The 72,089-nt window shown below is 34.4% G+C and overlaps 1 protein-coding gene, 1 long non-coding RNA gene and 1 pseudogene across 11 annotated transcripts; 1 reads left to right on the top strand and 2 right to left on the bottom strand.

The window, feature by feature from the left end:
* The first annotated feature begins 23,413 nt into the window (after positions 1-23,413).
* LOC107614743 (uncharacterized) lies at positions 23,414-47,829 on the top strand (annotated as a pseudogene).
* Positions 47,830-54,877: 7,048 nt separating this feature from the next.
* LOC107647993 (RNI-like superfamily protein) lies at positions 54,878-61,882 on the bottom strand. 6 transcript variants are annotated; one of them, XM_021104317.2, is made up of 18 exons: positions 61,495-61,848; positions 61,236-61,374; positions 60,299-60,367; positions 60,092-60,208; positions 59,912-59,985; positions 59,257-59,359; positions 58,870-58,912; positions 58,439-58,501; positions 57,914-57,947; positions 57,718-57,829; positions 57,151-57,271; positions 56,971-57,074; positions 56,599-56,712; positions 56,350-56,520; positions 56,093-56,236; positions 55,863-56,008; positions 55,402-55,500; positions 54,878-55,312 (listed from the first exon to the last, which is right to left on the bottom strand). In XM_021104317.2, the coding sequence occupies exons 1-18, from the start codon at positions 61,556-61,558 to the stop codon at positions 55,161-55,163; spliced, it is 1,869 nt and encodes a 622-aa protein (XP_020959976.1). In that variant the 5' UTR covers positions 61,559-61,848; the 3' UTR covers positions 54,878-55,160. The 6 variants fall into 6 exon arrangements, with proteins under 6 accessions (XP_020959976.1, XP_088345886.1, XP_020959974.1 ...); XM_088489760.1 differs by lacking the exon at positions 55,402-55,500 and having other exon boundaries at positions 54,878-55,039; positions 55,124-55,312; XM_021104315.2 differs by having other exon boundaries at positions 57,718-57,947.
* A 4,978-nt stretch (positions 61,883-66,860) lies between these two features.
* Positions 66,861-69,229, bottom strand: LOC110263251 (uncharacterized). Of its 5 annotated transcripts, none has more exons than XR_002348571.2 (6): positions 68,677-69,229; positions 68,374-68,427; positions 68,070-68,277; positions 67,369-67,503; positions 67,196-67,270; positions 66,861-67,092 (listed from the first exon to the last, which is right to left on the bottom strand). It is a non-coding gene; the product is annotated as an uncharacterized LOC110263251 (long non-coding RNA). The 5 variants fall into 5 exon arrangements; XR_002348574.2 differs by having other exon boundaries at positions 68,212-68,277; XR_002348572.2 differs by having other exon boundaries at positions 67,369-68,277; positions 68,677-68,768; positions 68,815-69,229.
* Positions 69,230-72,089: the final 2,860 nt, after the last annotated feature.

The raw sequence follows: 72,089 nt of genomic DNA, 5'->3' as shown, positions 1-72,089 counted from the left end.
ACTCACAAAAAAAAAACACTACTCTATTAATACAAAATGTGCACTTTTTAAGATTGGCATATAATGCTCTTTTCGAAGCACTTCCAAAACAGATGAAACATGTAACAAGTGACCATACAAACAAGTACTATAAATGAAAATATCATCAAAATAAACAATACATTTACCTAAAAAATCTCGCAAAATATGGTTCATTAGACGCATAAAAGTACTAGGTGCATTAGTTAACTCAAAAGGCATTACTAACTACTCATATAACCAATATTTTATTTTAAATGCAGTCTTCCATTCATCCCATGGTTTTATTCTAACTTGATGATATCCACTTTTTAAATTAATTTTAATGAATATGCATGTAACTGTAATTCATCCAGCATGTCATCTAACCTAGGGATAGGATAACGATACTTTACCGTAATCTTATTGATTGCAAGATAATCCACACACATCCATCAAGTACTATCTTTCTTTGGAATCAAGAAAACTGGTATAGCACATGGGTTCATACTCTCCCTAATGTGAGCTTGCTAGTAATTCCTCCAGTTGCCTTTGAAGCTCCTTTGTGTCTTCAGGGTGACTCTTATAGGCTGGTCTATTAGGAATGCTAGCTTCAAAAATAAAATTTATTTGGTGCTCAATCCCTTGTAATAGAGGCAAACCACTTGGCATGTTAGTAGAAAAGATATCTGCAAATTCTGGCAACAAAAAGACATAGCTATTTCACAAATTTAGGTTAAGTTCAGTGTTAGATAACAAGGTTCTTCAGAACCAAACCATAATCATATCTCTTTTGCTTCCTAAAGCACTCTTTAAATCTCTATTTTTTACAAAAAAAACACAATTTTCTCTCAACTCTCTCATTTTTTTATATTTGCACTATTCTTATGACAAATGCTTTTTTTTTTCTTCACTCACTTTTGGGCCTTTTTCTATATTCTTTTCTCACATTGCCTCTTTTCTCAGATTTTTCTTTGACCTCACATTCCATTTTTTTCTTGGTATCCTATTGAAGCTTCAACTGATCAAGGTAAACCTCCTTAGGTGATAATGGAGAGGGAGTGACCTTACGACTATTAAAATCAAAAGAGAACTGATTCGTGTAACCATCATGGAATGCTCGATGGTTGAACTGTCAAGGTCTCCCCAATAATAAATGACAAGCTTGTGGCACCACATTACATAATGCCTCATCAACATACTTTCCAATAGAGAATGCAGTTGTCACCTACTTGCCAACCTTGATCTCATCATTGTCATTCAACCACTGCAATGTATATGTTTTAGGATGTTGAACACATGTCAAACACAATTTCTCCACCATAAATGTATTAGATACATTAGTCCAACTCCCTCCATCAATAATCAGACAACATACATTTTCACCCACCAAGCATCTAGTGTAAAAAAGATTTTGGCATTGCTCTAGACCATCTTCTTTCACCTACAAATTCAAAGCACATTTAACAACAAGAGATTCACTATGTACTGCATACTTAACATCACTATCAGAATAATCTTTCAAAGGTGGCATACTATCATGATCAGAGATTCAGAGGTATCACTTCAATTAGAATCAGATATGATGAGCAAAAATCGAATTTGCTCACAGATACCGATAAGTGCACTAGATCGTTCAAGTAATACCACGGTAAGTGGATATTGTTCTCACAAGGATTAAAGGATTGAGCATGCAAATATTAAGTTAAACAACTAATTAGATCAATAAAATCTGGAATTAATGAATGTTAAAACTTGCTGAAAACTTGAAAGGCTTGAGTGTAGGATTGTTTAGGACAGTGAACGTGTAGTTGATTGAAAGAGAATATATAATAGAGAAGTCAAGGGTCTCGGAGATGTTTAAGTCTTTAGAAAAACTAAACTTTGTTTTCCTATTCTAAAGCAAGCAAAGATCTTTTCGCAACGAATCTTAATTAACCGATTTCCAACATCTTGGCTCTTCGATTTTCCTTCAATTAACCAACCGCCAATGTCTTGGTCAATCGATTAATCAAAGAGGTTAAGTGCAAAAAAACTGATTCAGTTCCTCATAAGATTCAAAAGTAGTCCTTAGGTTGGATTATATGTCATGTATCCAAACTAGTCCTGTTCGATTAAATCTTATGAGAAAACACAGTTTTCAAAAATTGTCCTAATCTGAATTATATGTCACGTATTCAAAACTAGGGTGATTGAAAATCATGTATTGTGTCGCACACTTTAAAAATCAGTATGTCTAATCGATTCAAAAAGTCATGTGAAAGAGTTTTCAAGCATAATTTGGATATTAGTTATATCAAAATAATAAAGAAATTTAAAACGGGATTAGTATGCCTATCGACACTACTAATCCTTTAGGGATGAAGAACGAAACACTCAATCATAAAACAGATTAATACAATCCTTTAAAATAAAAGAAAACTTAGATTAATAATTCATAAAAATATAAACAGAGCTCCTAATCTTTTGATACAGAGATTAGTGCCTCATGGTGAACTAAAAAACAAAACAAAACAAAAGAAGAAGAAAAGAGACACATAAGGGATTTGAAGATTGTAAAGGATAATAAAGATAAAGATTGTAAATCTTTATAAAAAACATAGTTGGATGGTTGATAGCTTAGTTTGTTACTCTAATTTTGGCTTATTTAGTTTGGTTAATTAGTGGTTTGTTATTAGCTCTCTCTCTCTTGTGCTAGTATATATATTAGTGGTTGGCCTTTTAGGCGTGGTAATAGCATTATATTCATTTCATACATATTTAGATATTCATAAAAGTCTAAGAATTCCTCTTCTGCTTTGTTCTGCTTTTCTTTTCTTTTTTCCATTCTGATTTCTTGCTAAACTAGTTAGTATTCCAAAGCTTCTTTATGGTATTAGAGCTTAGGTCTTTTGAAGATCCATGGCTTCTCCGTCAGATAATTCTGCTATCTCTACTAATAAAGATCCAAGTACTGCAAATACAAATTCTTCTCAGATTTCACTTCAATTTTTCAACCAAAGGCCCTTTAATCCGATTCAAGATAAGTTGGGAGAAAATAACCACAAGACATGGGAGCAACAAGCTTTGGTATCCATTCAAGGACAAGTATTGGAAAATCACCTTTATCAAGAAAAGATCCCTGCACCTTTTGAAAATTCAGAAAATCAATTTGCTAGTATTGAATCTTCTCAATACAAAAATTGGATTCAAGATTATCAAAATCTAATTTCATGGTTGCTGGCCTCTATGAATTTTGCTAGCAAACCTAAAATGGTTGGATATGCTTATAACTACCAGATTTGGAATAGGATTGAGGCATATTTTGCTGAGTCTACAAAACTTCGAATGAAACAATTAAAGACATAGCTCAAGCTTATCAAGAAATACGACCTCACTGCTTCAGAATATATTTCAAAGATCAAAGTCATTGCAGATTCATTAGCAGCCTTGGAAAAGCCTCTCAAACCAGAAAACAGGTTAAAGTTCTTCTTGAAGGTCTAAATGAAGATTATCAAATGCTTATGAGTACCATCAATTCAAAACCAGATATATTTACCCTATGTAAAGTTGAAACTATGTTGTTAACTCATAATGAAATGTTGGACAAGTATAGAAAACCAGAGAATCTAGTGATGGAAGCTAATTTCACACAAATCTCCTTTCTATCCATTCCAAACTTCAATCATAGAACTGGAGGAAGAAGAGGGAGAGAAGGTGGAAGGTTTACAAGAGGAGGAAGATCTTTCTATAATTCTCCTAGACCTCAGTGCGAAGTTTGTAGGAATTTTAGCCACATTGCTTGGCACTGCTTCCATCGATTTAATCGAGAAATTCCACCCCGACCCCTTCCCAGTCTCAATATTTCAGGCCTAATAATTTTGGATACAACATTGCATTATCGGCTTTCTCTTCACAAAATAATACCTCAACTTCTACTCCTCCACCACCACCAACTTCATCTTTTCATAATCCACAAGCTTTTTTAACTGCACTATCTACCATTTCTGATCCAGCATGGTATCTAGATACAGGAGCCTCACATCATGTGGCTCTACATCAATCAAACATGCTATCTTGCTTCGAGTACTTTGGTCCTGAGCAGGTTTAAGTTGGCAATGGTTCAGGTATCTCTATCTCTCATATTGGTATTTTTTTTGTATTCTTTGGATTCTAAACACTAGTTTTCATTACAATAGTTACTTCACACACCTCACATTACTAAGAACCTAATTAGTATATTTAAGTTTGCTCAAGATAATTTTGTTTACTTTGAATTTCAATCAACTTATTGTGTTGTTCGTTGTCAGTTTACCCAAAAAGTTCTACTACAAGATTTTAAAAGAGGAGGCCTTTATCAGTTTGTGAATATGGCTGTGCCTCAAACTACATCAGTTTCTAATCCTCCTCGTGTCTTTACTATTTCTTATTCTATTTTTGATTTATGGCACAAACTTTTAGGACATTCAGCCACTAAAACAGTTCAATTAGTTCTCAATCAATGTAATATAGCTCACAATACTCTCAATTCTGATTTAGTTTCTAAGACTTGTAATAATTGTGCTGAAGCAAAAATGCATAAACTTTCTTTTTCAGATTCCACTACATCTTATACTTTTCCTTTACAATTACTTTATAGTGATGTATAGGGTCCTGCCCCATTGTGTCTCATCTTGATTATCAATACTATGGTACTTTTATAGATGCTTTTAGTAGGTACACTTGTACTTTTTTGCTTGTTAACAAATCACAAGTTTTATATACCTTTAAACAATACAAAAAACTAATGAAAAATCTTACTAATTGCAAAATTAAGGAGTTTCAATCTAACAATGGCGGTGAATATAAATCTCTTACTTTTGCTAATTTTATAGTACAAGAAGGCATCTTACATAGATTTTCATGTCCTTATGTTCCTGAATCGAATGGCTGTGCAGAAAGGAAGCATAGGCACCTCATTGAAATGAGTTTATCTATGTTATCTACTGCCTTTATGCCCTTAACTTATTGGGATGAAGTTGTTATTACATCCACTTATTTAATTAATCATTTACCTACTGCTATTTTGGCTAACAAATCACCACATAAAGTCTTATTCAATCACAAACCAGATTATAATTTTCTAAAAATTTTTGGCTATTTTTGCTAACCATTATTGAGACATTACAGTAATAACAAACTTGAATCTAGATCTAAGAAATGCTTATTTTTAGGTTATGCTACAAATTACCAGGGTTATAAATGTCTTAACTCCATTGGTAGAATTTATATATCTCAACATGTATACTTTAAAGAGTCTGAATTTTCCTATCTTGAATTATTTCATCAATCTTCTTCTGCAAATTCTTCACAGGTTCTCTCAATACTGATCATGTAATAAGTTCTAATTTTCCTACTTTGGTGTCACATAATAAGCATTGCACTACTCTTAATACTCCATTCATTATTGCAGATACTTTTATGCCAACTAACACTAGCACTACCACTAACATTAATGATTGTCCTCTTTGTACTACTAGAAAAAAGATGAAATAGTTACTACTAATAATAAGTGAAATCATCATGACATTCACACTCACCAAGATACTCAAACTAATGGTGAAAATCAATGTCCAAATCCCCTCTTTTGGTACTGATTCTTTAATACCCATATCAGATACCCACAGAGAGCTTCCTTCTATTGAGAGACAAGATAATTCTCTTTTTGAGTCACAAAAATCTAAACTTTCTCTAAATGTACATTCTATGACAACTAGGCCTAAAATTGGTTTTTCTAGACCAAAATTTTTTACTACCACTGTTCATACTATCACCAATAGTCCAGATTATATCCCTAAACATCAACTATTGCTCTTGGTATTTTACATTGGCATAGAGCTATGATTGAAGAGTATGATGATATTCTAAGAACTAAAATCTGGGATTTAGTCCCTATACCTCATAATACCAAAATTATTGGGTATAAATGGGTTTACACAAACAAGAAGCTACCTGATGGATCAATTCAAAAATACAAAGCTAGGTTAGTTGTACAGGGATTTCATCAACAAGAGGGCTTTGATTTTGAGAAAGTTTTTAGTCCCATTATACGGCCAACTACCATAAATTAGTTTTAAGTATATCATTATCTAGAAATTGGATCATTAGGCAATTTAATTTTAATAATGCTTTCTTAAATGGATATTTACAACACACTATTCACATGTCTTAACTAATTGGATTGAACAAAACAGTGATACTCATGTTTGTAAATTGAACAAGTCTCTTTATGGCTTAAAGTAAGCCCCAAGAAAATGGTTTTTAAAACTTAATAAGACTTTGAATTTGTTTGGCTTTAAAAGTGCTAATTGTGACACATCTCTCTTTATTAGAAGGACTTCAGATTCATTAATCTACATCTTATGTTATGTTGATGATATAATTATAACTGAAAATAACTCTAATCAAATAACCTCTATGATTCAACAACTTGATCAAATATTTTCATTAAAGGATTTGGGAACATTAAGTTATTTCTTGGGCATTGAAGTTCAAAACACCAAAGATGGTCTCTTGCATCTGTCATAAACTAAATACATAACAGATTTATTGTCTAAAGTTAGAATGGGAGAGGCATCTCCAATGCCAACACCAATGATTTCTTCTTTGCAGCTCTTGTCTTCAGGTGTTGAAGCTTTTGAAGATCCTAAGCTGTTCAGGACAATGGTGGGTTCTTTACAATATCGAACCATCACCCGTCCAGATATCTCTTTTGCAGTCAACAAATAAGTCAGTTTATGCATGCACCCCTTCTTCCTCATTGGAAAACAGCAAAGAGGGTATTAAGATACTTGCAAGGGACAAAAGAGTTTTGATTGACATTTCACAGATGCAATGATACAAGACTATATGCTTTCTCAAATTTGGATTGGGCTATTAATATTGAGGATCAAAGGTCAATATCTAGATTTTTTGTGTATTTTGACACTAATTTAGTGTCTTGGTCTTGTAGGAAGCAATCTACTATTAGTAAGAGCTCAACTGAGGCAGAATTCAGAAGTTTGGCATCCTGTGAAGCTGAGTTAGTCTGATTTAAAAACTTTCATCAAGAGTTATATGTTTCCTTTCCAACTCCTCCCACTATTTATTGTTATAACCTTAGCATAGTTTTGCTTATGCACAACCCAATCTTGCATAATAAGACCAAGCATTTTCAGCTTGAAGTCCAGCTAATTCGAGACAAATTGAAGGACAACTCCCTGCATATTGTGCATATCACAGGGATTGAATAAATTGCAGACATCCTTACTAAGCCATTATCAGTTGCTGCCTTTGAGAGATTACGGGTTAAACTACGAGTAGCTCTTCGACCGTACTCCAGTTTAAGGGGGGTGTGAAGGATAACAAAGATAAAGATTGTAAATCTTTATTAGAAACAGAGTTGGAAGGTTGATAGCTTAGTTTGTTACTCTTGTATTTTGGCTTAGTTATTTTGGTTAATTAGTGGTTTGTTATTAGCTCTCTCTCTCTCTCTCTCTCTCTCTTTGTGCTAGTATATATATCAGTGGTTAGCCCTTTAGGCATGGTAATAGAATTGTATTCATTTCATACATTTCTAGATATTCATAAAAGTCTAAAAGTTCCTCTTTTGCTTCGTTATGCTTTTATTTTCTTTTCTCCATTCTGATTTCTTGCTAAACTAGTTAGTGTTCCAAAGCTTCTTTACTAATGTCCAACAATCTATATTGCTGGCCAGAAAGTGCTGAAAGGCATCCCCTTGGAGTAGTTGCGGAACTTGGTCTTGAGGATGTAGTGGACATTGTTGAGGTTAGAGGTGATGCTGTTATCGAGGACGTTGAGGTGGATGCTTCTCGTAGGTGAAGTGTGGAGGAGGTGTGTGTACCAGTCACAGAGATTTGGGAAGTGTGTGGTCCATGACATGTTGAGGTAAGTGTGACACACGTGACAATTACACCATGGCTTGATCTTGGAGCTAAAGAGGAAGAAGGAGAAGATAGAGGAGAAGACTCTGAATGTGAAGAAGGAGAGTATGGATATTAGGGTTATGCAAGATACGATAAAAATTGGGAAAGAATGGCATCGTTTTCAAACAGAGGGGTAGGGACTATTTTGTCCCCCGTTAGAGTTGAAGGAGTTAATTGTTAGGGATCAATCGAGTAATTAATTTTAGTTGGGGACTAAAGTGTCTAATCCAAAAAATTTTGAGAATCAAAATTGGTAAATACTCTTTTTTTTTTTATTTGGAGAGCACAAATTTGAGGATTAGATTTGTGACCAATTTTTTTAAACATGTAAATCTGAATGTTAGATTTGTTTTTTCATTTAAAATTTTTTTAACATACAAATCTAACTCTCGGATTTGTATTTTAGTATTAATTTTTTTTAAAATAAGTTTGTGCACTATGAAATTTGACCTTCAGTGTAAGTCCAAGAACTTTTGAAAAGTCTTATTATGAACTAATTTCAAATCATCTATTTGTTTACAGTTTTAATTTCATAAATTATTTTATTAAAGATAATTAGAGGCAATTTTGATTAGTTGAATTTGAAATAAATTAAGGTTTTTACCCAAACTCTATAATTATTGAGTATTTTCTATTTACAACTTACAGTTTTAAAAATTCGAAAATAATGAGGTTTGGCTATTTAAATTAGAATTTTATCTAAGTTTATAATAATTGAATTTATTTTCTATATTTAAATTATAAAGCTAGTAATTATGAAATAATAAGAATTTTTATATAATTTAATTCAAATAATTTTTATTTTTATGATTTAATACTTTAAGCTTTAGGAATAAAAAAATTAATCTTATTATCTTATAATTTTAATTAGAGTATCTGATTGAGAATCAATTAGCATTTTGATAAAACAAATAATATTTTTAAAGTAATTTTAAGGATTAAATTAGATTTCAAATTAATACTCTCTATACCCAAATTTTATTAAAATTACCCTACTCTAATTAAACCCAAAATTTCCAAATTGAAACCCTAACCCGAACACAACACAACACTCTCACACACACACTCCCCAACCCAAACCCTAGCCCCATACCCACGGTCAGCAAAAACAAAGAAAGAAAGAAAACGAAAGAAGGAAAGAAAGAAGAAAGGAAAAGGCGAAGGGGGCCGCGGAAAATGATAAGAAGATAGGGGAAGCTGTCTGCGCCACCACCCAGCTCGCCGTCGCCCCTAGTCCCCCTTGGAGCTGCCATCGAAGCAGAACCGTGAGGAGTGAGGAAGACCACATCAATTCACCGCAAAGCCAGCGCCGTCATCATCCTCATTGCGGACCTCCACTGTCGCGTGCTGCCGCGGTCACCACCTAGCTCGCCTTCGTCGCCATTGTCGCCAGGAAAGAGTGGGACACGCAGGGTTCAAGTGGGGAGAGCCGGAGGAGGAGAAGCACGGCGATGTTTTGTCGTTCCCATCACGGCTGAAGCTCGCCGCCACTGCGGCTGCCCGTTCCGCCGTCTAGGTCGCGTGGAGGGAGGATGAGCTGTTGGGTGTCGCTGCGCCTTGCTTGTGCCACCTCTGCTATCAAAAACTACCGCTGAATCCTCTGTCTTGGTAAGGGTTTTCATTTCGAAAAGCCCTTTTAGTTGCTGTTCTATTATCTTTTGCTGAGGTGATGCGGCGTTGTCTGTTATAGGGTTGAGTATCGATGGTTGCATGTCGTGCTCAGAGTTTGCAGCTACTTCGTTTTGTTATTTTAGTAAGTAATTATGTTTTGAAAACCCTCGCGTTAGTATTCTGTTGTGTTTGGTTAAAGAATCTGATGTTTAGTAACGTAGGGTCGAGTTCTGGTGGTTAAATATCGCTTTTACATTGTTGTGATTGCTGCGAAAGCGGTTAGGGGGCTGAGGTTGCGTTGCCGTTGTTGCGGGCCGAGAGAAAATGGAGTTTTGTCGCATAGTTGAATCACAAACGAGGTACGGATGTTTTTCTAAGAACTTATGTTTATATTTTGGAATTGTTATAAATGGATACCGATGTGAGGAATACACTTTTTAGTGATTGTATAAGTCTTATGTATTGTCTGGCTGTTTTGGATGAATATGATTGCTTGTTGGATTTGGATCATTGCTTGGTTTTGTTAAACAGGTGGTTGCTGAATTGTTTCTTTAAAGTTTTGGAAATTGGTTTGATTTGTTGAGAATGATTTGATTTTGAATCGGTTTCCTTGAGATATGAAAATGATATGAATTTTTGGAATCAGCTTGGTTTTGATCTGATTTGGTCTTGAACTCGTTGAAAAGGATTGTAGAATGGTTTGGTTGGGACCCAGAAAGGGTGACAAAGTCCAAGTTTTAAGGGAGGTAATTTCTATAAAGTCCAAGACTTGTTTGAAACGTTATTTAGAAAATAATGAATTGTGCTTTGAATTGAATTATTGATAAAAGAATTATGTTTGAACTTATTTTATTAAGAAAATTATTATATTTTGAGTGTAATTTATTTAAGAAAAGAATTATGTCTTAAAGTCAATTTAAAGATAAAAATACTTATGTTTTGGAATTTGATTTAAATAAGCACATTTGGAGGAGTTTTAGTAGATTTAAAAGAAGTTGAATTTCGATTCACAAATTTCACTTTACGACATTTAAAGAAAGTTTAAGGTATTCTTTAAATTCTGATTTAGCAAAATTAAAACAATTTCCGAGCCTTTGGAAACGCTTTAGATTTAAGAATGAATTTGAAATTAGATTTCAGTTTAAATAACTTGGTTTTGGTTTAAATTCTATTTTTATTTATTCAAATCAAGAAGCTAAAGTTTTAGAGATTTTCAATAAATTTAAAGAAATGAGATAGGTTATTCTCCCCTAAAGTCTTGAAACTCTGCTGAGAAATTTTATCACCAAATCCTAATTTAGAATGAATGATTTTGAGTCTTTCAGAAGAGATTTTGAATTTGTCATGGTTTTGAAGTTGTTTGGAAGTTTGGAAAGATATTCCGAAAAGTGGATCTGCTTTAAAAAAAAATTGACTTGAGAAAAGTGGTTCTTGGCAAGATGTGAACTGAATATGTTTGTTATTTGAAAGTAAATACGCCAAGAATGATTATTGAAATAAGATTTTGAGCTTGATTGATTGTGGATATTACTAAGATTGTTGGTATGTCGCCATGCGCCTCGGGCAAGGGCTGTGGCAGTCTCCCGTTTGTCGAGATAGCGGTGCCGGTGTAGGGGCAGAGGTAGTCTCCTGCCTACGTTGAGATGTGAGAGTCGAAGCTGGGCTCCCCATTCACACTTCTATCTGGTTGTAAGGTGGTAGGGCACTAACCCACGGAATCATATGGCATCCAGAGGAAGGTAGTAGGGCACTCTCCCTCGGAACATTACCCTCTGATAGAGAAGGCGGTAGGGCACTCATCCCTCGGAATTATTCCTCCTGAGTATGTGCAACAGTGAGACTAATCTGGGAGTTGCCAACCGGATTTTGTGTCGGGATCGGCACTATAACCGACAAGGGATATCACAGCCAATAGGACAGACATTCATCATAGGCATCTATGTGACATTATTTGGGTGTGCATATTGTAATTGGTTTGCCTATATAAATAATTATATTTAACTACTAATTGCTATACTTGATGTAACTACTTTGATTGTGTTTGAACCTCTCTACTTATGTTTGTGACAAATTGGTTGGATTGTGGTGAATTGGATGTTGATTGAATTGTTTAGGTCTAAGGCCGTGATTAATTATATGATGGGCCGGAGTTTGTGATTGGTTTGTGTTTGTGAATTAGTAAAGTATGAAAAATCAAACTGGTTCAGCATAGACTTAATGAACCTATGCTTGGAACAAGTTGGTCATGCATGCTGTCTAGAAAAACTTGTAATATTTTGTACAAAAAGAAAATGTTTTGGATTTTGAGGAATTGACAAATTCCTCTTTTAAAAAGGATTTTGGATTTTCAATTGTAAACCTTTGGTTTTTGAAAAGATACATAGACGAGCAACGATCACTGTACCTTGAATACAGTTTTATTTTACGTATCTTATTATAGCAATTCTCTAACACTATAGTGAGAACCAGCGAGGACGATGTTTTCACTCCCCTACAGGTTTTTTCTTTTTAGGATATAGACGAAGAAGTCATGAAGAGTTTATTTTGTTTTATGTTTACACGATATTTTGTATTGTTTTAGATATTAATTTTTCCTTCGCCTCTATTCTCGTAATTTTGTAAGAGGGATAGAAACTATGATGTGCAATACTTTTGTAAGTTATATATATATATATATATATATATATATATATATATATATTGTAAGTATTGTATATGGTTTGTAAGTATGTATTTATGTTTTCAACAAAAAAGTATTTTGAAAGGTTATACGATTTTAAGTTTTAAACAGGCTCCTATTTAAGTATTAAATATGTTTATAGTCGCCATAATACCTAAACTATCAGAGTGGCGCAGCCGGAAGTGTGACATTCTGATAGCAAGAATGTTACATTTTATGGTATTAGAGCAGTCTTTCCTGTAGAGCCTGAGGAATGGACTTACTATGCTTCAATTGCATACTCTGAGCGTCTGACATGTTGTACGACTTGTCCTGATGACGAGAGTTAGAGCTTCATGCACATGACGGTCTGTTGATTAATGCCATTAGTCTTGCATTGCATACTTCCTGGTATTAAGTTTGGCCGGCTTAACACTAGTGGATTATGTATATGGAAGCACTGATGGGTTATTATAGACGATATACGAGTTATAAGTAACGCGAATCATGGGTTTCGAGAATGTTAGGAGTTAATTCTCGTGTTTACTCGGCTAGGTGTCTTGAGCTCTGCGAATGCCATATGAGTTGTTCTTTCTTGGTGTGCTTTGAAGTTCTTGTTTGCGATTTCTTTCTTGGAAAGTAATTTGATTATCTTCGAATCCTGTTCTTCTGTTCATATGCATTCTTGTTTGGTCTTAACTGCATATGTCTATTTACAATTACTTGAAGTATCTACCTTTAATTGTCTAAACTTTTTCTCCTTGACTCCTATACTCTTTGATGTAACTTTGAAATTGTTTGATACATCAAAAAGGTCTTTGAAAATCTTTAAGAAATCCTTATCGACTGAGTTGTCCTTCCTTGTAAGTTTTGTAATTCATTGGATCAGCCAAAAACTTGTTCGTTATTTCATGCTTTGTGAATCCTGCTTTATTTCCTTTGAATTGAGTTCCTTTCTTGAAGGCAAGTTGATTTCCTTTTTAGCGCATTCTGAATGTTCTTATTAGGGTGTGATTTTAAGAATACACTCAGAGTTTTGTTTACCTTTTGAAAGAAGTTTTGGATTCTTTTTAAAAAAGTTCTAAGTCAATTCTTCTCTTGCTTGATTGTATTCATACTCACTCTTTAAGTTTTGATAAAGTTGTTTTGAAAATTGCATGCACTCCTTTATATATGAATCTCTGAAAACTTTATTTAACTAAAAATCTGTCAGTTTGCAGTGCATCACTTATTTTTCTTTATTGACCCATAAGAAAATTTTACCTCAAGTTTTCTTTTTAAATAAAGTTTGATCTTTGTTGCAACTTCTATGCCCGTTTTGTTTGAATATGAATTTCGATAAATCACCTTTAGCATCATGAGTTTTGAAGAATAGAGGGTTTGCGAATTTTAGTAAAAATCTCATTTTTAACCAACTTTAACGAGCCATAACTTGGCTTCCGGACCCCTAAAATTTATAAAACTTGTCTTGAACAAAAACCGGATCCGTGAAGTTTATAACATTCGAAAAACGGATGAAAAATATTTTGAAACGAAAAATTTATGTGCGTTTGAAGTTCGGTATGAAAATCTAAAATTTTGCAGTTTTTGAAAACTTCCAAGTTTTCCAAGGTATGCGTATGCATGACCTTGTTTTGCTGAAAACTTGTTTAATGATATTTTTATTGTTCCGCTAGTTTTCTAATCTTTTCTAATTACTATTTAAGGTTCATAACTAGTGGTTAAGCTTTGATTACCGAGGCTGGATATGATTTTTCACTTTTCAAAATTCACCTATTATATTTTAAACTTAGAAATTGTTTGATGTAATGCAACTTGATTTCCTTCTGACTACATAACAGTTTTATGCATGCTTTTGGTTAGTTGTGTACCTAAATATCTTTCCAAATATTTGGAGAAATAATTTTTTCTCTTACCTTTTTCAAACTTTACATAGTTTACCTCAACCTGAGTTTGTATTAAAGTAATGCCACATTTATACTTTTGTCATTCTTTTACAACATGCTTGTTGCATACCTTTTCTTTTGGAATGTAAAATAATTTTCTTAAGTTCCTCATTCTTTATGGGTAATGTATTTGAAATTGTTTTTAATCATACTTGAGTTTTGTGAGTTTGTCTTTGGCTTTAGATATTCTCCTTTTATAAACCTCATACTTCTTTGACTCAGCTTGATTTTGTTTCAAACTGGCACTTTGTTTTTCCTTTTATTGTTCCTGTCGGATTTCTCTGATTCGGGAGTTATTCTTGAGGTTGCCAAACTTATTTTCTTTCTGGCACTCATTACTTGTACATCCTTGTTTACTTGTAGTATCAACAGTTCTTTCAAAACTCTTGCGGATACTATCCTTGTTACTTGTCCTTCTTTTCCAAAGTCTTATATCTTTTTGAATAAATTTGAGAATTATTTTAATGTCATGTTTGATCTTTAGGCATAGCAAGTGTTGCGTTAGTTTCTTTAGGATGCTGTTCGTGGACGTGGAAGGTGAAGTTTATAGATGCGCAGTATCACAAGAAGTTGTGGAGTTTTAGTTTTTACACAAAAGAGTTTTGTGCATGTTAGACTTGTGACCAGTTATAGCGAAGTGACTGATGAGATTGAGAATCGTGACGATACGTTATGATGGAGTTGGAAATTTGTAGTTCTGAAGTTGGTACGAGGTCTGTGTATGAACGTTATCCCGTTTGTTTATACCAACCTGTTTTTCAACATTTTGCCACCTTAACTACCACTTTGTTTGGCTTACACCTATCTTAAAAATTACGCCTTCTTGTGTTTCTTCAAGATTTAATAAAGTATTGGCACATGTAAACCCTTTGTTTCGAGTCTATCTTGTAACTTCTACTTATTACCACCCTTTTCCTGTATGTCTAAGTCTTATGGTTTATCCGGTGTTTGAAAAATTATATATATGCCAAGACCTTTGCTTTTCTAAAGTATTTAAAAGTAAAGTACTAAAACTATGCATTATCTTATGTATTACTTTAATTTTAGAGGACGAAAATTTTTATAAGGTGGGTAGAATGTAAGACTCAAAACTTTTGAAAAGTCTTATTATGAACTAATTTCAAATTATGTATTTATTTATAGTTTTAATTTCAGAAATTATTTTATTAAACATAATTAGAGGCTATTTTGATTAGATGAATTTGAAATAAATTAAGCTTTTTATCCAAACTCTATAATTATTGTATATTTTCCTATTTACAACTTACAGTTTTTAAATTAAAAAATAATGAGGTTTGGATATTTAAATTATAAAGTTAGTAGTTATGAAATAATAAGAATGTTTATATAATTTAATTCAAATAATTGATATTTTTATGATTTAATACTTTAAGTTTTAGGAATAAAGAAAATTAATCTTATTATCTTATAATTTTATTTGGAGTATCTAATTGAGAATGAATTAGTATTTTGATAAAAACAAATAATATTTTTAAAATAATTTTAAAGATTAAATTAGATTTTAAATTAATACTCTTTATACCCTAATTTTATTAAAATTATCCTACTCTAATTAAACCCAAAATTTTCAAATTGATACCCTAACCCTAACACAACATAACACTCTCTCACACACACTTCCCAACCCAAACCCTGGCTCCATACCTACGGTCAGCAGAAAGAAAGAAATAAAAGGAAAGAAGGAAAGAAAGAAAAAAGGGAAAGGGGAAGGGGGCCGTGGAGAAGGAGAGGAAGAGAGGGGGAGCTGTCTGCGCCACCACCCAGCTTGCCGTCATCGCTGGTCCACCTTAGAACCGCCGTCAAAGCAGAACCGCGAGGAGTGAGGAAGACTGCGTTACTTCACTGCGAAGTTGGCGCTGCCGTGGTTCTCATCGCGGACCTCTACCGTCGTGTGCTGCCGCCGTCACCACTAAGCTTGCTTTTGTCACCATTGTCGCCATAAAAGAGAAGGACGCGTAGGGTTCAAGAGGGGAGAGCTAGAGGAGGGGAAGAACGGCACTGTTTCGCCATTCCACGTCGCGGCTGAAGCTTGCCGCTACTACGGCTGCCCGTGCCACCGTCTAGGCCGCGTGGAGGGAGGAGGAGCTGCTGGGTGTTGCTGCGCCTTGCCTCTGTCGTCTCTACCGCCGAAAACTGCCGCTAAATTCTCTGTCTTGGTAAGCATTTTTATTCCGAAAAGCCCTTTTAGTCGCTGTTCTATTATCTTATGCTGAGGTGTCACGGTGTTGTCTATCATAGGGTTGAGTATCGGTGCTTACATGTCATGCTCGAAGTGTAGCTGCTTCGTTTTGTTATTTCAGTAAGTAATTATGTTTCGAAAACCCTCGCGTTAATATTTTGTTGTGTTTGGTTAAAAAATCTGATGTTTGGTAATGTAGGGTCGAGTTCTGGTGGTTACATGTCGCTTTTACGTTGCTGTGGTTGCAGCGAAAGTGGTTAGGGGGCTGAGGTTGCGACTGCCGTCGTTGCCGAGAGAAAATGGAGTTTTTTCGCGTAGTTGAATCACGAATGAGGTAGGGATATTTTTCTAAGAACTTATGTTTATATTTTGGAATTGTTATAAATGGATATTGATGTGAAGAATACACTTTTTAGTGATTGTAAAAGTCTTATATATTGTCTGGCTATTTTGGATTAATATGCTTGCTTGTTGGATTTGGATCATTGCTTGGTTTTGTTAAACGGACAGTTTCTGAATTGTTTCTTTAAAGTTTTGGAAATTGGTTTGATTCGTTGAGAATGATTTGATTTTGAATCGGTTTCCTTGAGATATGAAAATGATATGAATTTTTGGAATCAGCTTGATTTTGAACTGATTGGTCTTAAACCCGTTGGAAAGGGTTACGGAATAGTTTGGTTGGGACACAAAAAGGGTAGAAAAGTCCAGGTTTTAGGCAACGTACTGTCGAAATTTCTATAAAATCCGAGACTTATTTGAAACGTTATTTAGAAAATAATGAATTATATTTTGAATAGAATTATTGATAAAATAATTATGTTTGAACTTATTTTATTAAGAAATTTATTATATTTTGAGTGGGATTTATTTAAGAAAAGAATTATGTTTTAAAGTCGATTTAAAGATAAAAATACTTATGTTTTGGAATTTGATTTAAATAAGCACATTTGGAGGAGTTTTAGTAGATTTAAAAGAACTTGAATTTCGATTGACAAATTTCACTTTATGACGTTTTAGGAAAAGTTTAAGGTATTCTTTAAATTCTGATTTAGCAAAACTAAAATAATTTCTGAACCTTTGGAAATGCTTCAGATTTAAGAATGAAATTGAAATTGGTTTTCGGTTTAAATAACTTGGTTTTGGTTTAAATTTATTTTTTATTTATTTAAATTAAGAAGCTAAGGTTTTAGAGATTTTCAATGAATTTAACAAAATGAGATAGGTTATTCTCCCCTAAAAACTTGAGACTCTACTGAAAAATTTTATCACCAAATCCTGATTTAGAATGAATAATTTTGAGTCTTTCAGAAGAGATTTTGAATTTGGCATGGTTTTGAAGTTATTTCCAAGTTTGAAAAGATGTTGTGGAAAGTGGCTCTGTTTTAAAAAGTAAATTGACTTGAGAAAAGTGGTTCTTGGCAAGATGTGAACTAAATACGTTTTTTTATTTGAAAGTAAATAGGCCAAGAATGATTGTTGAAATAAGATTTTGAGCCTGATTGATTGTGGATATTATTGAGATTGTTGGTATGTCACCATGCGCCTCGGGCAAGGGCTGTGGCAGTCTCCCGCTTGTCGAGATAGTGGTGCCAGCGTAGGGGCCGAGGTAATCTCCCGCCTACGTTGAGATGTGAGGGTCAAAGCTGGGATCCCCATTCACATTTCTCTCTGGTTACAAGGTGGTAGGGCACTAACCCACGGAATCATATGGCATCCAGAGGAAGGTGGTAGCGCACTCTACCTTATAACGTTACCCTCTGATGGAGAAGGGGGTAAGGCATTCATCTCTCGAAATTATTCCTCCTGAGTATGCGCAACAGAGAGACTAATCCAGGAGTTGTCGACCAGATTTTATGTTGGGATTGGCACTACAACGGACAAGTGATATCACAGTCAATAGGACAGACATTCATCATATGTATCTATGTGACATTTTTTGGGTGAGCATATTGTAATTGGTTTGCCTATGTGAATATATATGTTTAACTGCTAATTGCTATACTTGATGTAACTGCTTTGATTGTGTTTGGACCTTTCTAATTGTGTTTGTGACTTAAATTGGTTGGATTATGGTGAATTGGATGTTGATTCAGTTGTTTTGACCTGAGGCCGTGATTGATTATGTAATGGGCCAGAGTTTGTGATTGGTTTGTGTTTGTGATTTAGTAAAGTATGAAAAACCAAATTGATTCAGCATAGACTTAATAAACCTATGCTTGGAACAGGTTGGTCATTCATGCTGTCTAGGAAAGCTTTTAATATTTTGTACAAAAGGAAAAGGTTTTGGATTTTGAAGAATTGACAGATTTCTCTTTTAAATAGGATTTTGGATTTCTTAATGTAAACCTTTGGCTTTTGGAAAGATACATAAGACGAGCACCGATCACTGTACCATGAAGACAGTTTTATTTACGTATCTTATTATAGCAATTCTCTAATACTATAGTGAGAACCAGCGAGGACGATGTTCTCACTCCTCTACAGGTTTTCTCTTTTCAGGATATGGATGAAGAAGTTATGAAGAGTTTATTTCGTTTTATGTTTACACGATATTTTGTATTGTTTTAGATATTAATTTTTTCCTCACCTCTATTCTTGTAATTTTGTAAGAGGGATAGGAATTATGATGTGCACTAATTTTGTAAGTTAATATTATGTATATATATATTCTTTGTAAGTATTGTATATGGTTTATAAGTATGTATTTATGTTTTCAACTAAAAAGTCTTTTGAAAATTTATACGGTTTTAAGTTTTAAACAGACTCCTATTTTAGTATTAAATATGTTTATAGTCGTCGTAAGACCTAAACTATCAGAGTAGCGCAGCCAGAAGCGTGACATTTTGATAGCAAGGGTGTTACACTCAGAGTTCTCTACAAATTTCATTATTCTTTAAATCTGAGAGTTCGATTTGTTATTTAAAATTAATAAAAAAAATTAACATCCATATCAAAGATAAACACAAATCAGACCCTCCGATTTATGCACTATGAAATTTAACCCTAAGATTTCTCGACAAATTTTATTATTCTTTAAATCTGAGGGTCCGATTTGTTATTTAAATTTGGAAAAAAATAAAATTCATATCAAAGAAAAACATACCAATTAACCATTATAGTGAATTACACACAATCTGTAGACCTTGAAAATTAATGTCTAATTAACTAATAATTAATTATTAGTCAAAGAAATTAGGAAATTAAATTTTATAATCGGAAGAGGTAAAATATTTAAAATACGAATTTTAACACTAATTTTAAAAAATTTAGCCAAAAATTGAGCTAATAGGCCAAACCGGTTGAACTGGACCGTTTTAGGCCCAAGACCCAACATATAAATGAAGCACTCTGCCACTACCCCTCCCATTCAACCAAATTCACACTAGGAATAAAAAGGGTGAGGAGAACCCTAACCTCCATTTTAACTCAATCTTCAAATCCTTGTAACTTTCAATCTGTAGCTCCGATTGACGAGCCGTCTACGGTCACGCATTCATCTCGAAATTCTATTTAAATTTTTTGGAACAAAGTGGTAAGAAACTTGAATTTCTCACCCAGTTTTCACCCCCTTCAATTTTGTGATTTTGGGTATTGAATGTTGAGGGGTTATGGTGTTTTGATGATTTAGGTGCGATCTAGTGTGGGATTATCATTGGATTTTGTTCCAAACATCCGTGGATAAGGTAAGAAATCGTTAACCCTTGTGAATTAGTGAATTAGTGAGCCCTTGTGTTGATTATAGTGATATTGCATGAAATTATATTGAATTGTGTGAATTGGAGTCAAATTGTTGGATGTTGGATGCTTGAATTTAAACCTTGGAAGCTGAAAATTCATTTGGTAAGGATTTGGAGATTTGGAAACTTGAGAAGAGGAGAGTTTTGAGGTGTTCCGAGCTTGGAGAGAAATCGGTGTATGATTTTGGTTTCTCGTAGTTAATGTATAATGTTGCGTGAAAACTTAGACTAATTGTCTGTAGGATAAGTTGAATTATGTGAATTGTTAATGTTTAATGATTAATGGTGACATATGTTGAGTTTGGTGGAAAATTATGCATGGAATTATTGAATAAGTAAAGGGTTTGGATGTTGATATGTTTATGGAATGATTGATAGATATGTAAAAGTGGTTAGAGGTCATTGATATTGAAAATTGTGGTGGTTTGATTGAGTATGAATTGAAAACTTTGGTAAAACTAGAAGTTTTATGTTTTGGGTAAAAATTGAATTCTTGACTAACTTCGGCAGGCCATAACTTGGCTTTCGGAACCCCCAAATTTTGTGAAACTTATTTTGAATGAAAATTGGGTCCGTGAAGTTTATAACATTCGACCAACGGACGAAAAATAATTTTTAACGAAAAGGTTATGCACATTTGAAGTTTGGGTTTAAAAAAGATTTTTGCAGAAAATCATAAATTCTGGTATGTATGCCCACGTACACTATTGTGCGAATGCATAGCCAGAGCATTTGGTGAGACTCGTGCATACGCACGAGGGGTGTGTGCACGCATACCCTGGAAGTTTTACAAGTTGTGCGTAGACACACTGTGATCGTACGCACAGGCTGGGAAATTTTTCTAGTGCGTGCATACGCATAGCAATAATGCGTACGCACGAGCCCTATTTTTCCACATAAAACTCTATTTTTTTTACTGTTTGACCTTCCTGGAAAGCTTGTAAACTTCTGTAATCCATATCTAAGGTCAGATCGCTAGCTTTGAGGCTTTGGAAAGAAAGCAAACCTATTAAGGGAGCTAGGTTGACATTGAGGGAGATTTGTGAAGTGAATAATTGAACTATGAGATATGGCATTGTGATTGTATGAGATATGAATAAAGGTGATGATGATATATAGCGATCATGATTATAATGAGGTTGGAATGAGAAATGAGTATATTGAGTTGTGATTTTGCTTCTGATCTTGAATATGCTTGATCTTGAGTATGTTAAAGATGAGTTTGATGAGGATATTGGGTGCGTATAATCTATTCCGCTTATGTTGCATTATATTCTCTCTGTTTGTAAAGTGTGTCGGGCACTATAGCCCAAGAGTATGCGCGGGCATTATATCCTAAGAGTGTGGCGGACACAATATCCAAAGAGTGTGGGAGCAATTTACCCTGGAAAATGTGTCGGGCACTATATAACATGATTGTGACAGGCACTTTATCCCAAGAGTGTGGCGGGCACTATATCCCAAGAGTGTGGTGGACACTATATCCCAAGAGTATGATGAGTACTATATCCCAAGAATGTGGATGCATGTCAGAAAGATAATATTCGGGTTAGCTACCGGGTGTGTCGGATTCTGGAAAAGTAATCGACACGTGAGCTCATGGCCAGTAGGACAGGGATGCATCATGTGCATTTGTATGTTTTGTTTGAGTTTTCATTTATTTTGGCTTGCCTAATTGCTTATCTGTGATTAATTGCTATCTGATCTATTTACTGTAACTGCTATCTATACCTGTGCTTTCCTTATCTATTTTGCCTGTGTTTGTTTTCTGAGAGATCCCTCATACCGCGGAGGTGACGCTGAGGGTTGTTCCACTTGGAGATTGGAAGGTTTGCAGGAAACAAAAAGTGAAAAGATGGATTAGGACTAAAATCCCTTAGATATATTACCGAAATTTCTAGTTTAGTATAATCTTTAAGTTTGATATGGGATTGTCGGAGTTCTAGAAATGCCTCGGGCTTTCTCGGGACCTTATATATTATCTATGTAGGCACCTTTACCATACTGAGATCCCTCAGTTTTCATTCCATACATATATTGTTGTTTTCAAATGCAGGACGTGAGACACCATGTTGAGCTTGCTGGAGACTCTTGGGACGCGAAGATCTACCTTTGGGATATTTTGTGTTTTAGAGTTTTGTATATGTATATAAATAGTATTCTCCACCTTGTATATATTTGTATTTTGTCCATCCTAGAGGTTGACTTGGGGAAACAGGGTTTATATTCAGTATTTTAGTCAACATTTTTGGAGTATATATATATACTCTGGCCGGTCTTTGCTTCGCAGGTCGAGTCTGGAGCTTGTTATTTGTATCTTTTAGAATTCTGGTTTTATATATTATCCTTTCCGTTCGATCTTATGTATTCTACTATGTTTATCCGAACGAGTGTGATGCGATCTTCTATTTCGGTTTTGTTTAGCTTTTCTTCAAGGTTCCTAACTATATTTCCTTCTGTATATATATATATATATATATATATATATATATATATATATATATATATATATATATATATATATATATATATATATATATATATATATATATTTTTATTTTAAAGTTCGTAATATAATGCCACCTCTAATTTATAACTTAAGCATAAAGCTCTATGTGGTAGGGTGTTACACAATCTTCTTCTATTTCCAAAAAAATTAGTCTCAAAACATGATAACCTGAACCTATTTAACTCTGCAAAGAATTTATTTTATAAATCTCTGCAAGAAATTAATGACAAATGCTAATATGTTTTGAAAAAAAGAGTGTAGTGTTTTTAAAAGTTAATTTCTTATTAAAAGTAAAAATAAAAAATAAAAACTAAATATTTTAAATTTTTAATCTTAATAAAATATTTGAATTATTAATATAAATATAATAAACAAAAGATTAAAAATTATTTAATTAATACAAATCACTACAACACAGGCAGAGGATTGCGGTGGCCATTTAGCGTCGGTTTACATAACCACCGCCAAACGAAAAGATTGCGCCAGCTTGGCAGTTTTTTTGGCGCAACAATTTAGTGGGTGTCCATTAATCTTCTTTCTCTACCTATTCGAACCTCTCTCAAACACCCTAATTCATGTTGTCGTCTCTCTCTCACAAATCCTTCTTTCTCACATCACAACACAACACCACACGCTTTCGGATTCGAATTCAAATTGAAATTGCAGCTAAAAGATCCTATCTTTAGGGTTCCCCATTCCCCCAATTTCATTTTCAAGTAATCACTCAAATTCCATTCCATAAACCCCTGAATGCCAATGCCGTGATCGGACCTACCTTCTGTCGATGACGATGCCAGCACCGCGGAACATCATGGCGGTCAATACTGGTAGGTTGCTCCTCAGGGACCTCAAAAACAATGCCGAGGACGACTCCCCCGCCACCAAGAAGCCAAAATCGGAGAAGTTCCCTCTCAACAGATGCCAATTCGCCGCCGTCATTGCCATATTCTTCCTTTTTGCCACCGGCCTTCTATATCTACCTCACCATGCCCGCCTTCGAGTTTGGCTGCATCAAGCTCCGTTGCACCCTTTCCAATCTTTGTCACCTCAAGTAAATTAATATTCCCCTTTTCTTTATTACGTTATTATCTTCATGGATTTATTTGAATCAAATTAGCATTAGATAAACTTTATTAGACTTATCTCGACCTATATTAGTTGGAACATTATATTAGACAGGTGAAAAAAGAGCCTCTTTTTTGGGTAAAAAAAGAATTCTACGTGCTTGCATATCTCTCTTTCTTCAGTAAAATTTCATGGCTATTGGAAGCCTACAACTTAGAAAACAAAATCAGCTCAAATATTATTTGAGCGAAAATTGAGTATGTCTTTTGTAAACCCCGATAAATAAGTAGATAATTAGTTAATAAATTAGTTTTTAATAAGGAAGATTAGAAATGCGAATATAATATTAAATTAGGATAGAACTCATTGAAATGAGAACTTTGACACCAATTTCGAAGAAAACAGACCAAGATTGGACCGAACGGACCGAACCGATTGAACCGAGCCCAAACCGGGATGTCGGTCCAACCGGACCAACATATTAAATGAGCCCAAAAGCCCTTCTCTTCCTTATTTCCTCTGTGTACAGCGTGAAAGCCTTCCAGGGAAGGAGAGAAGAGAAACCTCCCAGAACGTTTACGGTAACTTCAATTTGCCGTACTTCTTCCCCAATTTTTGAAAAATTAGTGGAGATATTGAATTTCTTTGTTCTTTGATGTTTTAGGATCCAATTAGCTTGAGAAAAACGTTCACTCTTGCTTATGTGAAGCTTGGGTAAGGTGAGGATACGATAATTCTATTTTAATTTCATCGAATTTGAGCTTTGAGTATTAAATTGGATATATATGTGTTATGAATGTGTATTAGGTTGATAATAAATAATTGGAGCTTGAAATTGTAAATATTGAAACTTGGAGGAAGCTGAGCCTAGAGTTTATTGAGTTTTGAGGGGGCAGCCTTGGTTTTAATTAAATTGCTTTGGTCGCTACGTGGAAATCGGCCAAGGTATAGTTTAGGTTTCTTGCATTTAATATATAATGTTATGTGAAAACTTAGGCTAGATGACCATAGGATAAGTTGGAATGCAGGTGTATATTAAATGTTTAGTAAATTGTGGATGAACATGCTTGGTGGGTGCTTGTTGGATAATTCGTGATTTGATTGTGTGATGAAGTTTGTTATTTATATTGATGTTGGAAAAGAATATGGTTGTGTTGTTGATTGTGAGTTTACAAGAATATTGATTGAAAGTATGATGGAATTGTTGAGAAATGAAATTGTCTAATATTATTGATTGGTGGTTAGTAGAATGGTGTAGAGTTTTGTTAAGAATTGTTGCTGGCAATTGTACTGGTATTAGCAGGTTTGATATTGGAAGGAATGGAAAATTTGAATGAGTATGAGGTTTTAAAAGTTTGCAAAAAAATTGGTTCTCGGGCTGAACTTCGGCGGGCTATAACTTGGCTTTCGGAACCCCAAACTGATTCCAACCTATTTTAAATTAAAATTGAATTCGTGAAGTTTATGCTGTTCAAAGAACGGAAGAAGAACGATTTAAAACAATTGAGTTATGCCCATTAGAAGTTTTATTGTGAAATTTGTGAATTTCTGCAGCTAGGCACTCCAGGGGCATACAGCTTTCTGGTTAATCCCGTTCTTTGAAGAGCGTATGTCCACGCATACGCGTGGCCCATGCGTATGTGTGGCATGGGATTTTGGTGACGCGTACGCGATTGATGCGATGCGCATGCATAAAGGGTAGTAAGCATGTCCATGCGTACGCATGACAAGGGACGCGTGCACGGGTTGCACCTTCACACCCCCACGCGTACGCGTGGCCCCGATTCCAGCAAACATGATTTTCAACATTTTAAACTGTATTTCAAACTTCTAAACCTCTATTTTCATTCTTTTAGTCATTAGTAATGGTATTAAACTTGATATTCGGATGAAGTTAGGAAATGGGGTTAACTTGGAGTTGAAGTAAAGATGAAAAGTGATAAAATGAGTATGAAATGCTACAGGTGATCATGTATGATACTTGGCTTGAATGATTAAATGATCTGAGATACGAGATTCCCTGGATAAAGTATCGTGGCTTGCCACCACGTGTACTACGTTGAAAACTCGATACTCTGTTGACCTTATGACGTAAGGGTGACCGGACACTATAAATTTCCGAGAATGTTAACCCCTATTGAGCAATATTGATTATTTGAGAAAAAGCTATGCATAGACTCTTGGGGATGCACGTCGAGGGACAGTCTAAGGTTTTTGGACTTGTCGGGTTGGCTGGATAACCGACAGATGAGCCTCATCAGCCATAGGACAGGCATGCATCATCTGCATATTACTTGAATTACTTGCTTGTGCATTAACTGGGTGTGCCTAAGTGTATTTGCCATGCTAAATGTATAATTGTTACCTGCTGTATTTGTAACCTTTTTGTGCTTGTCTTTATCTGTTTATCTGTCTGTGAACTGCTGACGGAGATGGAGGTATGGAGGAATGGCAGTATGGGACTTAGATTTAAGGTTAACTTAAGTTAGACTTAGATACTCCTAGAAAACCACCTGTTATGGCTTCTGTTTAATACTTTAAGCTCTATAATCTGAGTGTCGGCGTTCTAGGATTGCCTCTGGGATTCCCAGGGCCTTATATCTTATGTGTGTGACACATTTACCATACTAAGAACCTCCGATTCTCATTCCATAATATGTTGTTGTTTTTTAGATGCAGGTCGAGAGGCATCTCATTAGGCGTCTGGACCCCTAAGGCGAAGTGGTTATTGGTTATATATATATACTTAGTTTCCTCTCCGCATAACTTATTCTTTTGATCTTCTTAGAGGTTTATGAAAAGACAGGATTTTGTTTATGTATGTTTGGGATTTTGGATACGTATGTATATATGTGTAAATATTCTCCGGCCAGCCTTGGCTTCGCGGGCTGAGTTAGGAGCTTGTTATTTTGTATCTTTGGCGCTCTACTCCTACTTTTATTATCTTATGTTCGATAGTTATGGTTTTCCTAACATGCAAGTTAACTCGTTTCTTGAGCGTTGCGCTTTTATTTTCGCGATTTTTATTTCCTCTATCCTTCAAGGCTCCTAGTATATTATAATCTTTCTGCTATTATATGTATACATTTTATTTTAGAGGTCGTAATACCACACCACCTCAGTTTCACGACTTAAGCGTAAAGCTCAGTGTGGTAGGGTGTTACATCTTTAGAATTATGTTATTAGTTAAAGGTCTTATAAAGGGCCGCCGATTTACAACATGGAGGAGAGGTATGCAACTTGCCTCTGTGTGTTAGTTTTAGGATCTTATTGCATAGCATATTTGAATCCTGTTTCCTTTTAGATATCCATTTTTTTATTAATCTCTGTTTGATTTGTTCTATTGATCAAAAGAAGTAAGTAACTATATGATTTATCTTAAGCTTTGAAGTTGTAGCATCTTTACTATACTGTTCTCATTTATTATTGTTGTTTCTGTTGTTGGTGGAATTTTCTTGTGTATGCTTCAGCCAAATAATACATGATCTTCTCCTTAATATTGTTTATTTAGTGGTATTTAATACGGTGGTTCAAAACTTTGTAAAGAGAATATGTTATAGTAAAGAAAAATGACCTAAACTATTGTAATTATTCAGTTTTTTGTAAGCCCATGTATGAAATTGCAACGGTTCAAAACTATCGCATTAAAAAAAACCTACATAGATTTGCGGCGATTTTAAAATCGCCGCAAATTTTTTTACAATCCACTGACCAAATAGCGGCGGTTTGCAATCGCCGCAAAATCAGTTATTTTGATTTTTTGCGATTGTACCCGTGGTTTATTAGAACCGCCGCAAATCAAATTTCCTCCTCCTAAATCACAACATTTATGAAATTGTTGATATACTGTTTTGCGGCAGTTAAAAATTAACACAAATTTCTACAAAAACCACTACTATTCAACGTCTCTTGTAGTAAATTATAATACTACTTATTTAATAGAAATCTTTAAAAGATGAGTCCGAATTAATAGGTTTTAAGAGACTATTAATGTAATGCATAGCATTAGTTGAAATTGACGTGCTATAATATTTTGGGTCTATAATCATAATATTATGACTATAAATCTTTTATGATCATAGTTTTTTATCGTGACAAAAAAATTTATAATCAATTTTTAGCAATGACTATAGACTTGTTTTTTTTTTTTTTGGTAGAGACGTAAAATCTTATTGTCTTAGTTTTGAATTCATTACGATTTATGAAACAAAATGAATGAACATACTAACTTGGTGCGAGTTATTAGAACCCATTCAATGAAACATGGAAACTTCAATAACGTTAAATGCTTTATTACAATTTCTTTTGTCAACCTAAAAGTAAAACAATACTGTCAGTGGTAGCCATATATCATAAATATGAACTTCATGTTTGTATTAAATATCGGTTTACTCCTTTTCATTTAAATTATCTACTTTTATTATATATGAAAAAAATAGAAGAAATTTGATTTGCAACTTTTCTTGTTTGAAACACTCTTCTTATATATATTAAAAAAAATTATTAAGAGAATAAAGTATTTACCACCTTAATTATTTTCATTTTTATTATCATCGTATAAATTTTAAGTTTAAAAAATTTAGTTTAATATACATGTTAATATTTATTAATCACTAATATTATGTAATAAGATGGATACGAAAAATATTCTTTTAGGAAGTATCTAATACTAATTTTCTCATATTGTTTGAATAGGATAGCTTTAAGTTTTTTTTTTTTTGGTTGACTACATAGTTTTAAAGTAGTTTAGTTTAATAAAATTTAAACTCACAAAGCTGAGATTAATTTACTCACAAAGTACTCAGCACTATCATTTATAACTATGGAAATGTAACACTAATTGACGAGCTTATAATAATATTTTTAAATGAACAATGATATTTCACCTATTAAAATTAATCATATCCAATATTTTTGCGATAGTTATTTAATCATATTCATTTTATCAGATGTTAGATCTAAATCTCTGAAAGAAAAATAGGAAAAAAAAAGAACAACAACTAAAAAAATAAAAAAATAGAGAAAGAAAAAGACGGATGAAAGAAAAAAAAAATCACAGTAAAAAAGTATAGACAATAAAAAAATGACCATAATAGAGATGTAATTGACAAAGAATAAGAATGAGACTGTAAAAAGAAAAGATGTTGAATGCTTAAAAAAGAAAAAAAAAAGAGAAGGTTAAAACTTAAAAGGGAGAGAGCAGAGGAAAGAAGGGCCACGGTAGCCCAGATTGAAGTGGTGGCGAAAAAGTTCGTGGTTATTTTTCTTCATGGGAGAGAGATGTTGAATAAATGACTATTTGTATTCATGAAAGATGAAAATGCTTAATATGTATTCACGCTAAATCGAAATTAAACTTGTACCCACGCAAGATGTAATACCCGGTCTAACCGAAATTAATTAAATAATAAGTTAAATAGGAGCGACTATGGTTGGAAGATTTGGCAATTGAAATTTGATGATTTAAATATGATATTTGGATTCAGTGAATTTTTCCGAGTCGGAAAATATAGTTTTCTGCGCAAAAGCGCGCAGTGAAATTTTGACCGGCAGTACCGGCTGAGATCTGTCTGGTACTACAGCTGAGGAAATTGATTATGAATAAATAAGATTAAGAAATGAGGAATTATAATTAGGGAAGGTAGAAATATTTGAAGTGCGATTTAGAGCGCTAATCTTAAAGGTTTTGGTCCAAAATTGGGCCAACGGACAAAAATAAGTGAACCGGGCCTAAGTGGGCCCAAGACCCAACATATATAAACATTAGTTATGAGTATTTCAGCTCATTTTGCCCTAAAGAAGGGGTGTTGGGCGCTGATTTGAGAAGAGAGAAGAGAAGAGAGAAAACCTAACTCTCTTTGATCTTCAAACCACCATAACTTGAGCTACGGAGCTCCGATTGACGAGCCGTTTGCGGCCACGCGTCACTCTTCTCATCCTCTAAAATTCTATCTAAGTTTTGTGGTGAGTATTCCATTAATCTCTGCCCAGTTTTCGAAATTTCCCACTGTTACACGTTTTTGGATAATTAGTGTTGAAATCTTGTGATTTTGGGTGTTTAGGGATACTCCAACATGGATTCTAAGTGGGTTCTATCCCTACTTCATATGGGCTGAGGTAAGAAGTGCTCAAACCCTTGTGATTTGTCATTTTTATGAGCCCTAGGTTGATGTATGTATGTGATATTGGTTATGTTAGTGTATTTGGTGATGTTGGTGCACAATTGGGAGATTGGTATTGCTTGAGGAGCTTTGGTGAGGCTTGGAGCTAAGGTTGGTGAAGACTTCCATAGAAGAGGCTCAATTGGTTTGGCTACAAGAGGTACGGTTTAAGTTTCATTTAAGTACCGTGTGTTGTGATGAGAATTCCTAGGCTAGATGCCCCTAGGATTAAGTTTGGATTGTGTAAATGGTTGGTGCTAATATGCATAGTTGGTATGTAATGTGAATTAATGATTTGGGTTGAGAATTGTGTGGCCTTGTATACTTGGTGTATTGAGAATTTGATGTACTGGGTAATGAGTATTGATTTGTGGTTTATGCATTTAAATTATGAAATTGGGCCGGAGGCCGGAAAAAGGTAAGAAAGATAAGTTGATGTGTGCATTGTATGATGACACAAGTGATTGGATGAATTTCAGATAATGAATATATGAATGATTGGGTTGGTTATTGAATAATAAGGTTTGAGGAGTTGAGGTGTGGGATTTGGTAAATTTGGGTGCAATTATATAGATGAGGTATATTTGGTTTTGGTTGAGATATATTATATGGTCATATATGTGATTATGATTATTGATGCCTTGATGGTATGATGATGCATTAGAGATATGTATGTCGTGATATATGCTTGAGGAATGATTAAGGTTGATTTGTGGGTGAAGCCACGTGATAGTGAGTACGATATTGATTATGTATAATGATGGTTGATTGGAAATAGTGTTGTTGAAATTTGGCATGAGAAAGAGTATATGATATGTAAATGTGTTTGAGTTTGAGAAAGTGTCAACGTGCGAGTTGAAGAGGCTTGATGTTGATTTTGGTATATTTTGATTGATTTCAAAGAAAATGCTGAAATTGGCATGTTTTGATTGATTTTGAAAAGAGTTGAAAATGGCTTGTTTTAAAAATGGCACTTTGTGGTTTTGTATGAAAATATGGTTTTTGGGCATACTTTGACGGGACATAACCTGGACTACAGATCTCTGTTTTCTGCCAAATCTATTTAGAAATGAAATTGGATCCGGGATGTCCATGCCGTTCAAAGAACGGGTGAAAAACGATTCAAAATGAGAGAGTTATGTCCGTCGGAAGATTGGGGGTTGAATCTGTAAATTCTGCAGCTTTTAACTTAGAAAATTTTTAGCAGAACGACCCTACGCGCGTAGGCGCACCTGGCGCGTGCGCGCCGTTCTTCCAGAAAGCACCATCCACGCGTGCGCGTGGTGTGCGCGGGCGCGTTGATGCGCTGTACCAAATGCCCAGCCATTTTCCAGAGAGTTGTGCCAGAGTTGTGCCAGTTTTGTGCCTGGGCGCAAGAGCACCCACGCGTACGCGTGGCTGACGCTTGCGCGCCGTTTGGATATTTTTCAACCCGCACATTCGCGCGTATAACGCTTGTGCGTCGATGAGTTTTTGGCCATCCACGCGTGCGCGTGGCTCTGTTTTCATGCCAAAGTTGATTTTTGAGTTTTTAAAGCCAAACCTCATACTTTTAAGCCTCCGATCTCACCCCTTATGTATTAAATCATTATGGTATGCCTAGCAATGAGGAAGGAGCTAGGGGATGTGGTAACTTGCGAGTGAAGCAAGGGAAAAGGTTATGATCAATGATGATCAGATATGATTATATGAGATATGGAGGATGACGGTGGAAGTACCGTGTAAGCCATGAGCCGAAAGGCTATAATTATTGATAAATGGCCGGTTCTTGATTGAACCATGGGCCGGATGGCTGAGTTATTGTCGGGTTACGGCAAAGCCATTAATGTTTATGGCTGAGTATAAATGCATATACGATTAATGAATGAATGTGTTAAATGGATAATAATGGAAAATGTTGAAATGTGATGTGTGACCCCGGGTAGCAGGCAGTGGCGTTGTCCACTTGCTCCGGGTATGAGACGGAAAAGGATGTTTATGATAAATGAGTTTAATTATGGAATTTTGAATGAATGTATTTGTGATACCTGGGTAGTAGTAAGGGTTGTGGTTCGTCCCACTTGCTCCAGGTTAATGTTTGAGATTTGATAACAATGAGGATTTATAATATGAATTGAGATTGAATGAATAATGATGAAAAATGTCAAATGTAGGCATGCTTGTGTTTTCTCTCTGGTTGTAAGGGTGACAGGGCACCGATACCCTCTAATGGCGACAGGGCGCAGATACCCTCTAATGGCGACAGGGCGCAGATACCCTCTAATGGTGACAGGGCACATATTCCCTCTAATGATATTAATACGCAACAGAGAGACTGTGCCCGGGTTAGCTACCGGACATGTCGGGTTGGCTTGATAACCGACAGATGATATCATCAGCCATAGGGCAGGCATTCATCATTTGCATATGTTTGAATTGTTTGGGTTTGCCATTTGTTTTGGATTTCTACATCATATATGCCATGTTACCTGACTATATGCTACTTGTTCTACTTGTACCATATTTGTATATTACTTGCCTGTATTGCTTGTGTTTGTACAACTGAGATGCCCTCATGCTGGTGTCGGTGGGTGTGAGGGCTGTTCTTGATGGGATGAATTGATGATGCAATTGCATGATGATGATGATTATTGAATGAGATAATCGGAGCTCTCTGGGTAGACGCAGTGATGTAGTTTCACTAGCTCCAGGCGAGGGTATGATGTATTGATATAGAATTGCTGAGGCAGAACAACTAGTGATGGTTTTGCTTATAATTCTGAGTCTGATTCGTGAAAGAGTCAGCGAGTTGGGAAATATGTGAAACATGAATTAGATTTAGCACTCCCTTATGACAGTTGCCTATTCATGGATTAGCGAGAACCTAGGATGAATATTTGGTGAAGAAGTTTAGGATGCTTAGTGAGTTTTTATTGCAGTGCATTGTATCTATTTGGCACTTTTACCGTACTGGGAACCTATGGGCCCGGGGTTCTCATTCCGTATATATCTCTTGTTTTTCAGATACAGGTCCAGGTGCTCAGAAGTAAGTTGTGGGTCGTCTGAGAGACGGCAAAGATCTTTATTTCCTCTACTTTGTGTTTTGATTAGAATCTCTCCACCTTTGTTTTGAAAAGATTATATTATGTATTGAACTCTTTCGGAACTTGCCTATAGAGGCTCTTATGTTTCTTTTGGGAGAGATTAGGATATGCTGTTGTCATCTACTTTCATACTGTACCCTAGCCGGCCTAAACTTCGCGGGTCGCGACTAGTGGCTATTTACTTATGTTATATATATCTATCTCTTAATCTCCTTTATGCCTTGTCCGTATATCGCATTTGGCTTAGCAGTTTAACTTTTCGTTGTCGAAACGTGAATGATACGCCTTCGCGATTTTATTTCTACTCTTTTCAGGCTTCTCGATTAATACTCTTTTCGAAAATTACCTATATTTATATATTAAAAATCCACCTGAGAGTCGTACCACCGTAATATCATTGACTTATGACTCGAGCATAAGAATTTGAATATTAGGGTGTTACATTATGGTATCAGAGCAGTTCGTCCTCGTGAGCCTGAGGGATGGAACTGCTTATGCTTCAATGCATACTCTGAGTCTGTGCCTGTGCTAGTTAGGGTATCTAACTGATACATCTAGCATGAAGTCCATGAGTGTACCTTTGGTACTTTGAAGCACTATACTTCCGATATTGAGACTGATCAACTTAATATCGATTGTTTAGTGTGTATAGGAACCAGATGGCGCCTCGTGGACCCGATCGTAGACGTGAAAGAGACCGTACTAATACGCAGGAACCGGAAATTAACCCGAATAACCCGGTAAACCTTATGGCTGCGTTGGAGAATATGACTACTGCTATGCAGGCCACTACGGAGGCTCTTGGGCAACAGATAAACAATAATGGCAATGGCGGAAGGGAAGCTCAGGGCCTGATGACACTGGCGACTTTCTTAAAGGTTAATCCACCTAAGTTCAAGGGAACCACCAATCCGACTGAAGCTGATACTTGGTTTCAGGCCATGGAGCGAGTACTGCAAGCGCAGTTGGTACCTGAAGAGCAGTGTGTTGAATTTGCTACCTATCTACTCACGGGAGAAGCATCGCATTGGTGGCAAGGGGCTCGACGCCTCTTGTAACAGGGGAATGATCTTATCACTTGGGATGCCTTCCAGGTGGAATTCTATAAGAAGTTTTTTCCGAATTTCGCCAGGACAGCCAAGGAATTGGAGTTACTGTAGCTAAAGCAAGGTGCTATGTCCGTATCTGAGTATACAGACAAATTTGAGGAGCTATTCAGATTTTTCCGCATGTGTCAAGGAGCTCCGGGAGACTTCGAGGAATGAAAATGCATTAAGTATGAAGGAGGGCTCCGGAGCGACATCTTAAGTTCAGTGGGACCAATGGAGATCCGAACTTTTTCAGAGTTCGTGAATAAGAGCAGAATTGCTGAAGAGTGTGTGAAAAGGAGGGTTGCAGAGAAAGGAAGTCATAGAAAGCACAACCAAGGATTCGCACCAAGGGGTCGAGAGTTTAAGGAGAGAGGATACGTACAACACTTTCCCCAAGGACAGACTAACTTTGCGACGAGTGAGGAGTCCCAAAGGAATGGTAAGGAAAAACGGACAGCGGCTGCTTCTGATGTTTCGAGCTGTCAGAGATGTGGGAGTCATCACCCAAATAGGCCGTGCCGATTGGGGTTAGGTATATGTTACAAGTGCGGGTTACCAGGGCATGTATCAAGAAATTGCCAACAAGGAGAGAGTCAGGATGCGGGCCGATTGCGACTGTAAGATTGAGGTAATTGCAATAATCAGGCTTAAAGGACAGTGCGTGATTTTATAATACCGCCTGTACAGTAAAACTGGGAATGTCAAGCTTAATATTAGACTGAGAAGCAAATCGGATGGTCCGAGTAAGGATTTGCCTTACTACAAATGGATAAATGCCTGAGATGTAAATGATTTTCTGTTGAGAATGATGTGTTGTGTTTGTTATGTAGTTGGTTGATTTCTGGATTTTTGGTGAAACGGATTGAACCCGTGACTTTTAGTTCCTTTGATTTAAATAGATAAGGAATGGTCCTAAATGATGGTTTTGGAAACGTTGGTTTGAAATGCCAGTCATGCTAAGTTGTGGTTGTGAGGAAGTAAGTGATAGAACTCGTACTAGACGAGAGATCAGAATAAAGCAGCGGAAACTTGTGGAAGCAGTAACACAGGATAGCTACGAATAAGAGCTGTAAAAGTTTACTATAGTATCTTATGTTTGAATACTAGAAGGGTTAAGTGGGTTACTGCAAGTAATGATCCCCAATAGTTGGAATTGATTGCGGCTGCGAGCTTTGATGGTTCTAAAGCAGATGAGGAAATTATCATTGATGCATAATTGGATTTAGATGATGAGAGAGTGCAAGTTGTCGTGTTTGAGAGATGAGTATCATGATGTTTGGTCATAGTGACCTTGGAATTAGATTGAGATTTATAATGATTGGTTTTGAAGGACGAATGTGAAAACCACTAAATTGGAATGCTGATGCGGTACTGAGATTGGTTTGAGGGAACCCGTGACGGGTGGTAAACCCCAATTTTTGGGGAGGTACTGTTGAAAATTATTCCCCAACAATTTGAAAGAGCATTGGTTATGGTTTTGAAGATGATTTTTTATATGAGTAACTTTAACAAAAGAGATGTGTCTCGAATCCTTTTATAGATTGTTAAAGGAAAGCGGATTCTTATGATTTTGTTAAATTGTTAATTCCAACTCATTTGCTTTCTAGAAATGAAAGGGGTTTCTGATTGATGAGTCAGAGACTTTATAACAGCAAGTCATGTGGAAATTCGAGGGTTTGAGAATAAGAATGTAAGTTTAGAGGCTATGCTTGGAGTTGAGCTGTGATCAGTGGTAATTGGCTTGGCAGAGAGCGAGGATAGTGATGGAGTATCATTAAGGTGTGGTGATGATCTTTGATTGATTACAGTGATGTGGGACGATGGCTGTGATTAACGACGATGGTAATATTATTGATGACATGATTTGAGATTTAATAGGGTGAGTTAATGAGACGATAAAAGTAAGGAACAAGACTATTGGTCGGCGTTGGACAAATGACCGAGGACCTCGAATATAGAGAAGTCAGAGCGCGGCAACGGAAGCGCGTAGAATAAAAGGACCTTGGGACTGTTATGCGTTGGATATAGAGGCAGACTATGCTCGCGTACTCGCAGTGATGGATGGAATTTTCGAGGGCGAAAATTTTTGTTAGGGGGGTAGAATGTAATACCCGGTCTAACCGAAATTAATTAAATAATAAGTTAAATAGGAGCGACTATGGTTGGAAGATTTGGCAATTGAAATTTGATGATTTAAATATGATATTTGGATTCAGTGAATTTTTCCGAGTCGGAAAATATAGTTTTCTGCGCAAAAGCGCGCAGTGAAATTTTGACCGGCAGTACCGGCTGAGATCTGTCTGGTACTACAGCTGAGGAAATTGATTATGAATAAATAAGATTAAGAAATGAGGAATTATAATTAGGGAAGGTAGAAATATTTGAAGTGCGATTTAGAGCGCTAATCTTAAAGGTTTTGGTCCAAAATTGGGCCAACGGACAAAAATAAGTGAACCGGGCCTAAGTGGGCCCAAGACCCAACATATATAAACATTAGTTATGAGTATTTCAGCTCATTTTGCCCTAAAGAAGGGGTGTTGGGCGCTGATTTGAGAAGAGAGAAGAGAAGAGAGAAAACCTAACTCTCTTTGATCTTCAAACCACCATAACTTGAGCTACGGAGCTCCGATTGACGAGCCGTTTGCGGCCACGCGTCGCTCTTCTCATCCTCTAAAATTCTATCTAAGTTTTGTGGTGAGTATTCCATTAATCTCTGCCCAGTTTTCGAAATTTCCCACTGTTACACGTTTTTGGATAATTAGTGTTGAAATCTTGTGATTTTGGGTGTTTAGGGATACTCCAACATGGATTCTAAGTGGGTTCTATCCCTACTTCATATGGGCTGAGGTAAGAAGTGCTCAAACCCTTGTGATTTGTCATTTTTATGAGCCCTAGGTTGATGTATGTATGTGATATTGGTTATGTTAGTGTATTTGGTGATGTTGGTGCACAATTGGGAGATTGGTATTGCTTGAGGAGCTTTGGTGAGGCTTGGAGCTAAGGTTGGTGAAGACTTCCATAGAAGAGGCTCAATTGGTTTGGCTACAAGAGGTACGGTTTAAGTTTCATTTAAGTACCGTGTGTTGTGATGAGAATTCCTAGGCTAGATGCCCCTAGGATTAAGTTTGGATTGTGTAAATGGTTGGTGCTAATATGCATAGTTGGTATGTAATGTGAATTAATGATTTGGGTTGAGAATTGTGTGGCCTTGTATACTTGGTGTATTGAGAATTTGATGTACTGGGTAATGAGTATTGATTTGTGGTTTATGCATTTAAATTATGAAATTGGGCCGGAGGACGTGAATTTTGGGCCGGAGGCCGGAAAAAGGTAAGAAAGATAAGTTGATGTGTGCATTGTATGATGACACAAGTGATTGGATGAATTTCAGATAATGAATATATGAATGATTGGGTTGGTTATTGAATAATAAAGTTTGAGGAGTTAAGGTGTGGGACTTGGTAAATTTGGGTGCAATTATATAGATGAGGTATATTTGGTTTTGGTTGAGATATATTATATGGTCATGTATGTGATTATGATTATTGATGCCTTGATGGTATGATGATGCATTAGAGATATGTATGTCGTGATATATGCTTGAGGAATGATTAAGGTTGATTTGTGGGTGAAGCCACGTGATAGTGAGTACGATATTGATTATGTATAATGATGGTTGATTGGAAATAGTGTTGTTGAAATTTGGCATGAGAAAGAGTATATGATATGTAAATGTGTTTGAGTTTGAGAAAGTGTCAACGTGCGAGTTGAAGAGGCTTGATGTTGATTTTGGTATATTTTGATTGATTTCAAAGAAAATGCTGAAATTGGCATGTTTTGATTGATTTTGAAAAGAGTTGAAAATGGCTTGTTTTAAAAATGGCACTTTGTGGTTTTGTATGAAAATATGGTTTTTGGGCATACTTTGACGGGACATAACCTGGACTACGGATCTCTGTTTTCTGCCAAATCTGTTTAGAAATGAAATTGGATCCGGGATGTCCATGCCGTTCAAAGAACGGGTGAAAAACGATTCAAAATGAGAGAGTTATGTCCGTCGGAAGATTGGGGGTTGAATCTGTAAATTCTATAGCTTTTAACTTAGAAAATTTTTAGCAAAATGACCCTACGCGCGTAGGCGCACCTGGCGCGTGCGCGCCGTTCTTCCAGAAAGCACCATCCATGCGTGCGCGTGGTGTGCGCGGGCGCGTTGATGCGCTGTACCAAATGCCCAGCCATTTTCCAGAGAGTTGTGCCAGAGTTGTGCCAGTTTTGTGCCTGGGCGCAAGAGCACCCACGCGTACGCGTGGCTGACGCTTGCGCGCTGTTTGGATATTTTTTAACCCGCGTATAACGCTTGTGCGTCGATGAGTTTTTGGCCATTCACGCGTGCGCGTGGAGTACGCGTGCGCGTGGCTCTGTTTTCATGCCAAAGTTGATTTTTGAGTTTTTAAAGCCAAACCTCATACTTTTAAGCCTCCGATCTCACCCCTTATGTATTAAATCATTATGGTATGCCTAGCAATGAGGAAGGAGCTAGGGGATGTGGTAACTTGCGAGTGAAGCAAGGGAAAAGGTTATGATCAATGATGATCAGATATGATTATATGAGATATGGAGGATGACGGTGGAAGTACCGTGTAAGCCATGAGCCGAAAGGCTATAATTATTGATAAATGGCCGGTTCTTGATTGAACCATGGGCCGGATGGCTGAGTTATTGTCGGGTTACGGCAAAGCCATTAATGTTTATGGCTGAGTATAAATGCATATACGATTAATGAATGAATGTGTTAAATGGATAATAATGGAAAATGTTGAAATGTGATGTGTGACCCCGGGTAGCAGGCAGTGGCGTTGTCCACTTGCTCCGGGTATGAGACGGAAAATGATGTTTATGATAAATGAGTATAATTATGGAATTTTGAATGAATGTATTTGTGATACCTGGGTAGTAGTAAGGGTTGTGGTTCGTCCCACTTGCTCCAGGTTAATGTTTGAGATTTGATAACAATGAGGATTTATAATATGAATTGAGATTGAATGAATAATGATGAAAAATGTCAAATGTAGGCATGCTTGTGTTTTCTCTCTGGTTGTAAGGGTGACAGGGCACCGATACCCTCTAATGGCGACAGGGCGCAGATACCCTCTAATGGCGACAGGGCGCAGATACCCTCTAATGGTGACAGGGCACATATTCCCTCTAATGATATTAATACGCAACAGAGAGACTGTGCCCGGGTTAGCTACCGGACATGTCGGGTTGGCTTGATAACCGACAGATGATATCATCAGCCATAGGGCAGGCATTCATCATTTGCATATGTTTGAATTGTTTGGGTTTGCCATTTGTTTTGGATTTCTACATCATATATGCCATGTTACCTGACTATATGCTACTTGTTCTACTTGTACCATATTTGTGTATTACTTGCCTGTATTGCTTGTGTTTGTACAACTGAGATGCCCTCATGCTGGTGTCGGTGGGTGTGAGGGCTGTTCTTGATGGGATGAATTGATGATGCAATTGCATGATGATGATTATTATTGAATGAGATAATCGGAGCTCTCTGGGTAGACGCAGTGATGTAGTTTCACTAGCTCCAGGCGAGGGTATGATGTATTGATATAGAATTGCTGAGGCAGAACAACTAGTGATGGTTTTGCTTATAATTCTGAGTCTGATTCGTGAAAGAGTCAGCGAGTTGGGAAATATGTGAAACATGAATTAGATTTAGCACTCCCTTATGACAGTTGCCTATTCATGGATTAGCGAGAACCTAGGATGAATATTTGGTGAAGAAGTTTAGGATGCTTAGTGAGTTTTTATTGCAGTGCATTGTATCTATTTGGCACTTTTACCGTACTGGGAACCCATGGGCCCGGGGTTCTCATTCCGTATATATCTCTTGTTTTTCAGATACAGGTCCAGGTGCTCAGAAGTAAGTTGTGGGTCGTCTGAGAGACGGCGAAGATCTTTATTTCCTCTACTTTGTGTTTTGATTAGAATCTCTCCACCTTTGTTTTGAAAAGATTATATTATGTATTGAACTCTTTCGGAACTTGCCTATAGAGGCTCTTATGTTTCTTTTGGGAGAGATTAGGATATGCTGTTGTCATCTACTTTCATACTGTACCCTAGCCGGCCTAAACTTCGCGGGTCGCGACTAGTGGCTATTTACTTATGTTATATATATCTATCTCTTAATCTCCTTTATGCCTTGTCCGTATATCGCGTTTGGCTTAGCAGTTTAACTTTTCGTTGTCAAAACGTGAATGATACGCCTTCTCGATTTTATTTCTACTCTTTTCAGGCTTCTCGATTAATACTCTTTTCGAAAATTACCTATATTTATATATTAAAAATCCACCTGAGAGTCGTACCACCGTAATATCATTGACTTATGACTCGAGCATAAGAATTTGAATATTAGGGTGTTACACAAGATGCTTTATGTGTGATAAAAGTATCCTGTCTTTGGAAGGTTGGAGTGCCATGTAGGGTACTTTTGTCACACGGCAGGCATCTTGCGTGGGTACAAGTTTAGTTTCGATCTAGTGTGGGTACATATGTCAGTGTTTTCATCTTTTATGGATACAAATGGTCATTTATTCGAGAGATGTTTATCCCATAGCACAGTTTAATATATCAAAGTTAGGCCACATTTTAGACTAGACAAAAATTAGTTGATAACATCATACATGATTGCATTACCATTACTTATTTCTGAAAATAAGCATAAATGTATCGGTTTTGCTACATATCCAATTATTTTTATCAAATAAGTCCACCTAAGTTGACTCAAACCCATCAAAATCACTCACACAATGTGCGCGCGAATTGCGCACTTCTTTTTCTTTGCATTTTTTCCTCTTCTTTACATATTCTCCTCATCATCGTTTTTTTATTGTTATTATTGTTGTTGCACTTTTTTTTTCCATCCTTTTGCAGGTGGTTATTGCAGCCTTTTTTATTTTTTTTTGTTTTGTTTAATTTTTTCTTCTATTTTTCTTGTTTTTATATATTCATGTTAAAAGGGTGAAACAAAAAAAATTATAAGAAAGTAAAATAATAAGAAGATAAAAAAAAAGAAGAAAATAATGATGAAAAAAAAAGAGGAAGAGAAAAGTTTTGAATTTATAAAATTTATCAAAAAAATAGTATCGTAATTTTTTAAATGTGACACAGAAAATTTCTTAATTTTGATATTAAAATTTCTCAATCGCGACACAAATTTTTGTAAGCGGGTGAAATAAGAGGAATTATAAGAATGTGAAATAAGTAGATGATGATGAAGAAGAATAAAATGAAGAGGAGGAAAAAAAAAGTCTTGTTTTGTGTAGAATTTATTAGAAAAATAGTAATAAAATTTTTTAACTGTGACATAGGAAGTTTCTTAATTTTCACATCAAAATTTTTTAAGCGTAACATAGGTTCTTGTTAAGAAAGTGAAAACAAGAAAAATTACGAAAATATAAAATAAGAAGAAAAAATTTCTTAACCGTGACACATGTTTTTATTAAAAGAGTGAAATAAGAATTATGAAAATGTAAAAGAAGAAGAGGAGAAGGAGGAAGAGAAAAGAAAATTTTGAATTATATACAATTTACTAAAAAAATAACACCAAAATTTTTTAACTATGACATAAAAAATTTTTTAATTTTAATACTAAATTTTTTAAAGATTTATTATGTTATTTATTAAAAATTTATATATCATTTTTAATAAATTTTTTGTATTATTAACTAAAAATTTTTATGTTATTTTTGTTATTATTAATTATATGATATTAAATTAAGAAAAAGAAAATAATAATGATAGTGATTATGATGGTGATAAAGATAGAGAAAGAGAAAGAAATATAAAAAAAAATCAAATAAAAAAATTAAAAAATAGAAAAAAAGAATAATAATAATAATAATAATAATAATAATAAAAGGCGGAGCTGAGAAAGAAAAAGAACAAAAATAAAAAACAAAAACATAAAACACACATACGTAATTTGATTTGATTGGATATAGTTAAAAAAATTATTTATCTAATATTTTTATAAATTTATTTTATTTAGAAAATGTAATGTAACTAAACGGATAATAATTAAGTATGAATTGTTGTGATAAACGGATAATAATTAATATACTAATTAAATATTAAACAGTTTCATTTAGTAAAATAAAACTCTAGCAGAGAAAGAGTACGTACTCCGTACTCAAGGAGAATGAGAGAATGAGAGAGCGGGGGCGAACGGTTGAGGGTGAAACACAGTGAGGAAGATGACCATGTCATCGGAAGAGATAAGGGGGAGAGCGTAGGTGGGTGTGTATCCGGTGTTAAGGAGGGTTCTTCTCGAGAGGGGTTAGAAAAGCCATCCAAGGTCTCTTTTAGAGATAAAGTCATTGGTGCAGAAAAGTCTAAGGCCTTTGCATTAGTAGGGTCTTTATCTGGGGATGGTATCGCAACGGTGACAAGTAAGCAGGGTGATTCTCGTCCACCAAGTGTCAATTTTACCAAGGAGGCAAAGAGTTGTCTAGCTGAACCTTATAAGGAAGCCATCGTGATCAAGGTGCTGGATAAGCATTATGGCTACACGGCTCTCATGCATAAGCTTCGGATAGTATGGCGCATCAAAGGAGGGTTTGATTTGTTGGATGTGGGGTTTGGGTATTTTTTGGTTAAATTTGATATTGCTGTGGATCGTGAGAAAGTCATTCTTGGTGGCCCGTGGTTGATAGACGGTCACTATGTTGCAGTAAAGCCACGGGATGTGGATTTTAGGCCATGCGAAAAATCCTTTGGATCAACGCTGGTATGGATTCGAGTCTCGGGACTTCCAATTTGGTGCTACCAGGAACAAGCAATGCTGCGAATTGCTTCTGCAATAGGGATTCCGGTGAAAGTAGATTTGGCTACTAAGCTTGCAGAAAGAGGAAAATATGCTCGAGCTTGTGTTCAAATTAATCTTGAGTTGCCTGTAATCAAACATATTATAGTGGAGGGTGTGACTTATGAAGTGGAGTACGAGAGTTTACCGTTGATTTGTGCTACTTGTGCACGATATGGGCATGATAAATCGTTGTGCATGGAGAAGGAGTCCTTGGAAGGAAACGGGAATTCCTTTGGTGATGAAAAAAATAATGAAACTCCGACACTAGTGCCACACAACAATCATGAGATTCAACAAGAGGCTGAATCAGAAGCTCGTGTTTTGGGTGAGAATCCTCGTAATTTGGGTGAGAAATTAGGAGTTGTTAAAGGGAAGGATGTGGTTACGAAATCATTGGCTCCTCACATGCCTGATGGTCATGTTAATGAGGCATGCATGGATGATGGAGAGGGCTGGCAACAAGTGCTCCGTAAGGGAAAATTCACAATGGGCCAGTCATCAGGTTTGAAGGACCAAGATGGAAAGCAGCACAAGTTTGGTTCGAGAAGGGTTCCAAGACCCAATTTGCATGGTGATGGAGGTAAATCAATTGGCATTAGGATGGGGAAGCGAGAAAAACTTGAAATTGCGCCATCTCCATCACGCAGAACTCCTGCACGTCGTGGAATTTCTCTACGGAAGCGTCCTCGGCCTTCCTCCTTGCAGAACTCGCCAGTTGATAAAAATGGTGGCACAATGGAGGAAACCTTAGTAGATGGAAGCATGGCAGGTGCAGTGTCAGGAGGTCCGAAGGTGGCAATTATTGAGGATTAGAGTGTGCCAGTACCGCAGGACAAACCACCTATTGAGGTTGGTGATTCTGTTTAGAGTTTTATGTTCTTATTTATTCTGTCCCTATTATTTATGGATAGTTTAAATATGATTGTTTGGAATATTAGGGGTGCTTCTAATAAGTTAGCCCGTGTGCATTGCGAGGAACTTGTTAGGAAATTTAGACCTGTTTTCTTTATTGTGGTTGAAACTCACTCCCCTTTTCAGCATTTAAAATTATTCTGGGAAAGATTGGGGTATCACTCTGTTGGTATAGTAGAAGCAGAGGGGAATAAGGGAGGTATTTGGTTTCTATCCTCTATGAAGGGTGTTTGTTGTAAGTTCATTGATGCTTTTGATCAGGGTGTTACTGTTGAGGTTCACTTTGATAATTTAATTTGGAGGTGTAGTGGTATTTATGGCAGTCCTCAATTTAACAAAAGGATTCTCCTTTGGGATTATCTTGTTGCACAATCCATGGTTTTTCAAGGACCTTGGATTGTTCTTGGTGATTTTAATGAAGTCAAATTTTCTCATGAATCTAAGGGCTGTCAGTTTTCTCATCAAAGAGCAGACATGTTTGCTACTTCATTAGGGGATAGTGGTTTGTTTGATCTGAAGACTATTGGGAGGCAGTTTTCTTGGTACAGGAGGGTGAAAAATTATGTTGACGTGGCAAAAAAGCTTGATCGAGTCTGTATAAATAATAGTTGGTTATCTATCTTTCCAGAGGCTTATGCAGAAGTTTTAAATAGGCTTCAGTCTGATCATTGCCCTATTCTGGTGCGTTGTAAAGGTCGTCCTCAGCCTAAAGGAATCGACCTTTCCGATTTGTTGCTGCTTGGGCTACTCATCCTGGGTATAGGGATATTGTGAACCAGTCATGGTGGTCTGGTAATAGAGGAATTCATGGCAAGCTTTCGGAAGTACAGAAGAATTCACTAGAGTTTAACTCGAAGGTATTTGGTAACATTTTTGTTAAGAAATGTGAATTAGAGCAGCAGATTAATTATTTACAAAAGCGTTTGGAAGTGGTGGATAGTATTTATTTGCGTCAGAAAGAGCAACAGTTGCTTGATGATTATAATAATACTCTAGTGCAAGAAGAGCTCCTATGGTTCCAAAAGTCCAGAGAGCAGTGGGTAAGGTTCGGGGATAGGAATACAAGATTCTTTCATATTCAAACTCTTGCGCGAAGGAAGCATAATAAGATTCATGGCCTTTTTCTCAAGGATGGAGTGTGGGAAACTGATCCAGAGGTTCTGAGTCAAGAAGCAGAGTCTTTCTATAAAAACTTATTCTGTCATTTGGATGATGTTGATTTGGGTTGCCTTGGTGATGTGCCTCTTCCTTCTCTAAATGAGGAAGCTTGCAATAACCTTACGGCACCAGTTACTATGGAGGAAGTCAAAACAGCGGTTTTTCACATGAACTCTTTTAAAGCTCCGGGTCCTGATGGGTTTCAAGCTTTCTTCTTCAAAGAATATTGGGAGATCATTGGTCTTGATGTTTGGAAGATGGTTAAGCAGGCATTCTCCGGTGTTCCTCTTGATCCAAGAATGTTGGAGACTTTACTAGTTCTCATTCCAAAGGTTGAATCACCGGTATCTATGAAATATTTCAGGCCGATTAGTCTCTGCAATGTAGTTTACAAGATCATCACGAAGGTCCTTGTTAATAGGCTTCGTCCTCATCTTGCAGAGATTGTTGGCCCGCTTCAAGGAGGATTTATTCCAGGACGAGGAACTCCTGACAACATCATTATTGCCCAAGAAGTCCTCCACTTTATGAAGAAGACTAAATCAAAGAAAGGCACACTGGCATTTAAGATTGATCTGGAGAAAGCTTATGACAGAGTTGACTGGAGGTTTTTAGCTCATACCCTTAAAAGCTTTGGTTTTCCTATTCCTACACTTAATTTGATTATGAATTGTGTCACTGCTTCTTCCTTATCTATTCTTTGGAATGGGAGTCGTCTGAATGGCTTTACTCCTAGCCGAGGTCTTAGACAAGGAGACCATATGTCACCCTATCTTTTTGTGTTGTGTATGGAGCGATTGGCATGCTTTATTAGTCATCAGGTTGATTTGGGATTGTGGGAACCGGTTGCTATTTCTAGAGGAGGACCAAGAATATCCCACTTAATATTTGCGGATGACTTGCTTCTATTCTGTAAAGCTACAAAGAGACAAGTGCAAAATGTGATGTTGGTTTTAGAGACTTTTTGCAAAGCATCTGGGATGAAGATTAATGTGGAGAAGTCTAAAGCGCTTTGCTCCAAGAATGTCTCTGCAACAAGGAAAGAGGTTTTCACTGGGGTATCCTCTATCAGATTTGTCCAGGACTTGGGCAAGTATCTTGGAGTTACCCTTAGCCATTCTAGGGTGACTCGTTCAGCTTTCAATGGTGTCCTGGATAAGATTCAGAGTAGGCTAGCAAGCTGGAAAGGAAGTTTACTCAATCGGGCTGGTAGACTTTGCTTGGTTAATTCTGTTGTCGCTGCTATTCCCACGTACCAGATGCAGGTCTCTATTTTTCCCAAAGGAATCATTAGTAAATTGGAGTCTATGATGAGGAATTTTCTTTGGAAAGGACAAGTTGATGGAAGAGGATTGAATCTTGTTAGTTGGAAGGTACTAGTTACTCCAAAAAAATATGGAGGTTTAGGGATTAGAGATCCTTATTGTGTAAATATTGCTCTTCTTGGGAAGCTAGTTTGGACTTTCTTCCAGCAGCCAAACAAGCTATGGGTCCAATTATTGGATGCCAAATACCGATCATCTCTATATGACTATTTTAGTTATCCTAAGAACAAGGATTCTCCCATTTGGAGGTGTCTTTGCAAGGCTTGGGAAGTGTTGAAGGATAGGTTTGCTTGGTGTATTGGAGATTTGAACCAGAATTTTTGGTTTTCTAGCTGGAGGAAAGAAGGACGGTTATCTAATGAGATCGATTATGTTCACATTTCTGATTCGAATCTCCGGATACAGGATATTTGGTCGGTTGGTAGGTGGCATTTGGATACTCTTTATTCTCCTTTATCTCAAAATCTGAAAGATAATATTCTTTCTTACAATCCAGATGAACAAACAGGTCCGGAAGTGGGTTGGTATTGGAGTGGGTCTGCTGCCAAAGTCTATAACTCTCGCAATGGTTACTTGTGGTTGTGTAAGCAGCTGTTTGGTTGGGAGGAGCGGGAGAATTGGCTTTGGCTTTGGCGCCAGCTTGTTCCGAAAAAGCATAAATTTTTGGCTTGGTTGTGTCTTAAGGAGGCTCTTCCTACTGCAAGTTTTCGCTTTAGAAGAGGGATGTCGTCATCGGATAAGTGTCCAAGATGTCTTTCTAGCCAGGAATCGGTTTTACATTGTATTCGGGATTGTCCCAAAGCTCAGCTTGTCTGGCATAGGTTGGATATTTCTTGTCATCCTTTGGATTTGAAGAACTGGTTCTTGTATCATAGCAGAGAGCATCCGTTCAAGTTCTTTTCGGGACTTTGGTGGATATGGCGAGCAAGGAATAATGACATCTTTAATCCCGATGAAACTTGGCCTCCGAAAAAAGTGATTTGTCTGGCATTAACTTCAGAAAAGGAGCTTAGGAATATCTTTGAATTACAACGTATGTCCCTTCCCTCTACTCTAAATGGTTTTTGGAATCCCCCATCCATTGGTACTTTTAAGATTAATTGTGATGCTAGTTATTTTGGTTCGGGTGATAGTGTTGGTTTTGCTTGTGTTATTAGAGATTGTAATGGGAGCTGGCAAAGGGGGTGTTTGGGAATGATTGAGAGTAATAGTATTCTTCAAGGAGAATTGTTTGCTATTTGGAGAGGATATCTCTTAGCTTGGGATGTGGGTCAACGAGATGTTATTTGTGAGACGGATTGTGTGGAAGCATTTAATCTTGTTACTCAAGATGGTTTTGGGTTTATTGATCCACTGGTGCTCAAAATAAGAGATATCATGCATTGGAATTGGCGGGTTGACTTTCGTTTGATTATGAGAGATGCAAACACGGTGGCAGATACTATGGCAAAGATGGCGATGAAGTTACAACTTTCGCATGTGGAGCTTCTTTCACCTTGGGAGGAGTTTAAGAGTAGTCTTAAACGGGACTGTCCCTCTATTTAGGCAGTTCCTTGTTTTGTTTGTTTTATTTTTCTTTGTTTAATTTATTTCAGTCACCAAAAATTAATATACTAATTGACATCAATTTATCAATAGTAGTGTGAAACCTATGAAGTATGGACACTTCATTGAGTTGTCGTGTCCGCGTGTCGGACACATTTCGGACACGATACTCACTGACATTCGTCCGACACGCGTGTCTACTGTGTCCGACCGTGTCTTAATAAAAAATAAAAAATTCTTCTTCAGACACAGCTGGACATACCTAAATACCAGCACGTGTCAGCGTGTCATGCCTTATTCTTAACATATATTTTTAAAATAAATTTAGATATAGTATATATTATTATTTATTAAAACAAAAAATATTTTAAATACTTGATATAATTAAAATAAGACATTAAAACAATAAAAATTTTAATTTATATTTTAATATCAATAAAATATCAAAATATCATTACGATTTATCTAAAAAATACTTTATATTTTATATGTATGCGTGTCCCCGTGTCATGTAAGATTTTAAAATTCGCGTGTCGGCATGTCCCGTGTCGTGTCGTGTCGTGTCCGTGTCCGTGTCCGTGTCCGTGTCAGTGTCTATGCATCTTAGTGTGAAACTAAGCAACATTACTTAATTCTCGAACTGATCAATTTGGATTAATTAAGTTATTAGTTCATCAATTATTTTAAATAAGTATGGTTGAATTTTATTTTATTTATACAATAATTTATTAATAAATAATAAAATTTTAAATAAAATTCAGATTTATAATAAATTAATCTTTGAAATTAATTTTTCTTTGGATACATTATTATTGAACTTAATAAGATTTTTTAAGTTAATAGTCAAATTTATTTTCAAAAAATTACTCATTTTTTAAATGTTCTCCTAAAAATTAAATTAGTCATATTAGTCTTTGAAAAATAACTCGTAAGTTAAATTAGTTTTTCTGTCAGTTAGATAAGGATGTGTCTTATTAAGTGTCACATAGCATGATGATGTCCAATGTTAATACCAGGTATCATAAGATAATTGGTTGTTGTATCAGATTAGTGACACATAGCATACTACATATCATTTGGCATATTATAAATTTATTTAGAGTCAAATTATTCTCTAAAAGTACCCATATAAGTTGTTTTTATTTTTAAAATTTTAAAAATTTATCAAATTAGTTCTTATATAAATTGTTGTTATTTTTTTTCATAATATTAAATTTTTTATTTTTTAATATTATTAATTTTAATATTATTTTTTAGACCTTAATAAACAAAATTTTTTTTACATAAAATAATAAAAAAATTAAATTATTACAAAATTATATTTGTCATTTGTATTTTAAAATTTTACATTTAAAAATTTTATTTTTTTTAGTGAAAATTTTTATTTTACATGATTTTATCAAACTATTATTAATTGAATACTTAAAAATTTAATTTTTTAAATTTCGTTAAATAAATATAGTTGTTATTTTAAAAATTAAAATGTTTAGATTTTTAAATTTATTTTTTATTATTGTTTAATTTATGTAGCAGAACTCAATAATTGAAAAATTAAATTATGAGAACACTGTTGAATTTTAATATCTTAATATAGTTTTTTTAATATTATTACTACTCAATTATCGTCATTTATTTATGTCTTCTTAATTGTTAGATTTTTTTAAAAAAATTAATTTGTTAAAATGAATTTTGAACTAAAACAAATATAGAAAGATAAATGTAGACAATTAGTGATAGAATGGACTAAATTTTGAGTAAAATTCAAAAGATTAAAATTTTAAAATAACAATTATATTTATTTAGTGAGAATCAAAAGATTAAAATGTTTAGTATACAATTAATAATAGTTTAATAAAATTATTTATATAAAAAATTTCACTAAAAAAAATAAAATTTGAAAATGTAAAATCTAAAAATACAAATAAAAAAATAACTTTGTAATAATTTGATTATTTTTATTATTTTATCTGAAAAAAATTTGTTTATTAAGATGTAAAAAATGAGATTAAAATTTGTAGGATTAAGTAATATTAAAAATTTAATATTATAAAAAAATAAGAGAAATTTATATAACGATTAATTTAATCAATTTTTAAAATTTTATGAATAAAAAAATATATTTGTGTATTTTTAAAAATTAATTTGACTCTAGATAAATTTATAACATGTCAAATAACACATGATACACATATCATTAATTTGATATATCAACTAATTATCTTGTGATACATATCATTAACTTACTACGTCATCATACCACGTACATTTAGTGTGACACATTATCATCTAACTAACGAAACGAAAGAACCAATTTGATTTACGTTTTTTCTTTCAGGAATTAATATGACTAATTTAATTTTTTTTAAACCAATTTAAAAAATGTATATATTTTAGGGATAAATTTAATTATTAACCCATGGAATATATATATATATATATATAAATCCGTGATATGAAATTAAATTACTATAATGTTACTAAATTAATTAATTTTCATCATAAATTGAGGTATCCCCTCTTCAAAGGAACATCTTAAGTTCCAAATGAGCAACAGATAACATTAAAATGGACAAAACATATTTTGACCAACTTCGACATCTTAGAAAGCAATTCATTACAAACAACTATAATAACATAATTAAAGTCGAAATCATACATTACTTCTTTTTATCCTAATGTATCATGCACCAGTATGATAAGGAGCAATGCAAAAAGTCAAAAACTACTATACAGAACCTTTCAGAATAATCGATTTCAATTCCCTCGATTCAATGATGGAATAAATAAAGCTAGGCTTGAAATTAAGGTATTGGAACAATATAATGACACTAGTTCTCACACGTTGTTGATGTTTGAAAATTCACGTATTAATTATGGTGTCATTATTAAGTCAGTTCATATCTATCTATATCAAAGATAATGTTAAAAAAAAAGTCCATAATGTTACTAAAAATGAAAAATATGAGTGATACACTTTGGATAAGAGTTAATATTTAAAATGGCTCTTAAAATTTGTTTCCGACATTAATTTGGCCTTCGAAATTTCAGTTGATTCAAATTGAATTTCCAAATTTCAAAAGTCTACTCACATTAGTCTTTTTGTTTATCTCCGTTAACCACATACCTAACTAGAACGTTAAGTGACACGCTGCCAGTTATTAAATGATGTCGTTTCAGCGTTGACGCCTAATATTCCTTAAAATGATGTCGTTTGAGATAATAAGGGGTTAAAACACAAATCTACTTCAGTTTTGATGATCAAAACACTGAAACAGAGATATTCTTCTTTTTCTTTATTCTCTCGCATACACAGTGATGAGGAAAATCAATATCGCTACTGTAAATCTTCGACGAAGCTCGATTTATCGTTCTCTCATAAATTACAAATGAAAAGCATAAGAGGCATGAATCATGTAAGAAAATAATTTATGAGGGAACAACTAAATCGAGTTTCGTTGAAGACTTACAGTAGCAGCATTGATCTTTCTTATTACTGTGCATGCGAGAGAATGAAGAAGAGTCACCATGTTTTGATTATTAAAACTGAGGTGGATTTGTGTTTTAATCCCTTGTTGTCTCAAATGGCGTCATTTCAGGGAGGATTAGACGCTAACACTAAAATGACGTCATTTTGTAACTGCCAGCGTGTCACTTAACATTTCAACTAAGCATGCCGTTAACGGAGATAAGTGGAATAACTAACATGAGTAGACTTTTGAAATTTGGAGGTTCAATTTCAGTCAATTAAAACTTCGAGAGTCAAATTGAAATCGAAGTCAAATTTTAGGGGTCATTTTGAGTATTAACTTCTTTCATTCGTAATCTTATTACTAAAAAAATGAAATTATACTCTTACTAATATAGTTCTGACCCAATAAAAAAGAAAGTTGGTTAATAGAGAAATATAGGTAGTGTTTTTTTTTCTCTCTAGTTCTCTTTTTTTATTTTATTTTTTTTGAAATGTTAGGTAACTAATTAATATCTTTTATTAATATTAATTAATATTTTAGATTAAATTTTTATATTATTAAAATTTAAAATTTAAAATTTATAAATTAATATAAAATATTTTTATTGACTAAATATTAATTAAAAATAATAATTTTTATTGCTCATGTATGTGGTCTTAATTTTTTTTTTTTTTTTTTTTTTTGGGTTGGAGTAGCTGAGCGCAAAATAGACATGTAAACTGGTCCCATGATTACTTTGCATTTCCAAAATTTAATCATGTAATGATGGCTAAAACTAATGCACATATTCAAGCAGATAAGAAGTTCCACCAGATATGATAACAACTTCAAATTAAAGTGTTTGTTCGCGGGTCTTTCTTTCAATGCTATTATTAATTTTCTATTGTATATATGCATGGTTTGTTAAATGGATTTTTGAGAAGGGATAAAGCTTAGAGATTAGATTAGTGATGTTAACAGGCACAAAGAAATTATTCTTTATAAACAAAGGATAATTTGATGACAAAGCCTAATCACCAACCCCTTTTGGACACATTTCAAGATATATATTATATATAAATAAACAAACAATAAATTAAACGGAATTCTCTATTTTCTTTTGCATACAATGATACAAACATAATGGGAATGGTTTGCATACCTTTACAGGCTGGTGGAAACTGAAATTAGGTACACTAAGTCACTTTAGATGCCTACTATTATCATGATGTTTATTTTACATTCTAATTTTGTATTAAATTAAAACTTTATTTAATATATAAAAGACAAATTAATTATATTTATGTCCTATTAAATTTTGTAAAAGAGCATTATTACATAACCAAAAAAATTTATTATTTTTGGCTAATATTTGACCAATACTCTATATCTTAAATACTAAATTTCAAATCTTAAATATTAAACTCTAATTTCTAGTAGTATAAAAAATAAATTGTTAGCTAAAAATATTAGTTAATATTGATAAAAAAAAATATAATAATTTTCCTTTATTTGTCTGTATCATATTTGACCTCCTAAATTCTTCATTCAATTGAGACAAGACAAGTGTTATATTTAAAACATATAAGATTATTTAATGTATTGTTATCCAAATTTAGGGGGTCACTAATGGTTATTAATGTTTGTAATTTCTTCTTTAATAAAATAACAAAGACGACTGTTAATAATAAGGCAATTGTTCCATAACACCTTTTAATATAGAGGATAAATTGACAGCATATATATGAATCATGTTAACTCATAAAATAATTATTAAATTTAAAATCTCAAACCAAAATAAAATATTATTATTAATTATCATATTTTATGTGGTAAATTTTATTTTGTATAAAGTTTAACTTATATCCCTAAGCTAAGTTTGGAATTCTAACTCAATAAAAAAAGAAAAAAAAAAACAAAGAAGAATGGACACGCCATAAAATATCATAATTGATAATAAGGACTTATTTCAATTGAGATTTTAACTATAATTTGAGAAGATTAAATATTTTATAAGTCAAAAATAATAATTTATTCTTTATATTATTAGAAATTCCAAACAATTACTTAATAAAAATATATTAGATGAGTCAAGTTAATGTTTTATATTAGAACAGATGCATTAGCAGTTATGAGTTTTTTTTTTTCGAAGATTGGGAGACTCGAATCCGCAACCTCTTAAATGAGTGTATATATATAACATCCACTAAGATTAGGTAGACTTTTATAGTCAATAAAATTTCAAAAGAATACTCATAAATATTTACTACAAAAAGATGTTATTACAATAAAAAAAGAATTTTTAAATTCATACCAGTATCAGATATATTTTGAACTTTTACCACATGAACTGAGTCACTTTCTCTTACTTTCTCATTAAAAAGTTATGAACTTTTTAGGGTGAATCCTAGTACCGTGGCCGTGGTTGAGTATTGCATGACACGAAGGTGACCCAACAGACAAGGTTGTTGATGTCCTCATGGTCATGGGTGGGATGTCTTTTTCATTTTCTATTTCACCATCATTACTACCACACTTACTTTTCCTCTGCCACTGTGATAATGTAGCTCCGACAATAGTAGAAATGGAGAAGCTTGATTAGTTAATTTTTTTTTTTTTACCAAAGATAGGAGACTCGAACCCGCAACCTCTTAATTGAGTATGGAGAGACTATGCCACTTGAGCTATAACTCATTGGCAGCTTAATTAGTTAATTACGACTCTATTATTATTCTTTTATTATATTTTGGTTTTGGTCACAGCATCACCACCTTGGTCTATTACTATTATTTGGCCGAAAGCTTTTTTTTTTTAGATGAATTAGACAATCTTTATTACTCACACTACATATTCACACACACAACACTAAAGAGTTCTCATCCACTAGTTGGCTTTACTAAATTTTTGAACCCGAATGTAACATACTAAGAGGCACTCCGGTTTATCACTTGAACTACGACTTCAGCTGCAATGAAGTTAAGAGCTGCAGTGAAGTTAAGGAAAATTAAGCTTGACTCGAGTCTAGCAGTATCAAAAGTAGTCCAGAAAATTAAAAAAGCCTCCAAAGTCCAAGCTTCAAAATCTTCCTGATACCACACCAGACTTCATCCTAGCATTACCAAAAGTTAAAACCCCACCAAAATCCAAGCCCCAAGAAATATGCATTGTCCAGAGGACTTTCAAGATGCAGTTGAGACTTGTGTATATCCATTTGGAAATTTCAATTTTGACAGATAACAAGTTAACATGAAAGAATTTGTAACCCAAAAAGGGATTTACTCATTAAATGATTCACTCAAAAAGGCAATGCAGCATGGCCACATGGGCACTTACATTCCAGTGCAACATCCTAGACCTGACATCAATGCGACTTTTTCCCATTCCGGGTTATGGATTTAATTTGCTATCCAAATGAGGATAAATAGCAACTTCAGTGGACCATAAAACAGTTACATACCTTGGGAACAAAACTTTGGCAATGAGGGTAATAAGCTGAAAATCAATCAAAACAATAAAATTCCAGTGACCAAACCAGTTAAGGAAAGAGGAGTTTTCCAATTATGTGATCTGATAGAAGAAATAAAAATGCATTAAAAGGATTAATCCAAAATTCCAAACTACTATGAAAACCAAGTGTTTATTCTGTGTCTTACTACAACAGATTAATAAATTACAACATATTGAATATGTCCTGTTTCAAAGCATCTAATGAAATGTGCTACTCCCTCTGCCCCCTTCATCAATTTGGGCATGAGTAATAACTGCATTACAATCAAGGCGTTTTACATGAAACGGGTTTGACATTCACAATGGTAAAGAAAGAAACAACTACTACTAGCTTTTACCGTGCAATGTCAATTGAAATTATACTATATACATTTGCTAAGGATCATCATCATAGGGTACAATAGAGGCTGATGGTAACGGAAGAATCAGCCTAGGTTTGCCATTATGTACAAATTCAGTGTCGATGGAAACACGATCCTGCCGGTAGTCCCATATATGTCCCGACAAGTCCAAGTGCTCAAGATTACCTAAAGCATCATAACTTTACATGGTTAAATCTGAAGGTGGCAAGAATCTTTTAGAGTGTGATCAAAATTTTCAATAGCATATTTTGTACCCTGCCTATGTTTTTCTCTATCATAATTTATGCCAAGAAACCTCCGAGCATTAGGCATGTAACGATTTGCAAAGGTATGAAGATATACTGTCCGCATTTCTGCAAGTTAGCATCATGGCATTTTCCTCATAACAGTTTTATTATGTTGCAGCATGTATCAACAGAAAACGCACAAAGTAACAACATTATAATCAAATATAAGTCGACAAAGGTATACAAAATAGTAGCTGTCCTAGTTTCAAACAAAAATTATTCAGTTTCAAACTTCAAGGCATATATTTGTTATCTATATAAAATATGGTTCTAGATCTCCCATTCTGGAAGAAATACATGTCAGGTATTCTCATTTAGTAGAAAGCAGACATTCAGGCTGTAAAAGGGGTATTCTTATAGCTAAAGTTAGTTATATATTGTGAGTTACTCAACTGGAAGCATCTAAGAGGCATTAGAAGAGATAATACCTTTATAAGATTTTAATGTAGAAAAGATGATGGCCAATGATTCTATCGGCAAAAGATTGCTTGCTGCATTCACATAAACTAGTCGCGGAGCATGTGACAGCAATTTTGACAAAAACTTCAAAGTCTCCATGCCACCACGGTTTTTGCTGTGCAAATTTAAAAGCATGTCAAGTGATTGTATGTGAAACATCAAATAAGAGTGACAGAAGAACTCAAGTATTAATCAGAACCTTATATTAATTTTCACCAGCTTAACCTCCTCCTTTATTAGATCTTGAAGCTCCGAAAAACCAGATGAACCCAATCCAATGCCTGCAACATCAAGCACTTCGATAGGGGTGCTCATAAATTTTCCCAAAGCTCCAGCCACTTGACTGTATAGATTATAGCAAAAATCATTCAAAGCAAAATCAACAGATAAATAGTATGGGTGTGTGTGTGTGTGTGAGACAGAGAGAGAGTGATATTTGATAGTCTATACTCAGACCTCCCAAGGTAATTGTCAGCAATAGACAGAGATTTCAATGGTCCTTTGAAGGTAGAAAGGGCATCTAGAAGATTATTCACCCCATCATGGGACAGCTCACAATTCTCAAATTTCAAATGTGACAAGTGAGAGCAAGTCTCAGCTGCTCCAACAAAATAGGGAACTAAACTCCTGTAAGTTTGATGATGGGCAATCAGAAACTAATTTTACATCTTCAAAATATACCTAGAAAATGGAAACAAAATTGACCTGATCCCATCATCCTCAATGGAATTGTCACTTATATCCAGTTCCTCCAAGTTAGGCATGTGACCAAGAGCATATCTAAGATTTTCCACGTCATCTTTCTGTAAATTGTTCCCCCTGTAAGACAAAAACTAGATTAGAATATCTTTTTCATCAAACACCAGTCACAATTTATATTTATATACAACAAGGTCAACCCTTTGTCTTACTGCAGCTCACATTATGTGACCAAAGCAAAAACCAATCAAACATAGAGCACTCTAGTATTAATTTTCCGTACACATGTAATTATATTCATCACAGCCAAAAGAAGTCAATTATAAAAGAATCTCATATCACACAGAAAGTACTCAATCATACTTATTATCATGCTACCTCAGGTTGAGTACACGCAACATTTGCAAGGAGTTTCCATTTCCTGGACACAGATTTGAACGGCTTGCAAAAATCCTGTTAACGTCATAAAGCCATCCTCCTATCTTGAAGAGTGCCGGGAACTATATATTAGCCATCAAATAACACTAATAAAACAAAATATGCAGATTAAAATCTCACCCTATTATCAGAAAGGTCAAGGACAGATATTCTAGGCAAATGGTTCAGAATAGTCACAAGAAGAGATTTTGCAAAACTCCGTCCAAGGTGGCTGTCAGAAAATTTTAATGAGCACAGGGACCTAGCAACAGCACAAAATAAGGTTAAAAGAGAGAGAATCTTTTACCTATATATTTATCCAAGTGAAAGACAGTTAGCAAACAGCAAACTGAACAAAAGATTAAATTAGTTGATGATACAATTGTCATGTGAAACATAGTAGGAGATCTCATTAAAACACATTGAATGTAGTCTACCATAAGATCAATGCTTCTTAACAATTTGGTTAATTCTTCCCTGTCCAAATCAAAACTAGCATTGTACAATACTACACGTTGATGGAAAAAGAAAAAACTAGAGAAACAACTCATTGCTCCTTAAGAAATTTAGAACTTCAAGTCTTATTAAGTCTTTCAAGTGGTCCTGATTACTTGGACCACATTCCAAACTCAATGAAATCACAAGGTATAAACAGAGGTGCTAAAAATATAATAAGGAAAATACAGAACTAAACTTATGCTCATATACCTTCCTGAAGACAAAAATGACACAAGTCCACTAGGTAAAGATACTGCACATGGTTCCAGAAAATTTGAGGCAATAATTGAGAAGTTTTGTATCCCATGTCTTTGTACACTCTCTGTGACCATAGAACCACATAATCCATTAATAAAATCGGCTGAAATTGTGCAGTGAACAAATTCCAGGGACGTTAATGTTTTACTATGTTGAGCGAGAAGTTTGCATAATCCATCAATCTGTGAAACATTGCAAGTGAAACCATCAACACCAAGGTCATAATTTTGAGCAAATAAAGAAATACTTCAAGTAATTATCACGATTGTTGGTCATCCAGAGATGATTAGACTTGACGGGCTCCGACTGGACCAACCAGACTACAGTTAAATCCTGGTGTGATTTCTCATTTTATGGTTGTAGTTGTCATGACATGAATGAGCAGCTTCAACTAAATTGAATCAGACAGAACATCAGACTAACAAACTATAAGATTGGAGTAGAGCGTAGCAGACCAGCTTACTTTTAGGGTTAAAAAGGAGAGTTTTATTAGCTATGTATTGTGTCTATTCTATCCACAGCTAGTTTTAGTTCAATTTGGCACAATTACTGGACAAGCAAATCCAGGAAATAAAGCTAACCAAAGATATGGAACAGATACATCATATCCATACAAACTCAAGCACAGATACGTTACAGATCACTCAAATCTATTGGATGAATGAAAGCTTACTTGTTCCTTGGATCTAATACACCTTAGCACCAGAATCTGCAGCTTGCATTCCCTTAATAAATCCTGCAAGTCAGAGCATATAAGATGACATTCTGTATCACCTGTTTTAAAGGGATAAAGGAGTTGAAACCTAGGAAGAACAACAGCTACATGAATTTTACTGTAAATTTGTAAATTTAATATTTTGTAGATACTAATTATAGTTTGTGAGCGAAATAAGAAATTTCTTTTCATAACTATTTTTTAGAAAAAAAAAATGCTATTACATAATACATACAATTGAAAATGTATGCACAAACTGAATTCAAAATTAGATATCGCCATTTGATAAGATGAAAATATAATGATTGTCATTCCAAAAGGATAAATATCAAATAGTCTCTGGATTTAATAAAGGATTTCTTCAGGATATTCTAGAAAGCACAACTTACACTAGTTTCTGCAGTACACAGAACATTTTGCAGCCTCAGACGACTGCATGAACACAAACATAAATGAGTAAAAGAACTAGTCAAGACAACATGAGGTGATATACAGTATTACTAATTCATCAGCATGATTATCATTGTAAACAAAGACCGTAAAGTCGTAAACCACAGAAAATCAATTTTAACTAGTCAACTGGATCCACTAAACCACTACTGATGAACAAAGCAAGGTTAATCAACAAGCAAGCTTCATTAACAGAAAAAAGGAAGTATTTTATCCAAGAATATAAATTAAAAATCCAGAGGACCCTCCCTCGTTCGATATCTAAAGTCAATCTTAACTGATCGTTTCCATATAAATTATGTCACAACAATACTGTAATGTCTTACCTCGCATGACTGCCAAATCGAAGGCAATGGTAAGATAATTTACAATGGTCACAAGTTGAATGATTTGTTCGTTCCCCAAAACCAATATGTTTCAATATTGTATCTGAAATGAAGACAGTGAAAACAGAATAATTTATGTTTATAAATTAAAGGGATAGAAACAGTGGATGAGGGGGGTTGTGCATCCACAAAAAGATTATTTGTGCACAAAATCAAGATGGAGGGGACCTTAAATATACAGATAGTACAAATGGCATTGATGCAAACACAAACTTTTAAAAACGTTACTTCATCAAAAGGTATAGGGAGGTGGGATTGAGAATACTAAAAGCATCAATTGGCGCTTCAAAGGGTTTCACAAAAAGGATAGTCAAACAGTTCTAGAAACTTTCAATCACCAATAGCTCATTCATTCTTTATCTTTGGTCAAACCAAGATGGCCTTTGTCTGTTTAAAAAACTTATATGCTTAGAAGTAGAAGTGATATTAACATTGAAACTCAAATATCTTCATGGACACAAAGCAATATTAAGAGCAAAATTAAATGTTTCCATAAACACTTTAAAAATCAGACGTGAGCAGATTTTTTCCTAAGCTAGAACTAGAAGAAAACTTCACACACAAATTTTCCAGAGGGAGAGAATTATCATTATACCTGGAATCTGTATGTCGCTAAGATACCCATTAAAAGACGGGACTAGTGCTATTTCTGCTGCTTCATCTAAACAGCTGTTATGTCACAAGGTTTTATAAAAGATTAAACTATGAGCAAAGACAATAGTAAATATTAAATAATAAAAATATATTATGAAACTGATATTATGTGTTAGCATACTTCTGTAAATGGTTTTCCCAATAAGCTTGCAGCCAGTCTGCTGGTTGCATCTGGTCAATGAGATGAGGCCACCGTAGTTTAAAAAAATTCCGCCAAATTGTATTTAGATTCCAATCCCTGTATCAGCAAGAAAACACAAGTCACAACAAATAAGAATTTACTTGCACAAAAAGGTAAACTATCTACAAGTACAAAGTTCTTTGCAACCTTCCACGTTTCCTCTTGTTGGTTAATTCATCATGAGAAAATCCTTCCTCAATCTGGTCTTGAAATGGCCTGTTACATTAACAACAAGAAGTGTGTCCAACCAATGTAAGATAGAAATCCAGAGGTAAAAATAAAAAGAAAGAGATGTAAAAAAAAGGCAGCTTGTAAGAGCCAAATAAAGCATTGATGCATTACTCACCCTACTACAAAATCATGCTGCTATCAGTAATAAAAACCATATGCTCACATGCAACATCAAAATTTTAACATTTTTAGCATATTTAGACGACTGTTACTTAAAATTTACAAAACCTTTCACCAATCAATCAATAATTCATAATCACTTGTTTAGACAATTCTTAGTTATACTATTACTAGCTACTTGCCAGGAACACATTTTAATGTATTTTTAAATGTACCAGCTATATATTTTTTATATGATAGAAGAATTGAAAATCGAATATAGTTTAATGGTTAAGAATCATGTGCAAGGTTCATAACTTGGCAGAATCTTTATAAATTTATATTATATATCTAGAATTTAATTTTGATGCACTATCCGTATAAAACTGTTTTATGCGTGCATCCAATTACATCACGTGGCGTCAACAAAAACAATTATCTTTTACTTTGATCACGTGAATAGTCATCCAAAAAAACGAATGTGATTGAACAACATTGTAAAATGTTTTACAATGTAAGAGCATCAAAATTAAATTCATATATCTATATATGTATATGTATGTATAAATCTATAGTATAGAAAAGTAAATTAAAAAGGGAAATGGCGGTTACAAGAGTGTATACCCATTATATATCAAATTATCTATAGCTAGATAGAGATCAGATATAGATAGATTATGCGAAAAAGAAAGCAACAAAAATTGGAGCAAAATGTGACAATAGTAATAGCTGGTAAAAAAAGAAAGAAAAATACATGTGAAGGTGGAACTTTAGCAATGCGAATGGAGGCAAACGAGTGATTAAGGTGTTGACCAAATCGAAAGGAAGGTCGTATATAACAGAAATAACAGCACCATCATCGTCGTCGTCGTCGTCGTCATGGTCGTTATCCCCTGCAACCATTGCACGTTCAACACTCATCTATAAGCACTCTAGAATCTCCAATCCTATGCAAATTAATTAATTCCAGAACAATAAACGATTAATTGAAAAGAAAAAGGGGGAAATTTTACGGAGGAAGAGTTGGCGAGCGAGTGTGTCGATGCAGAGAGAAACTAAAGAAGGGACCTCCGGCATTTGGGACCGAACTGTGCCACCGATTGGGATGGCGGCGCCGGGAAGAGGAAGACGAAGGCCGAGTTACAACGACGCCGTTTCGTATCAGTGTCTTACCACTTACTTACCGGCTTAGCTTTGTAGATACTTGATACTTGATAGAGTTGAGTAACGCGAGCTCGTGTTACAGACTTACAGTTAGTAACGTTTGTCATGGACCTCTCTTACTCAGGTTCATCATACACCATGTCTCTCTGGCCGTTGGATTTGCACTAGACTCCTATTGCACTTTTTGCCAACAAATTGTTCCTATCAAATTTTAGCTCCGATATTTTGGTTTTTAATACGTGTGACATATTTGTTAAATTTTATTATAAAATAAATAGGTCTCAACTTTGATTACTGCATGATTCTATTATGTAATTATAAGAGATTACTAAGATGCTTTGAGGTAATATCGAGATATTAATTTTGAGATGCGATGATTTAAAATACATTATTTTTTAAATGGTAGCAGATATTTTTGAAGAAAGATTGTTTCCTGTGAAAAAAGATAATTTATTCTCGTAATAATTGAGTCTCTATATGAGATGTTGTATGTTTATTCAAAAATTCCATGTAAAAGAGGACAATAGAAAGACATATACAATCTACAAATAAAAGAATAACATGTGAATGACAAGTTGATCAATGGGCTATTCAGAGTGATGGGGAATGAGAAGAGACCGAAATTTTAAGAAGATACGTGGTTGTAGTTTGAAAATTTGAAACTCTCGTTTTCAAGACTATACCCAGCGTCTAATCAACAAGGTTTGGTGATAAGAGATTATGAGTTTTGAAATGATCTAAATTAGATGTGAAACTTTTATTGGAGGAGGGAGCTTCGACAGTAAAAAATAGATTTATTGAATCAGTTTCATGGGGTGTTGCAGTTAGTTTGCTTGTTGAAAGGCAGCAAAGACATCGTGGTGTGGAGTTCGATAGAAAAAAAAAATCTATATTCAACTAATTCCTTTGTATAAGTGCTACATACAGGGACCGTTATCTGAAAAAGTAATAAGTTATAACTATACTAAGACTTAATTTGATAAAATTTTTATTTTTTAAAAATGGTTTATAAAATTTAACTTTTGAAAGATTATTTTTTAAAAATTGTAAAATTTATGTTTGGTAAATCAAATTAAAAATAACTTTTAATAAACATAAGCAACATTAATTGTGTTTGGTAAAATAGTTTTTAAAATTTAAAAATACTATAATAGACAAAGAAAAAGTACAGGTAGATAATGAAAATATTAAACAATGTGAACAATTAATATATCGGATGTTCATTTCACTACGTGTGCGGATGTTTATTCTAATATTAATATTTACGTGGGTAATTTGGAGGTATAGTGTGTTTTGATTTGATTGGTGGTTGTTCATGTTGTTCAAAAAATTTATTAGTTACCTAGCATAACCCATAGACAAAAATGTAAGTATTAAATTTAAAAATTAGTTAACATATTAGACTTTTAAATTTTGAAAAGCACAAGCTAACTTTAAAAAACTCTATCATAGATGCTTTCAAAAGTACCCTAATTTTTTAAAAGTTGCAAGTATAAGCACATGTGAATAATAACGCATATAGTAAATAACGCAAACAACAAATTAAAAATAGAAGGTAAAATTAAGTTTAAATATGGCAAGTTTATGCTTTGTTAAATTCTTTTGGGAATAGCTAGTCTATGTCAAATAAGGATTCCACACGTCTATTTTTGTGCTGATAATTGTAAAATTTTTATGTTAAACGGAATGTTATTTGGTCGATTCATTAGTTGTTTTTTATTAAATAAGTCGGATGTTCATTTTACTATGTCTGTCGATGGATTTTTTTTATTCTAATGTGAATGTTTATTTAGATATACCATTAGTATTTTACTTGATTTATTTCGTGTTGCATGCACATACTTTCACATATTTCTCTTGTTTTATGGTTTGAATTTGATTTAGTTTAATGTTGCTTGAATTCAAGTTAGGTTTGAGCTATGTCATTTAGATATTAGTGATTAAGTTAAAAGATTTTGTTAAAAAACATTGTGAGCATGTGGCCTATTATCACAAAAATTTTACTAACACACTAAGTTCTATTTAAGTTAGTCATTTACTTAAAATATAAATTGATAAATTAAGGGTTAATAGTCAAACTATTTCCTGGAAGATAAGACATTTTTCAAATTTATCCCTAAAAGATTTTGTTAATTAAATTGGTCATTCAAAGATTACGAATTAATCATATTTGTCCTCCAGTCACTCCATTAACAATTTTTTTTAAAGATTGATACTGTAAAATGTTAATTGATAACATATATAATACCTAATATGTCTAATTAGATATTAACCAAATATATTTATAAAAATTTATTAATTTATTCATTTTTCCCAATTACAAAAATTCTATTCCCAATATGACCTAGTGACTAAATTGATAGATTTTCTTAAACATATTTAGTTAATGTCCAATTGAACATGTTATGTGTCAAGTATATTATCAGTTAACATTTTATATCATCAATTGTTGATAAAAATTGTGAGTAGAGTAACTGAATGACATATATGACTAATTCGTAATCTTTGAAGGACCAATTTGAATGAAAAAATATTTTAGGGACGAATTTAAAGAATGTCTTATCTTTTAGGGACTAATTTGACTATTAATCCATTATAAAATATATGTCACTATTAAATTAAGTGTCTAATAGATGAGAAAATTAATGGGTATATTAGAATTTGTGGTTAATTTAAAATGTCGGATGTTCATTTTACTAGGTATGCGGATGATTCTTTTCTTCTAAAATAGATATTTATTTGATTTGGATTGGATTTAACTTAATTTTGCCTGATAAACAATAGAATCACCCAAGTTAAAAAAGAAGGAAGCATCTATATGTTTCTGCCTAAAAAACACCACACTTTGTCTTAGAAAAAAACTCCAATTATTTTACAAATAAAACATTAAAGATGATTGTACTATTCAACTTTCTTCGGCTGTTATTTTTCTCCCTTGACAGTCTTTATCATGGGTAATCCTTCAGCCTGTTGTATCATGATCTTCGTACTTGGTGCTGTGTATAGTGTTCTCACCTCCTTATGCTTGTTTCTTGAATGGTTGTGGTGTAGAGATTCAGCTTGGTCTTTCAACACCTTTTGTACTTAATCAACCAATGAATTTTGCAGACCGAAAATAATGTCTAGCATCAATTCCGATCTGAATGACTCTAGGATATCCTGTATGGTAAATTTGGTTGCGAGTGAGAGGTTAGAAGCGTTAGACAAATGTGTATTACATAGAACATAAGATAATTTTAGTAGGATTGGTAAGTTCACATTGTCCTATTCATCTAGTTGACCGTCTTCAGTCCACCTTTTCATAAATTTTATGGCATAGATGCCACAATCACAACTACATAAATGAAAAAAATTGATTTTATCAGGAGACCATACATTTATATAAAGTGAATTACAAATACATATATTAGTATGTTTCGATACAATTCACCCGTTTGATTGTTTAGGGACTTTGGCATATGCATGAGGCGGGCTATTTGTAGTCACTCGTAGAAGGGGAAGATCACTTTAGCCATGTCTTCAATTAGTCTCCCCTAAAAAACAGGTTCAGTTTCATTATTATAATATGTTACAGGCTAAATCACTAGAAAGGTTGACTGAGTACATGAGAGGTCTTTTTTTTTAACCGCATATGCATCTATTTTCGTCCGACCAGCATCAGACTCCTCAGAATACAAACTATCTAGTACCAGCCACCAATGACCGTTCAAACATATAGGAATTAACCATTGCAGCAAAATACACACGGAACAAAAACATTCAAACATAACAACTTTTTACAGCATTCATACTAGTGTACCTTATTTAATTATGTCAAATCAAGCACAATCAAACTATGTTTAAACTGATTTTTCAATTAACTCCCAAACCACATAGGATATCAACTAACAAATTGACCGAAATCAAACTACGTCAAATCCAAAGCACACATAACAAAAGAAACTTGCGAAGCAAGTGCATGTAGAATTCATCAATTCAAGTAACAGAGTAATGGTGTTAGTCAAATAAATATTCATAACTTCTATTTTCTCCAGTTTCGCTTTGACATTGATTTTTCCCAAGTGGCTCATCATACCATTCATGTAATAAGGTGAACAATGCATCTTTACTAGTTTCTGTCAACAAAGGAAGTAGCCGTAAGAAGCAAGTGCAATCATGTTAAAGTAGAAGCCCATAACAGTGAACTGTGTATTACCTTTTTTCCTATATTGGCTTTTCAGTAGCACAAATAAGGTGGGTTTATAATCTATTAAGAACTAACAAAGGGTTAGGTTTCACACAATTCGAATTTTACAATTTGATTCGAAAACAAGCATCCAACGAGTAATAGAACAACCATACATTTTAATTACACTTCAAAAAAAAAAGGTCTATCATCACAATAAAAAATCGTGACCATAGCTAGTGAAAAGGGTTACCATAGGTCTATAGTCACAGTTTTTGACCTATGGTCACGGTTTTTCTATTTATGGTCACGGTTTCTATGGTCATGGTTGCAGTGTTTAAATTTTGACACTTTAGGCTATGTTTTTTTACCGTGACCATAGGTTACTCTATGGTCATGTGTAAAACAGTGACTATAGGCTGATCTATGGTCATGATTTTAGCGTGACCATAGCTTATCTATGGCCATCTTATTTAAAACCTTGACCATAGCTCACTATATGGTCTCCCCCTTTTGAAAAACCGTGACCATAGCCTTATCTATGGTCACGATTTTAGCGTGACCATAGCTTATATATGGTCATCTTATTTTAAAACCGTGACTATAGCTTACTCTTTGTTCACTTTTTTGAAAAACCGTGACTATAGCCTTATCTATAGTCACCCTGTTTTAAAATTGTGACCATACCTTATTCTATGGTTACCCTTTTGAAAAATCGTGACTATAACCTTATCTATGGTTATAGTTTTAGCATTACCATAGGTTATCTATGGTCACCCTATTTTAAAACCGTGACCATAACTTACTCTATAGTCACCCTTTTGAAAAATCGTGATCATAGCCTTATTTATGGTCACAATTTTAACATGACCATAACTTATCTACGGTCATCCTATTTTAAAATCGTAACTATAGTGTACTTTGTTTTCTGAGTTTTTTTTTTTTTTAAAGAATAATCACATCTCAAAATTATGATAATTACAAAATAAGTCTAAAAAAGAAAAATTCAAGATGTCTAAATCATAACATTTATATTATAATATGTACATATTTTTAATTCAAATAACACAAATCAAAATAAAGTGTAATTTATCCATTACATATAATACTGAGTAAATCTCTCAAAAAAAATTACAAAAGACATTAAAATATTACATTTAAATAAATAAGTATATATAAAACTCATCCCATCTCAGAATACATAGTGATAAGCTTGCCATATGCGCCATCATCTTCTCTTCTCCAATACCTTCTTAACATCATATCTCGTGGTTTAATTCTCCTAATTGAAGATGAGACAAGTTAGCTAGAAAAAATGAATATGAATACTTAATTTAATTATTATTGAGAATTGAATTGATTATCATGGGAGAAAATCATTATACATCTGAAGGTGAATAATATCACTGTGACCGTTAACATGATCAACCATAGTGCCCTGGTATACACCAAAGTCCCATCTGCAAGATTATTGGCATCAGAAAAATCTATAATCTGATTAGCGAACATAAATCATCATCTAATTAATTCATCACCATTTGGATAATTAGAAACTTACTCTGATCTTAAAGGACCAAGAGACATAAGAGCATGGAAAGTAGCTTCTGAACTTATATCAACCACACCCACTCCCATAATATATCACCCCACTGAGGACGAGTACAAAAATCATATCACATCATATCTTTCTCATCTAAAATTAATCAAACAACATCATATATATATATATAAGCGAAGCGAAGATTATGATTACGAATGAATATTTATTACTCTATCTATGTATTTGAAATGATGAGGACAATCAATTAGTAAAGAAAAGTATAGGTAGACAATAAAAATACTAAACAATGTGAACAATAGATATATCGGATGTTTAATTCACTAGGTGTGCGGATGATTATTCTAATATTAAGATCTAAGTGGGTAATTTAGAAGTGTAGTGTATTTTTATTTTATTGGACCACTTTTAGAGTCCATTATTCACATTGTTCACAAAAGCCATTATCTACCTAGCAAAGTCCAGTTAGTAATTATCAATGTAGCAACCAAAAATCTGCCGTGGTGAATGATCAATAACATCATAGGTCATTGCTTCACTGTATATTCATGATTGCCAGTCAAATGAGAATTTCATCCAATCTGGCCTTTTTGAACTGCCCTTTCTATTTTAGATCACATCACAATAATAATTATTACAACACTTTCTATATATATAGTTATATGCATGCTCATCATATATAAATAAATCTCATCATGTACCTTAGAGATGATTTTTTCGACAAAGGAGAAGCCAGCAGATTTGGAGGCTCTTGCAATGCAACCACATAATAATAATAACATACACAAGTAGTTCATTATTATAATTTATCTATGATGAATGACATTTAATAAGAAATAGAACCTTCATAGCAGCATCCTGCAATGAACGAATCCATTTTGCAGCTTCTTCTGAACTACTTGCTCCCAACTACAAAGAATAATGCCAAGTGTATACATAATCTCTCAGACAATCGTAGTAAAAGTTTGATTTTTATATATAAGTATTTAATTTATTTAATAGAACCTTAAGCTTATTCCTTTGGTTTGAAGCATTATATACTGTAAAGATGAAGAACACCTGCACAAATTAAAGTAAACAACCACTACTACTTAATTAGTGTTAAAATAAAATAAGCCAGAGAACTTCAAGTTAATTGATCAGGAAACTGTCCATTTTTGCTCCAAATAAATTCAACTTGGATAACATGTTACAACAAAATTCAAATTCAATTGATTTTCTTGATATTGTATTACTTTGTTACAATAAAAAGCGTATGTTGCCATATGTATGGTTAATTACTGACTTACTTATTAGTTATTAATGTACCTTTTTGTTGATGCTCTCTCTGCCATTGTCATTAACATGAACGCTGGAATCTATAATTGCAATTCTATTTGGCTCCTGAAAATATGTTACTTCTATTTAGTAGCAACTTAGAAAATAAATTGAACCAGTAGTGCTTACCGGCAGCGAGGGAGGAAGAGAAGTCACGGGTCACGGCGATGGAAGGACGGGAAGAGACAGCGACTGAGGACGGGAAGTGGGCTCGAACAGAGAGCGAGAAGAAGGACGTTGTGCTCAGACAAACATAGAGAGAGAGAGAGAGAGAGAGAGAGAGAGAGAGAGAGAGAGCTCGAACAAACGACGACTGAGGAGAGCTCGAAGAGGAGATGACGATAGAAGAGAGCTTGAAGAGACGGTGATGCCACGAGCTCCAAGAGACCCTCGTCCGATGGAGACCTTCTACAGGCGACGACGACACCCACGGTCTGTCCTACTGGGCGATAACACCATCTAATGGAGGTTTGACGCAGGACAGACACAGGTGCGTGCTGTGGCGGTGGCCGTTCGTGAACAACGACGCGAGTGTTACGCTACGTTTGGTTTAAGAAAAAATAAAAGAAAAGAAAAAGGATAGAAGAAAAATAAGAAAAAAAATACTAGAATATATTAATCTTTTTAAAGAAAATTATCATATTTTTTATTTATGTATAATATTACCCATAATTTTATTATTATTAATAATTATTAATATAAATTTAGTTTTAATAATTTTAATATATTATTATAATAGATATTTATATTTAAATATTATATATGTATTAGATAAATAATTTAAATTAAATATATAAAATTAAAATATTTTATAATATTTATAAAATATAATAAAATATAAATAAATAAAAGTATTTATATTTTATTTTATTATATGAGTATTAATGTAATTTTATACCATTATGATTTTTTTTTTTAAAATTTTTTTATCCAAATAAAAAAAATTTTCTTTCTCTATTTTCTTTCTATCTATTTTCTCTTCATCCAAACAATACACAAATAATTCTACTTTTTTTTTTCTCTCCTCTCATTTTCTTTCCTCTTATTTTTTTTCTTTCTATTTTCTTGGGAGTGGATCCTCTCCAGTAAAGAAAAAACTGGATGGTGTCAATTGTGATCTCTCACCCTTCATTACACTCTCTCTCATATTTAATTTTGGCCCCACTTATAAAGTTAATGGTGAAAGATCACACTGCATTTTCTCAAGTGTTGAAAAAACTGGAGAGGATCCATTTCCTATTTTCTTTCCTATATCCAAACAAAACTTAGTGAGTGGTTGTGCGGTGTTAGTGAGACCCAATCGAGTGAGGAGAAAATTGTAAACCCCGCTAAAATCGGTAAATAATCTGTCAATGAATTGAATTTTAATTAAAAAAATTAGAAATGCAAAACTAATATTAAAATAATATAGAACTCGTTAAAACAAAAATTCCGATACTAATTTCGAAAAATTCGACCTAAAATTGGGCCAAACAAACCGAACCGGGCGAACCAGACTCGAACTGGATCCATGGGCCCAATCAAGCCCTTATTTAAGCGTCTCCTTTTTCCCCAACTTAACAGATCCACGCAGCAACATTAAGAGAGGAAAGGGAGAGCTTTCCAAACCTTAGCTTCTTTAATTAAACTACCATAACTTTCTGCTCCGAGCTCCGATCGCCGCACCATTCGCGGCCACGCGTCCAGCGCGTCGAGCTCTACCTTTCTATTGGATCAATTTCACTAGTAAACCTCTTATTTGGTTCAGAATCTCTACCCCTCTTTTTTTGGTGAAATTAAAAACCTATAGTGAATCTTGTCCAATTTTTGTATTCTAGGTTCAAGTTAGCTGAGACTTGTGGACTCAAGCTATTGAGCATATGGGTATGGTAAGGATACCCTAACTCTAGCTCAATCTTGTATTTATAATGAAAAAACTGAAATTGGAACATGTATATGTATTAGGTGTAGATTAAGTGAGTATATATGCATTGGAATTGAATTGGAAGTACTTGGAGGCTTATTGGTGGTCAAGGCTTATTTTGGGCTGTTTTGATTGAGCTTGGAGGGGCTGTGTTTTGCTTGTGAGGCTGCCTTGGGTGAAATAACGTGATCGGCCAATGTATGATTTAGGTTTCGCGCGTTTAATATGTAAGGTTGTGTGAAAACTGAGGCTAGTGTCTTATAGGATAAGTTGAAGTAGTTATATGCATTAAATGTTTAGTTTTGTGGTGATGTTGGATAAGTTGATGATTGAGTTTGTGTTGAGATTAATGAGCATGAGTTGTTGGTATTGTTGAATATGTGCTTTTGACATTAGTAATGCTGGGTGGTGATGTTGTTGATATAAGTTAATGAATTTCTATGATTATGACTTGTTGATTCATTAAAAATGATTTATGGGTAGTTATTGATGAATGGAGGAGATGAGTTAATAAATTCTAATCATGGTAACTTGTGGTTGAAAAGGGTGGATCTTGGAATAATATATATGTTTTATGAAGTGGTATGAGTGTTAAGGTGGAAGTAGTTAGTAATGATGAAATAGGGCTTGATATATGGTAAGTGTATAGGTTTATTGGATAAGAAATGAGAAATTGGTGAAAAATGGGGTTCGGAATATTTTGGTAAAATATGAATTTTGCTGAACTTTGATAGTCCATATCTTGCTCTACAAATTTTGAATAAAGATGAGGTTTGTTTTAAGTTAAAGAGTGTTTAACAAGCTTGAGATTGGTATAAAGTTTGCGGAAAACCGAATTTTGTAGAGAAAGTTATGGATGTCGGAAATTTGGTGCGAAAAACTGGATTTTTGAACATTGCAGCAGAACCAAGTTTTCTGGTGTGTGCCCATGCACAGGTCTGTGCACACGCACCCAGCTGAAGCAAAACTCTACTTGTGCATACGCACGTCTCTGTGCGTACGTACGCCTCTGTGCGTACGCACACCTGGCATTTTTTATAAAGTGTGCGTACGCACGTCTTTGTGCGCATGCACACACTAAGGTAGGGCTTCTGTTGGTGGCGCTAACACGGGTGAGGCGCTTGCACACTTAGTGATGTGTGCGCACGCACACATACGTGCGCACGCACACATACGTGCGTACGCACACATCCTGCTTTCTTTTTGGGATGTGCGCACGCACAGGTGGGTGCGTACGCACACGCCCTGTTTTTCAGCACCTTTATTTTTCTGTTCTAAACATAATTTTAAAGCCTAAAACCCTATTTTTTCCCTGTTAACCTTAGATTCTACTAGCAAGCTTAGTAAATAGCAGATGTTAGGATTTTAAGGTAACTTGAAAATGAAGAAAGAGGTAAATATGATGAGTTAGGTAAAGAAAAGTGGTTATTGAATGAAGTAATGATGCCATGGCTTGATAAATGATTATACAATGATTATGAATATTAAATGGTTTATGAAT

This window comes from Arachis ipaensis, chromosome B6, assembly GCF_059453495.1.
Source record: "Arachis ipaensis isolate K30076 ecotype BB chromosome B6, ASM5945349v1, whole genome shotgun sequence".
Lineage (NCBI taxonomy): Eukaryota > Viridiplantae > Streptophyta > Magnoliopsida > Fabales > Fabaceae > Arachis > Arachis ipaensis.
This window is presented reverse-complemented; position numbering and strand designations above follow the sequence as displayed.

Bases quoted from the DNA above. Each gene is read 5' to 3' on its own strand.
- LOC107647993 (XM_021104315.2), bottom strand. From the start codon at position 61,558: ATGCCGGAGGTCCCTTCTTTAGTTTCTCTCTGCATCGACACACTCGCT. The intron at 60,209-60,298 runs GTTGCAAAGAAC...TTGCTGATACAG, and splicing joins AACAAGAGGAAACGTGGAAG to GGATTGGAATCTAAATACAA. The intron at 57,272-57,717 runs GTATATGAGCAT...TGCTGTTGCTAG, and splicing joins TCATTTTTGTCTTCAGGAAG to GTCCCTGTGCTCATTAAAAT.